At 50.1% G+C, this 60,557-nt stretch overlaps 1 protein-coding gene across 2 annotated transcripts; it reads left to right on the forward strand.

Annotated features, from left to right (window-relative positions):
• Positions 1 to 24,192: 24,192 nt before the first annotated feature.
• Positions 24,193 to 57,306, forward strand: NSMCE1 (NSE1 homolog, SMC5-SMC6 complex component). Of its 2 annotated transcripts, none has more exons than XM_036309756.1 (8): positions 24,193 to 24,300; positions 29,601 to 29,746; positions 49,436 to 49,557; positions 50,536 to 50,613; positions 52,101 to 52,247; positions 55,674 to 55,790; positions 56,598 to 56,718; positions 57,114 to 57,306. In XM_036309756.1, exons 2-8 carry the CDS (start codon positions 29,611 to 29,613, stop codon positions 57,191 to 57,193), a joined length of 801 nt encoding a protein of 266 aa, XP_036165649.1. In that variant the 5' UTR covers positions 24,193 to 24,300; positions 29,601 to 29,610; the 3' UTR covers positions 57,194 to 57,306. The 2 variants fall into 2 exon arrangements, with proteins under 2 accessions (XP_036165649.1, XP_036165650.1); XM_036309757.1 differs by lacking the exon at positions 24,193 to 24,300 and adding an exon at positions 24,408 to 24,428.
• The last annotated feature ends 3,251 nt before the right edge of the window (positions 57,307 to 60,557 follow it).

Genomic DNA, 60,557 nt, shown 5'->3' on the forward strand with positions numbered 1-60,557 from the left:
TAGCATGTTACAGGGATGACTGAAGGCCAGGTTGGCTGGAGAGCCTTGAGGAGGGGAGCGCAGAAGGAGGGGAGGAAGGAGATGGGCAGACTCAGGCCCGGCAGTGCTGGGGACCCAGAGAGAATGCTGACCCCACCTTGCCCTCAAGGAGCACCTGGTCTGAGAGTGGAGGCAAACTCCTGGGAGTCAAGGGCAGCCCAAGGGGTTCTGTGGTGGAAGGTGAACCAGGGAAGCAGCAAAGCCTCTGGTGAGGAAGGGTTGGCTTGCGGGGATGGGGAGGTGGAGGGGGGGGGGCGGGGGAGAGTACTTCAGTTCTCTTTCCTCATTATTCACACACTCATTCTCTCTTGATCCTACTGTGCGCCTAACCTGTGACAAATGCTGGGGACTCATGCTCCCTCCCACACCGCAGTCACGCTCACTCACACTCACACTCGCATGCCTATGTAGTCAGTGTTTGAACCCCGGCAGTTCAGAATGAACGCCATGCTTCCCTCTGTGAGGAGCAGACCTTCTCTCCTCCAGTCCTGGGCTCTGAGTTTGCGCCAATCTCATCTGCACGCGACAGCAGAGGTCTCACTTGGGGAATGTGTGGTCTGGGCTGACTGCCCCGAACTGGGCTCCCGCCCAGCTTTCTGCATCGTTAAGTCATTCTTTGCTCTTTCCTCGCTTGACCCCAGGCCTGCACCTGCACGCCAGCTCCGCTACTCGCTGACCATGAGACTTTGGGCAAAGCACACTGTCCCTGAGCCCCAGCTTTTGCCTCTTCAGGGCAGGGTGGCGATGGACCCCACTCCGAGGGCTGTGAGGGTGGAGGGGGGTGAACTAGGTGAAAGGTGCCGGGGACAGAGCCCGACACGAATGAGGCGCTCAATCGTGTTCCCATCAGCTTGACGAAGAGGAGGAGGCCGGGCCAGAGCCCGCCCTTCAGCCTGTGTGCTGGGCTGTGAAGAGACAGGAAAGGATCGAGCTGGTGTGGTCGGGTGCGAAGGCATTTGGAAAAGCTGGGAGAAGGGGATACAGGAATTCTTTGTACTTGCAATGTTTCCGCGAGTCTGAAATTATGTCAAAACAAAGAGTTAAAGAAAACAGGGCATTGTCCTGAGGCCCACGAGAAAGAACAGACGTGAAGTCTGTCGTCTCACGCACAGTCCCGCCCAAGCTGTCCACACTGTATTAGGGGCGGCTCTGGGTCAGGCCTGGGGACTGGCCAGGAGGCCTCAAAATAATAAAACCTCAGGCCCGCAACCCAGGGACTTCCCAGTGTTGCCTCAATACAAGCTCAGCTCAGACTACATCACGACACACTCGTTTTTAAGCCTATCCTTCAGGTTTTAAAAAAGTAATAAAATTAATTTTAGCCCTGACCCGTGTGGCTAAGTGGTTAGAGTGTCAGCCTGGTTCACTTACTCATCCTCCTCCCCCAGAATCCTAGGCGTCACTGGTCTTTTTATTGTCTCTGGAGTTCTGCCTTTTTCAGAATGTCTTAGTGACTTAGTGACTAAGTGACTTAGTGACTAAGTCTTAGTGATATGGGTTTCGGATTCCTTCATGTCTTTTAGTGGCTTGGTACCTCGTTTCTCTTCAGTGCTGAATAATATTCCCTTGTCTGGGAGCACCAGAGATTGTGTGTCCGGTCACCCACTAAAGGACTCCTTGCTGGCTTTCAGTTTTTTAAAAATATATATATATTTTATTGATTTTTTACAGAGAGGAAGGGATAGAGAGTTAGAAACATTGATCAGAGAAACACATCGATCAGCCGCCTCCTGCACACCTCCTGCTGGGGACGTGCCTGCAACCAAGGTACATGCCCTTGACCGGAATCCAACCTGGGACCTTTCAGTCCACAGGCCGACGCTCTATCCACTGAGCCAAACCGGTTAGGGGGGCTTTCAGTTTTTGCAATTACAAATAAAGCTGCTATAAACACGCATGTGCATGTTTCTGTGTGGGCATATTTTCAACTCCTTTGAATAAACACCAAGTGTGATTGCGGGATCATAAGGTAGAAATATGTTTAGTTTCGCAAGAAACCCAAACTGGCCTGGCCAGGTGGCTCAGTGGTTGAACACCAGCCCATGAACCAAGAGGTCACCACCGGTTTGATTCCCAGTCAGGGCACATGCCTGGGTTGTGGGCTCCATCCCCGGTAGGGGGCGTGCAGGAGGCAGCCTATCAATGTTTCTCTCTCATCAATGTTTCTGTTTCTCTATCCCGCTCCCTTTCTCTCTCTCTAAAATAAATAAAAAATTATATATTTTAAAAAAACTGTATTGCATAGTGGCTGCACCATTTGCATTCCCACCAGCAATGAGCAAGAGTCCTCATGGCTTTGCATTCTCCCCAGCATTTGGCACTGTCAGTTTTTGAAATGTTAGCCCATCTAGTAGATATGCATCTCATGGTTGTTTTAATTTGCAATTTCCTTAAAGCCGTGTTAGTTAAGCATCTTTCCATGTGCTTATTCGTCATCTGCATGTATATATATGGTCTGTTGAGATCTTTTGCCCATTTTAAAATTGGGTTGCTATCTTCTTGTTGAGTTTTAAAAATCCTTTGTATAGTTTGGATATAAATCCTTTACTGGATATATGTTTTGCAAAGATTTTTCTCTAAGTCTTTGGCTTAGTTTTTAATGATCCCAAGTGTTTGTTTATCTTAAAGCAGAAGTTTTAAATTTTAGTAAAGTCCAACTTAACAAAGTTTTTCTTTTATGGATCATGCTTTAAATGTTGATCTAAAAGCTCATTGCTAAACTTAGATCCTAGATTTTCTCCTATGGTATCTTCTAGAAATTTTATAGTTTTTCGTTGTACATTTAGGTCTATGGTCTATTTAGAATTATTTTTGTGAAAGGTAGAAGGTCTATGTCTAGATTCTTTTTTTCTTTATTTTCTTTCTCTTTTCTCCAATGGATGTGCAGTTGTTCCAGCTCCATTTGTTGAAAAGACTGTCCTTTCTCCATCAAATTGTCTTTGTTCCTTTGTCAAAGATCAGTTGAACCAACTCTTTGATTACCATGTGTCCAGTGCTATATAATCAGTTATCTCATTTAATCTTCAAACAACCCTATATATTCCCATTTTATAGATGAGGAAATTGAGGCTCAGAGAGGTTAAGTAACTTGCCCGAGGTCTCACAGCCAGCAAGAGAATACTGGATGACCCTGCATATCTGCCCTACTCTACAGCCTGTCCCTTACCCCCTCTGCTTTCTTCTTCTCTGGGACTCTACCCAGAGGCAGCACCTATGGCCTCCTTTCTTTGAGAGAAGGACCCAGACCAAAGTGAGCCCCTGTCCTAAGAGCTGGTTGGCACCATGACCTGTTTTTCTCTCTGCAGCAGACACTGTCGATGCCCCACCCATATCCTCTCCCAGTTACCAGTCCCAGCCTCTCGCTGCCAGCACTGGAGACTCTGCCGGAGGCATTCTCTGGCCACAGGGGCCAGCTTCCCCTGAGCAGAGGGTGTATGGAGAGTTGATGCCCACAGGAGCAGGCCTTGGCAAGGATGATTGGAATTGGGGGATGAACATCTGCGTCCTCACTTCTCAGGGAATGCGGGGGGCAGCTCTGACACACGGTCAGCAGCCTCCCAGAGGTCCCAGAGAGACGGAGCCCCGGTCCCCCCGCCCAGGGACACACCTCACTGGCTTCTTTCCCTCCTCCTTCACTTCCCCACTCCCTCAGTGTCTTCTGGGACCTTCCCCCGTGCCAATGAAGGGCACTCCAGCCCTCGTCTGAGGAGCCCCTGGGCCATCTTATCTAAGTGGGCCCCTCCGGCAGCATCCTTGATATTCCTCTGAAGAGCCACCCTCTCCAGCTCTCAGTCCAGACGTGTCCACCCCAACCCCCAAAGTGGGCGGTGACTCAGGAGTGGCCCCTCAGAACACTGTGGTCCCTCAGCCCTAGTGATTTGGTCAGAGGTGGGCATGTGACCCATCAGAGCCCACTAGACACTTTGAGATTTTTCCGGGGTGAAATAGCTGCCTCCCCTTTCCACAGGCGTCTCTCACCTGTACCAGCTAGAGGATTGGGGCTGGAGCTCTGGCAGCCATCTTGTACAACACCAGCTTTACTGCTTTTTCTGAATATAAAGTCAGAACACGTTTGTAGGAGAGTGTAATGATGGTCCCAATTCTTTATCCCTCCCTCCCTGTACCCACACTCCTCACCATGTAATTTATAAGTGTCTCTTACTTGGACTGCGAGCTCAGCCGCATGACTTGTTTTGGGAAAATGGGATGTTAACAGATGTGATGGGGCAGAAACTTGAAAATTTGCTTCCATGATTGGACTTATTTGCATTCATGCCATTGTCATGAGCATGTCTCCAGGACGGGCTCTCCCACAGGATTAGAAATAATGTGGCACAAAGTCACCTTCACTGTCCCCGTCATGGCCAATCTAGATCAGCCAGTCTATGCCCAGACATGAGAGTCCAGCCAAGATCAGCAGAGCCACCTAATCAACAACCGAGTGTGAGCAATAAATGCTTACTGTTGCAGGCCATGGAGGGCTTGTGGCAACATTACCATAGCAGTAGGTAATGAATGCAATTCTCAGTTAGAAAGCTAAAGCCATACAGAAAAGTATCCAAAATTAAGAGAGCCCGGCCTGTGTGGGTTAGTGGTTGAGCGTTGACCTATGAACCAGGAGGTCACGGTTTATTTCCTGGTCAGGGCACATACCCCGGGTTGTGGGCTCAATCCCAGAAGGGGGAGTACAGGAGGCAGCCAATCACTGATTCTCTCTCATCATTGATGTTTCCATCTCTTTCTTCCTCCCCCTTCCTCTCTGAAATCAATAAAAATATATAATAAAAAAAATTAAGTGAAATAATCTGAAATCTCCAATGTAGCCACTGGGACATTTTGGTGAACATCTCTCTGGGTGCAAGTGCACACACCTTACACACTTCCTCCCATATCCACAGTCACAGAATTTATGTCACTTTGGCAGGATGGGGGAGGATCCTGGGGCAAAGGCCACAAAGATAAGGCTCTGATGCCATCCTCATAAATGAGAGCTGTTTGCGTCAGCATGTCTGGGGGGGAGTAACAAGGATGAAAGGCCTAACATTGGGCATAGGGAGAAGAAACGGAAAGACTAAGGTTTCAGGGCAATTAAAGGAGATTGCAAAGCATGATGGTTAACAAATCAGAGACATAACATAAGCAGGAATGGGGCCTTGGGAAAGAATCAGGTTGGTGTATGTGAAACCCTGTCACCCAGAGCCCTGGGGTTCATTCATTCATTCAGTGAATATTTACTGATGCCTGCTATGAATCAGCCATCCTAGGAGCTGGGGACTGCAAAGGTGAGTAAGATTTGGTACCCGTTCTAAAAGGGGAGGACAGGAACAGAGAGAGTTTTCTAGAGGAGAGGCCAACTAGGAGGGCATCTGATGGGTGAGTAGTTCTCCAGTGAGGGCGAGTGAGACCATGCGGCGAGTGACCCAAGGGAAGGAACAGAACTTGACAGGTATGAAGGGGAGACCAATCACTGGGGTAATTGATATGTGATTAGGTCGCTGAGGAGGCAGGGAGAGTGACAGGGCAGGAAGGAAAGAAACAGGGTTCTGTTCCAGGAGAACAGTAACTTAAGTCTCTTTGATTACAACCCAGAGTAAGAAATGCATTTTCACCCGGCCGGCGTGGCCCAGTGGTTGAACATTGACCTATGAACCTGGAGGTCATGGTTCAATTCCCAGTCAGGGCACAAGCCCACGTTGCGGGCTTGATCCCCAGTGGGGGGCTTGCAAGAGGCAGTCGATCAATGATTCTCTCTCATCATTGATGTTTCTCTCTCTCTCTCCCTCTCCCCTCCTCTCTGGAATCAATAAAAATATATTAAGCCCTAACTGGTTTGGCTCAGTGGACAGAGCTTCAGCCTGCAGACGGAAGGGTCCTGGGTTCAATTCCAGTCAATGGCACATGCCCGGGTTGCAGGCTCGATTTCGATTAAGGGCATGCAGGAGGCAGCCAATCAGTGATTCTCTCATGTTTCTCTCTCTCGCTCTCTCTCTCTCTCTCCCTCTCTCTTCCTCTCTCTCTCCATTCCTCTCTGAAATCAATAAAAAAATATATTTAAAAAAATAAAAAATATATTAAAAAAAGAAATGCGTTTTCTATTTTGGCTCAGTACAATCATACACACACGCGCACGCGCACACACACACATCAACAAAGCAATATTTCACCTTGCAAGATGCCACTCATTCATATATTTTCTATTCAGTCCTGTAGGGGCAAAATAAGCCGACCACAAGATAGTACACATCATAGAATTTCATGTATGTGAAATTCTGTAACAGCAAAACCAAGCTATTGTGGTAGAAACAAGATTAGTGTTGTTTGGGTGCGGGTGGGGCGGGGCAAGGTTAACTGCAAAGAAGTGAAAGAGAACTTCCCTAGGAGATGGAAACGGTGCATATTTTGATTGGGGCGGTGGTTACATGGGCACATGCATTTGTTAAAAATAAATATATAAAAATAAATGCATGTGAGGGAACTTTCTGGGGTGGTGTCGATGTTCTATATTTTGATAAGGGATTTGCATTGCATAAGTGAATGCATCTGTCAAAACTAATCAAATGAAACACTTAGATTGTGCATTCCATTGTATGTAAATTTTACATTAAAATTGGGGACAAATATCAAACTGTAGTTGATGATATTCAGGCTGAAGTATTCTGGTGTTTGCAACTCACTTTTTGAAATACACGAAAAAATAAGATATATTGATGGATGGATAGAGGAATGAGAAGGCGGACAGATATGTCATAAAGCAAATATAATAAAATATTAATGCATGTTAAGACAATTTAGTGAGGAAAGACTAACCTTTTCAATAAATGGTGCTGGGATAACTGCATATCCACATGCAAAAGAATGAAGTTGGATCCTTATCTCACATCATATACAAAAATTAACTCAAAATAGAGCAAGGACCTAAATGTAAGAGCTAACGTACAAAATTCATAGAAGAAAACATAAGCATAAATCTTCCTGAATTTGGATTAGGCAATGGTTTCTTAGTTATGACACACAAGTACAAGCAACAAAAGAAAACAGATGAACTTAACATCATCAATTTTAAAAGCCTCTGTGCTTTAAAAGACACCACCAAGAAAGTGAAAAGACAATCCATAGAATGAAAGAAAACTTTTGCAAATCAGATAGCAGATAAGAGAGTTGTATCTAGAATATGTAAACAACAATTACAATCTATATATAAAAAAGGCTAAACGACCGTCCGACCGTCCGACCAGTAGCTATTATGTGCAATGACCACCAGGGGGCAGATGCTCAACGCAGGAGCTGCTAAGCTGCTGTGACTTGGCAGCAGCAGTTCTCAGATGATGCACCCTGGAACCAGAGAGGAGGGAGCCCGATTCCAGGGTGCATCACTTGAGAACCATCCTCTCACAATCCGGGACTCCTCAGGGGATGTTGGAGAGCTGGTTTTGACTGATCCCCACAGGCTAGGCTGCGGGACCCCACCTGCTGGAGACGTGTGGCCAGCTGGGAAGGGACTGTGTCCAGCCCGTCTCGCCCAGCCCTGTCCCGCAGGCCACCTTCTAATTAATTTCCTTTCATGTGCACGAATCCATGCACTGGGGCACTAATTCAGTAATAACAATGAAGTCCCAATTTGAAAATGGGCAAAGGATCCGAATAGGCAGTTCTCCAAAAAAGATATATAAGAGGCCAAGAAGCTCATGAAAAGATGCTTAGCATCATCAGGGAAATGCAAATTAAAACCAGAGTGAGACATCACTTCCACCCTCATACGCTGCTGATGGGGATATGACACGGACAGCCCTTTGGAGAACAGTCTGGCAGTCCTTCAAATGGTTTAAACACGCTACCATATGATCCAGCAATTCTGCTCCTAGCTATATACCCAAGATAAATTAAAACATGTGTCCATATAGAAACTTGTACATGAATGTTCACAGAAGCATTATTCATAGTAGCCAACTGATGGCAAATAAAATGTGGCGTATTTATACAAGAAAATATTATTTAGGAATTTAAAAAATGGAGTACAGATACATGCTACAACATGGATGAACCTTGAAAACATGTTAAATGAAAGAAGCTGGTCACAAAGGACCACATGTTGTGTGATGGTATTTTTGTGAAATGTCTATAGCAGTGGTTCTCAGCCTTGGCTGCACATTAGAATCACCTGGGAATCTTTTTAAAATCCTGATTTCTGGGCCTCGTCCTCCGGAAATTCTGTTTCTTTGTGATGGGGTGGGGCCACAATATTAGTAACAAAGAAACGGAATTTCTGGAGGATGAGGCCCGGAAATCAGGATTTTAAAAAGCTTCCCAGGTGATTCTAATGTGCAGCCAAGGCTGAGAACCACTGGGCTATGGAGACAGGAAGCAGACGAGGATTGTCCAGGGCTGGCGATGGGACTGGAAGAATAACTGACGGTGAAGGGCTGCAGGGTGTCCCCTTGGGGATTGGAAATGTCCCAAAAATTGCGTGTGGTGAAGGTTGCCCAACCCTGCGAATACACTAAAAAACCGCATTGTACACTTTTAATGGATGGATTGTAAGGTTTGTATCTCAGTAAAGCTGTTTTAAAACCTTCACGTGAACACAAATGAAAAATGAGACTGCACTTCAGCAAATGCTTCTGCTCTTCAAAGGTTGAAGAAATAAGGGGGAAAAAGGTACGCATCGGACTGTGAAAAATATTTGCAAATTATATATCTGACAAAGGTCTTATATCCATAATATGTAAAGAACCCTCAACACTCAATGAGAAAACAAATCAATTTTTAAAAATGGGCAAAAGACTTGAACCTACATTTTGCCAATAAATACAGATGCATAGCAAGAAGCTCGTGAAGGATGACCAACAGCATTAGTCATCAGGGAATTGCAAAATAAAACCACCACGAGACCCTTGACGCACAGATTGCAATGGCTCAGACACTTTAAATATGTAGACAATACCAGCCGATGGTGAGGGTTGGAACTGCTGGGATTCTCATACGGCTGCGGGGATTGCAAAACGGTGCCGTCATCTGGAAAATAGTGTGGCCGTTCCTTATAAACATAAAACGTGTTTCACCACACGACCCACTCGTCTAGGCATTTACCCTGGAGAACTCAGGTTCACACACAAACCCATCTGCAAGTGTTTGTGGCGACTTTATTGGCAATTGCCAACTAATGAAAACAACCCAGACGTCCCAGCTGGTGCGTGGATAAACAGCACATCCACACGAGGGAATACTGTTTAGCGATTTTTAAACATCTGCTTTATATACACTACGGAAGAATCTCCAATGCATTATGAAAGAAGCCAGACTCAAAATGCCACTCACTGTATGACTGTTTATATGACAGTTTATAGGGAGAGAACGTAGGCCAGTGGTGGCCAGGGGCCCGGGGGCGGGGGTGGGGCGCTGTGAAGGGCCGGGGAGATTCTCTTGGGTTGAAGAACTGTATCATGGCTGTGGCGGTGGCTACTCAACTGTGTCTGTCAAAACTCATCCAGTGGTCGGCAAACTGCGGCTCGCGAGTCACATGCGGCTCTTTGGCCCCTTGAGTGTGGCTCTTCCACAAAATACCAACTTCTGCACATGGGCCACGAAGTTTCAATCGCACTGTACATGCGCGCCTGCACCTGGTATTCTGTGGAAGAGCCACACTCAAGGGGCCACAGAGCCGCATGTGGCTTGCCAGCTGCAGTTTGCCGACCACTGGACTATACACTAAAACGGGCGAATCTCACTGTATTTAAATTATACCTTAATCTACAAAATTAAAAAATATAAATTAACGATAGATTCTAGATCAGTGGTTCTCAACCTGTGGGTCGTGACCCCTTTGTGGGTCGAACGACCCTTTTACAGGGGTCGCCTAAGACCATCGGAAAACACATATATAATTACATATTGTTTTTGTGATTAATCACTGTGCTTTAATTATGTTCAATTTGTATCAATGAAAATACATCCTGCATATCAGATATTTACATTACGATTCATAACAGTAGCAAAATTACAGTAATGAAGTAGCAACAAAAATAATTTTATGGTTGGGGGTCACCACAGCATGAGGAACTGTATTAAAGGGTCGAGGCATTAGGAAGGTTGAGAACCACTGTTCTAGATGATGGGGATATGCATGTTCATTGTACAATTCTTTCAACTTTTGATGTGTTTGAACCTGTTCATAATCAGATGTTTGGCAAAAAACATTAAAAAGATCTTAGATGATGAATGGATTAGAAAACTGTGGTATATCTACACAATGGAATACTATGCTGCTGTAAAAAAGAAGGAACTCTTACCATTTGCAACGGCATGGATGAAATTGGAGAGCATTATGCTAAGTGAAATAAGCCAGTCAATGAAGGAAAAATACCACATGATCTCACTCATTCATGGATAATAAAGACCCTTATAAACTTATGAATAAAAATAGATACAGAGGCAGAGCAGCATTGAACAGACTGTCAAACTGCAGCGGGAAGGCCGGAGAGGGTAGGGGGGCAGAAGGGGGGTGGTAGGAGATCAACTGAAGGACTTGTATGCATGCATATAAGCATAACCAATGGACATAAGACACTGGGGGGTAGGGGAGGCCAGGGGATTGTCAAGGGCGGGGGAAAAAAGGAGACATATGTAATACCCTTTGTAATACTTTAAGCAATAAAAAAAAAACATCTTAGATGGTTGAAAAAAAATGTATGCATGACCAAAACAAATGAATCATTAAATAAAATTTAACGAGTCATTTCACCCTTCAAATCTTAAACAATAAAAAATAATACATATAATGATTACAGCGTTATAGGCCATGATCCATCACATTGATTTGATAAGCTATTGATGGGCCATGATCTTCAGTTTGAAAAACACTGCTTTAGAGCAGGCTTTGACACTTGAACTTTAACCCGAGAGGGCCTGGGGGATCTGGGCCCCCAGAAGTGGGCTGAGCTGGGCTGATTCCCTGCTCAGGGGGGCCACGGCCAGTTGGAGGTCCTGGGGAGGAGCCAGGGCCTGTGCCCAGCTCAGAGGCAATGGCTGCCTGGTGTCCCCAGGGACCCTGGGCCAGGGAAAGATCCTGTGTCCTGCATCGGGGAGCCAGCTCGGGTGACCGCAGAGGGAGTCCGCGTTCTGGAAGTCACACGTGTGGACTGAAACTGCAGGCCCTCCTCACCGTCTGGACCGGGTCACACCCTGCATTTTCACTGACTCTGGCTGGGGAGGGTTTCAGAGTGACCACGGTTAGCTTTTCACCGGCCTTGTCACTGGGCACGGAGGCCAGGCTTAACACGAGGAAGTCATGCTTCCTGCATCCAAGACCATTGTGGTTGGGAAAATCTGATCCCTATTGTGTCTTAGTTATAGATTGGAACTGCAGTTAACGTCAATGTATACAGCGGCTCATGAATAAGAAAATGTTCTACTTTAAAGTGCAAGTTTAGAAACTTTGATTCCAACTCATTTCTGCCGTTTTAAGCCTGCAATTCAGACTTGTTTCTGCACGTGGGTGTGACCGACCCACGTCTTGGAGCTCAGGATGAGGCGGCAGGGCCTTCTTCAGCCGCCTCCCCTCCCGCCCTCGGTGCCCCACCGGGCAGGCTGCTCACACTGCCAAGGAGCAGCAAGGCCTGCAGACCTCTCTGCCTTTGCATAGACCTCCCCCCCGCCCCCGCCGCCCCCTCCCCCCCATGACCTCCTGGTCACCCCTCAGCCCCTTAAACTGCACCTCCCCTGTGCGGATTTCCCTGGAATTCTTCTCCTCAGGGCAGAAGCAGCGACTCCTTGTTCTCTTTGTGCATGTAGCTGTCAGGCCAGGCTGGCTTCTCCCTGGCTGTACGGAATGCTATGGGAGTGTGTTATTCCAAATAAAACTAAGTCTGATGCCAAGCCCTCTGGCCCCAGAATATAATCAATTACTCTCTGTGGCTGCTGGCATCTCTCCCTGCCTCCAGGGTGAAAGAGAGGGCGAGGCGTCACGTGCAGGGCAGACACTCATGGCGAGCCCTCTGGGCTCCGATCTGAGCGTCTGCTGTCCAAGGTCCAAGTCCAAGTCCGCCTGCCCTGGTAGGCGTGTCCTCGCTGCTCCTTCCCAGCTTGGACAGGCGTGCCCAGGCAGCGTGTGTGTGTGTGTGTGTGTGTGTGTGTGTGTGTGTGTGTGTGTGGTGGGGGGGAGCCTCCCCTCAGAGCATCACACAGGCACTCCCCTGGGTCCTGTCACCTCCCTGGGCACCATGAGGCAGCCCTGCAGTGTCACACAGCCCGAAATGCCTGCACCCCTCCTCCCAGTTTGGGGAGCTCGCCCCCTCCTGAGGCCCCTGGGAGCTTTTATTGGAAGCACAATGTGGGTCTCACGTGCGTAGGGGAGAGGCAAGGGGGGCTGAGGCCAGCGGTTTCTTACTAACTCACGCCCTGTTACATCGATAGCACTTATCTCACCGCTTTGCGCTGTTTCAGCTCCCGCCTGGCCTTCCTCTGAACTGTGGGTCTTCCGAGGTCACGGCTGCCTCACTGACCCTGGTCTCCTGCAGGCCGAGAGCGGGCTTCCTAATGGTAGATCGATCGTGGCAAGTTTTTTTCAAAAATATATTTTTATTGATTTCAGAGAAGAAGGGAGAGGGAGGGAGAGATAGAAACATCAATGATGAGAGAGGATCATGGATCGGCTGCCTCCTGCGTGCCCCCTACCGGGGATCGAGCCCGAAACCCCAGCACATGCCCTTGACCAACCATGGCAAGTTTTAAAAATCTCTCTGAGCCTCAGTTTCCTGGCCTGTAAAATACCAGTCTCGTAGCAGTGTGGTTGGGATGAACCAAGGTAAGGTGAGCTGATCCCTCGAACACTGCCTCACACGCCCCGATAGCTCCGCGAATGGTAGCGGCTATATTACTTTTTATTCTCATGATTGCTGCTTGCAGTGGATGTTGGCTGCCTACCCAACAGCCATCCCGACGCCTTTTTCCCGCTACGGAGACTGAGGGTGCCGCGTGCTCTCCTGCCCGTCCTTGTGCAGCTGGGACATGAGCCTGTGACCCATCTGGGCCACGGGACTTGGGTGGAGGAGCGCAAATCCTGCTGGGAAGGATGGCCTCTCTGGTCAAAAGACAGAGAGATAGACACCGACTTCGGACAGAGCCGTGGAGAGCGGCGGTGCCCGGAGCTGCGGCAGCCACCTGGTGACCGTGAGGGCAGAGCTACGGCTGAAAGCCAACGCGCTGAAGCTGTCAGAGCAGAGAGAGGGGCGGCGTGGGCCTGCACAGCACGTGGAGTCGCTGCCCCAACCCTGGCACCTTCTAGCTGAGAACACTTTGTCCAGTGATATCTGAAATGTCCTTATTGTGAGGCCACTTTCCGTCGGGTGAGTATCAGCAGCTGAAATATAGTTCATTGAGTACGTTATTATGGAAAGTGATACTTGGCAACTCTTGAAAGAAAGTGGCAGGGCCAGGATGGGAATCCTGAACACTGAGGCCCAGGTGAGCGGGCTTTCAATGAGTGCGCCCTGGTCTCCGGCCCCCAACTCCCCCCACCCCCATCCTGCAGACTCACATTAGGGGAAGAGCTGGCTGCCAACGGAGGTCATAGGTGGGTAACGCTTCTCGGTCCACCAGCACGTGTGCTGGCTCGGGCGGTTTGCAGCCTGCCCCTGGGAAAGTGGGTGAACTCGTGGCAAAAGCGAGTGCAAAGGACGGGAATCGTCCCAAACCCTTGGGCTTTGTTTTTGCTCCGTCTTGTCCCTTGTTCATTTAATATGGGCATCATAATCTAAACTGCAACCTCGAGCTCAGTCAGCTGCTGGCTGGCAAAGAGCCCACTGCATGCCATCTAGCCTGGCCTCACCGATATTTCTAACTTGGTTTTGGTCCGTTATTTATTCTCTTCTTTTGGAGACGCTGCCTTTCTGTTGCTGAGAAAAGCAGGGAGGAGGTTGTGCTTCTCTTGTTTCTGGTTAATTTTGTGGCTAGAAAAATGTTCTGGGAAAGACACAGGCACAGCCCAGTTTTACCACAACAACTACCGGTCCCCTGGCCCCGCAGGATGTAGCAGGAATGACTGGTGTGTGCCTCGTACAGGTTCATGTAATACTTACATTCATGCTTCTAGGTGTGCTGGTCCTATGGCAAGTCAAAAGTTAGCTAAAAAGTGGTGAGTGGTGGGATAATTTTAGGACTATGATTGGTCACCTGTAGCCAAGAAATGTCCTCTCTGTGCCCGATGCTCTCTGAGCTGGGCGCTCTCCGCTGGTGGCACCACGCTTCCGTGAATCTGACCACAGTTCATCTCCACCTCGCGCACTTTCTAGGGCCAGCAATGGCCGCGGCACTGAGCACACAGGCCTCTTCCCCTCTCCTCCAGCTCAGCAGCCGCTTCTTCTTCATGGGATGCTCTCCTGCGTTGACTCACAGGACTTGGGACTGCCTCTCTAATCATGTTCTCTTCCTTTTCATCCTGTTCTCTAAACAGAATCGTTCCCCACGTCCTCCCTGCTCAGCTCATTCAGAAACTCACTTTCCCTCATTGGATACATGTCCACATGCAAAGCTTCAGCGTGTGTATGTACATAGTCAGCGGACATCCCCCCGGATCTACTCTGCCCGGCCCCCTTCCTGGGAGGACCCGGTAGGAGCCCTTGTAGGAGCCCTTGGAGATGCAAGTGCTGGCGGACCACGGGTGAGCAGAGGCCCCGGTGAGAGCGTGGCTGTGCCTGCAGCGCTGTGCTGACGCCCCGTCCCTACACCTGGCCCTGCCCGGGCTCGCATGTCCAGTGCTTGGCGCCCACACCGTGCAGGCATGTCCCCCGCTCTCCCTCTGAGCCCTCCAACCCCAAAGGCCTACGACCAAAGTCATCAGCCTTCTCCAGCCCTGCTTCCCTCTGTGCTCAGCCTCAGTGAAGGTGTGGCCTCCAGTTAAGCAAGTTGGAAACGATGCCGTCATCTTTGGCTTCCCTCTCGGTCTCTCTCTTTTTCTCTTTCCCCGTCTCTCTTACGGAAGACAGCCAGGAGCCGCCGTGGTCTGTCCGCTCCACCTCTGCATTCCTCTTCGCATCTGGCCCACTTCCCTCTCCCACTGCCTCTGCCCTGGTCCAGCCCTAACTCCCTCTCCCACTGCCTCTGCCCTGGTCCAGCCCTAACTCCCTCTCCCACTGCCTCTGCCCTGGTCCAGCCCTAACTCCCTCTCCCACTGCCTCTGCCCTGGTCCAGCCCTCACTCCCTCTCCTACTGCTTCTGCCCTGGTCCAGCCCTAAGTCCCCCTCGCCCAAACTAAGGGGACCTCCTTCCCTGCTTTCTGTTGCTGGTGGCAGCCTCTGTGCAGAGCCACCAGCCCCGTTGTCCTCTCTTCCCTCCACTCCATCCAGCGGCAGAGGCCCTGCGGAGGCTGACTCGTGACTGAGGAAGCCAGTGACAGCGATCCTCACCCCTTCGCAGATCCCACTGTCCCGGCTCCTTTGCAGCATGGGGTGGTGAGGTGATTCGGGTCTGGCCGGTAAGACATGCAGGGGAAATCCGGAAAGAGGCCCACGGAGAGGAAGACCTCTGTCACTCCTCCCACCAGCGCCATCCTCAAAGTCCATGCAGCATTTATGCTTTAGAAGTTTACTCTCCAGGCTGGCATGTAATGCCTGGACCACCAGCATTGTTTTTCCCCTTGTTTTTCCTCCAGCTTTACCCACGCCTCCCACATTCCTCACAAGGAGCCTGGGGGTAGGAAGGCCAAGGGCAGGTATGTCCTCCACGGTAGCTGGTCCCAGGGATGGCCCCGCATGAACCATCTCCCTGGTTCACAGTCCTGTGCAGCCCTCCCCCGCGTCTGCCCTGGGCCTGTGAAGCAGTTTAACTCCCAGAATGCAAAGGGCGCGAAGCTGTGCCACCTGGGCCACAGGCTCCGAGGACACTCTGCTTCCGCCCTCAGCAGCCCAAGCCTCCTGAGGAGTCAGCAACTGCGCCGAGACCACCGAGTGGTGAGGAAGTGCAACCCGATCACAGGAGAGGTGCCTGGAAAGAACCGAGAGGCCCAGGCAGTACAGAGTAGCAAGGCCCGACTCTGAGGGAGCTGGGGCCACACCAGCCAGCCCTCCCCTCTACTCCCCTGAGCTGACGCCGTGTGGAGCAAAGGCAGGCAGGGTAAGCTGGGTGAGAAAGTAACTAAAAATTACTTGTAGTTGAAGTCCATGATGGCTACTCCTCTGCATTCATGCTTTGCTCATATTGCCCCTTCAGCTTAGATCAGCTCGCCTCACCACACATACCCCATCCCGCAAGACTCTGGTTCTTGAATGCCGCCTCTTGTATAAAACCTTCTCGATTGCGTCAGCTCTGAGCACTTGGGTATCTTGACCAGCTCTGGAGCAGGTATGTGTTTTTGCCCACCTGTAGCAGCACACCAGTTTTGTTTGGATACGTGATCCCTCCCCCTTTGCGGTGGAACTGTCCATCAAGTTGTCCACTTACCCCTGTCCTGGGTCGGACATAAAACCTGACCGGGCCAATCAGCTGCTCTCTCCCTCCAGGGCAGATCCTAATGGAGGACTGCCTGACCGAGCTCCTGCAGGCCAGGTCTCCCAGCTGCTCTGACCCCTGTCCAGGGCAAGAGCTGATTCTTCAGCTTGTCCATGGAGTCTCTGAGCCCCCCTGGAGCAGAGACAGCAAGCTCACCAATTATTCCATTTGTCCCCAAACATGTATTTCTCAGCCACCTGCAGGGAGGGCAGACCTTGTAATGAGCGCTGATGGATGACATTAGAGTAGAAATGACACGTGCCAGTTTCAGGCTGAGGCGGTAAAAAAGCCCCCATGCAAACCTCCCTCCCTAGAGACCCCTGCACGGTCATCGAGGAGGCTTTGTGTTTGGGGTGTTTTAGGGGATGCAGCTGCAAGATCGCAGATGCTCTGTTGGCCGAGTCCCTGAGTGAGTGCAGAGCGGAGCCTCTGCGGACCCTCATGCGATATGTAGCATGACCCAGAAATAACCATTTGGAGGGTGTTTGTTACAGCACCATGACCTGAATAACACATACCCCATACCCTTCCTACCCTTCCAATATGCTTTTTTTTTTTTTTTGCTCGTTACCCGAGTCAAGTTTCTTGCACCTAAAATTGCTTAACTGATAAACTCCCAGTCCTTAGCAGTTTCTTCTTCATACACTTATTAACATGCATCCGTCTTATTTTTCCTGCTCAGCTGAGAGCAACTTTGCGTCCTATCACACTAGGGTACACTTATAAGGCTCCTGATGATTATGTGTTGAATGAATACAAAAACGGAATGAAAGTGAAAAACTGGATGAATCAACTAGATACTTTCTGTTCAACCTTGGTTTCCAGATCCATTTCCAAGGGAGCATTAATTAAAAGGGACCCTAAAATATGATTGCACCTCTTTTTTATGAAGGTGGCATGTATTTTGAATCATATTATGATGTCATAACTTCAAAAACTTTATCAAATGCCAAAGAGTAAAATACTTTTGAAAACATCAGAACAGCAGCAAAATTCAGTGCGTTCTCAACCCCTGACAGGCACTACATGCAGGCTGTTTAGTTTTTCATCTTCCTGTCCCACCCCACTCCCAGTCCTGATGTTTAACATCAGATTGTAGACAAAAGGAGAAGCAGCAATTTGGATATATTTGTCTATGGTTCCTGAATAAATTAATAATTTTCACATCAGTAAAAAAGTGCCTCAGGAATCTGCTTGACCAGATCCTCCACTTTAAAAGAAAAACCTACAATAATTCTGTATAGAAAAATGAGCTTAGCCTGACATAATGATATTAAAATAAGCTTGCTCCTCTTTACTTAAAAAGTTGGTGACTTTTTGCTTAAATTATGTCTATACAAAATAAAAAATACATAAATAAAAGAAACACCTATAGTATTGGCCGGTGTGGCCCAATGGGTTGAATCATCTTCCAGTGCCCTAGAAGGTTGTGGGTTAGATTCCCGATCAGGGCATGTACCTGGGATGCAGGTTTGATTCCTGACCCCAAAATATCTTTGGTGAAGATTTTAAAAAAAAGAAAAAAGAAACACCTATAAATGAAAATAATTTACAATCTGCTCCCAATGAAAGAGAGAGAGAGGGGTTTCAAAAGTATTTTACTCTTTGGCATTTAATAAAGTTTTTGAAGTTATGACATCATAATGTGATTGAAAAAAAATATATGCCACCTTCATCATAAAAACAGAGGTGTAATCATATTTTAGGATCTCTTTTAATTAATGCTCACTTGAAAATGAATTGGGAAACCAAAGTTGAACCGAAATAGATATTTTTTTGAATATATATTTTTATTGATTTTTAGAGCAAGAGGAAGGGGGAGAGAGAGAAACAACGATGAGAAACATCAACTGGCTGCCTCCTGCACGCAGCCTACTGGTGCATGGGTTGACACTCAACCACTGAGCCACACCAGCCTGGCACAATGTTTTTGTTGGAACGAACCTGAAGGGCACGGGACGTCGGAGATGTGAATAAATGTGGGTGTGTTGGACCACAGGCATGTGATTCACCGGGGACCTGGTTAAAATGCAGATTCTGTGGCAACAGGTCAGGGCGGGGCCCCAGGCTCTGCTGCTGCTGGTCCCCAGCCCACCCTGGAGGAGCAGCTATAGACGCTCCGAGTGCGATGAGAATCAGCACTGCAATTCAAGAGCTCCTGACAGGCCCGCCTGGGACCACACTGAATTTGGGGTTTTGATCAAGCTGCCCTGAATTCAACCTTTATCAGTTTCCTTTACGTCTGTTAGGACATCACCATAGCCTTGTCTCTTATCTTGAAACCACTTCTCTGGGAACTTCACTGTCTCTTTAGACACTAGCTGAGAACACAGAAGCAGGCAAAACAGAGGCCTGAGAGGTGGAAAAGGTGTAACCAATTCCACACACTAAAATGTGTGCCTTTTCCTGGTATTTAGCTTTATTTATTTATTTTCCCCATTTTACGATAAGACTGGCTATGTATTTGCTCAGGCCAGGGTTGCTGAAAGAAGGTAATTATAAGAAGAGATTAGGACTGCTGATACTTGACAGAGGGAAGGACATGGAAATATTATGAAAAGCTGACTCTATAATATAAAAAATGAAAACTCATGAAATTAAAAATGAAAACAGAGGTGCCAGAGGAACAGGGCTAATTCTGGGGTAAAGGCAAAAAGCCCAAGATATAGAAAATGTCCTCAAAGACATTGTTGTGCTCGTCATGTCATAAGAAAGAGATAAGTATATACTTCAGGATTATTAATATAGGGAATAGAATTTTAAAAAAATGTTTGTGCTTAAAATGTTTTCTAGTTATATAGAAAATTCACTAATGTATAACAATTCTCTGATGATGCTGGATAAATGTGGCTTTAAGTATATTCCAATTTTATATAGCATCGATTTCATTATATCTAAAATCTTTGTGATCACATAGAGTCCATTTATTTTGAAAAATAATATTTCTTGTGATTATAAAACATGCTTCTGGAGACAGTTGAAACACATAAAAAGTGACAAGAAAAAGTTTACCTAATATCCATCCAATCAGGAATATTCACGAATAATATTTTGGTATATAGAGTCTTCTAGTTTTCTCTCTCTCTTAAAATATACATTATGGGTTTTTTCCCCCCTTCTGACCTCAAGTATTCTTTGAAAACATGATTTTCAGGCTGCATAAGATTTTGCAGAACTTCACTTATTTTGACCACCATTTCCCTTTGTATTCGGAGACGTGTGAGCTGTTGCCACTTCCCCTGGAAGAATCAAGGCCGTGATGCCCTTCTCTGCATTTCCCTTTGTGAGCATCTCTGTTTATTTCCGCAGGCAGGTTCCCAGAAGTGGAATCACCCAGTCCAACAATATTTACGTCCAGGCTCTTAGAGAGCGCGCCCCGCCTCCCCGCAGCGGTCTGTGCTGAAGGGCTGAATGGTCCGCACGGCTTCGGCGGTGTGCATATTTCCCCGCCCAGTGTCCAAGCCTCCCCGGACTTTACACAGGAACCGTTTTTAAAGATGATCTTTGGGGCCTGTCACCATCCCTCTCTGGTGAGAGATAAGCTGAGGGGAACCATTGTCCCTCTCTGTTTCACCAGCACATGCCCATCACCTCCACCAGATCCAACTGAAAATGTAATAAATAAATAAAAATGTGAGCATATGGTTTCCATAAGCAACTTTATTTTCTTTTGCTTCTTGTTTTACTCATTTCTGCTTTTTGCTTTATTATTATTTCCTTCCTTCTGTTTTCTCTGGATTTATATATTTTTCTACCTTTTAAATCGATACAAATTACATTTTGTTTTCTTGTTTTTAATTAAGTACACTGAAGGTTATAAATCCTCCTCTAATTATTGTTTTAGTTGGATCCCACAGGTCTGATTATGTAAGACTTTTATTGTCATTCACTACTAAATATTTTGTAATTTCCATATTGATTTTTTAAAAAACATATGTAATTTTGTTTCCAAATGTATGTTCTTTTTCTTTTTTAAAAATATATTTTATTGACTTTCCACAGAGAGGAAGGGAGAGGGATAGAGAGCCAGAAACATCGATGAGAGAGAAACATCAATCAGCTGCCCCCTGCACACTCCCCACTGGGGATGTGCCCGCAACCAAAGCACATGCCCTTGCCCGGAATCGAACCTGGGACCCCTCAGTCTCCAGGCTGACGCTCCATCCAGTTAGCCAAACCGGCCAGGGCTCTTCTTTTTCTTTTTAAAATGTATTATAAAATCTGTCAACAGAAAAAAGTATAAAATATAAGAAATAAAACTAGAACATATGCTTATAAATTTCATTATTGACTAGAGGCCCGGTGCATGAAATTTGTGCATGGGGAGAGGGGAGGGTGGGGGTCCCTCAGCCTGGCCTGCACCTTCTTGAAATCTGGGACCGCTGGCTCCTAACTGCTTGCCTCCCTTTCTGCCTGATGCCCCTAACTGCTCCCCTGTCTGCCGGCCTGATCACCCCTAACCACCTCTGCCTGCCAGCCTGATTGCCCCTAACTGCCTCTGTCTTGGCCTCCCGCCACTGTGGCTTTGTCTGGAAGATGTCCAGCCTAATTAGCATATTATCCTTTTATTAGTATAGATAAGTCATAGATATATAAGATAAATAAACCATCCTGTCTTCCTAGTCCTTCCTCAGAAGTAACTGCTGTTACTAATTTAAGATATATTTTATGAATTGTATGGGTTTCTTTTTGGATATCTTTTTGTTGTTGATTTTTTAAAAAATATGTGTTTTACTGATTTTAGAGAGAGGAAGGGAGAGGGAGAAACATCTATGACTGGGCATGTTGCCCTGCCTGGGAATCGAACCCAAGGCCTTTTGGTGCACAGGATGTTGCTCAACTAACTGAGCCACACCGGCCAAGGCTTGTTGTTGATTTTAAATTTTATTTCATTGTGGTTCGTGAATACGATCTATAGATTCTTCGGAATTCATTGAGGCTTCCTTTGTGGCCAGTACACAGTCAATTTCTGTAAATGTTCCAAACATGTTTGAAAAGACAGATATGCCGATGTTCTTTTTCTGAAATACAAACCAGATGTTACCACTTCCTCTCTCAGCTTCAATGGTCTTCAGGTGAAAGACAGAGCCCCTTCGCCTATGATTTGGGCCCTTATCCTAAGACTTAGCTTATTCCTCTCTAGCCCAAGGCTCGGCCACCTCCTTATGTACAAAAAATTTATGTTCACGCAGCTTTTGTACCTTTTAGGGTCAACTTTCTGAAACATTTGAACTGTCAGAGTTGTCTTGTAGCGGACAGTCCAAGGTCTGGCATATCAAAGATCCTAATAGAATCTCACTGAATGGGTTGTCTTTTGAGGGTGGAGTCATGCTGAGGCTGGACAGCTGCTCTGTGGTGGGTCACTCCCTCATCGCCAGTTCCAATCTTCATCACTACTTCTTCCTTCTGAACCCAACCCGGCCGTCTGAGACCTCCAGCTGCTGCGAGCCTGCATGCTAATTTCTCTGCATTTCCCTCTTCCCATCTCCACCTGCCCGTACAAGGACCCTTCCACAATGCTGTCCAGTGCTTTGCCTTCTAGAGACAATTGCACAAGCCCAACAGAGATCATCCCAGGTGGAATCCACACTGAGCTTCTGCTCGGAGGCCCCTGGCATGGGGATGGGAGGTTGTGGGGGAAATCAGTGAGCAACTGTCCTCTCTACACGTTCATGGCTTCAGCCTTAGCTGGAACCTCACTTTTGTATTTCCTTCGGAATCTGCTTTTTGATCCCCTTCAAATCTTCAGCATCTCCCCAGCTCCTTTACTCAGCTGAATGACCGTTTGCTACTTTATGGAGAAAACAGAAACATTAGGGTGAGCCTTCGTTTAGCCTTTTCTAACCGCCTTCCTTCTGCTTCAGAAGTGTCTCCCCTCTTCTCTAGGGTAAGAGTAATCCTGTCTCCCTATGCCCTTGACCCCATCCTCCCCTGTCTCCCTGTGTCTACCCATTACTCTCTCTGCTCCTGATCTCCCCTTCCCAAGGCCGTCCTTCCTAACAGCAGTCGGCACTCCTCTTGGAGGCTGACGTGAGCTTCCTTGCCTCTCTAATAGGCTCTTATTGACCACTAACTTCTAGATCAGCGTAGCCTATCTTGTATTTATTATTTAGAAAATGTCTTTATTAATTTTAGAGAGAGAGAGAGAGGGATAGAGAAATAGAAACATCCATGAGAGAGAAATATCGATAGGCTGCCTCCCGCCCTCCCCCTCCTGGGGATTGAGCCTGCAACCCAGGCATGTGCCCTGACCAGGAATTGAACCGGTGATCTCTTGGTTCAGGGTTCGACACTCAACCCCTGAGCACACCAGCCTGGCAGGCCTATCTTTCGTGATTTCTCCAGATCACAGACAATCCTGACCACACCCTGCACCTCAAAACGTTCTCTTACCTATTTGCCTCTGATACCACTCAATCTTGACTCCCTTTCTTCTCCCGCTACCCCCTCCTTTGTTCTTTGACCCTGAAATGTCAGGGTTCCAAGTGTTTCCTATTCACAACCCTCCGTCTTTATTTCTTTACACACCGGGAAAGCACAGGTTTCGTTTCAAAAGGGTGGAGTTTCTACTAAGCTCTCCAGTGTAGTTGCCACGTTGCCCCGTTTTTCAGGAGCCGTCACAGTTTTATGTGAACTCCCTTAACTTTAAATATTGACAATGAACTCAAACGTACACAAAACTGTGCAGGACAAACAAAACGCGGGTGGTCCTGCCCAGGGCTGTTCTCTTATTCCAGGGCTCACACGGATTGAGGGCACACTATGTGCGAGACACTCTCCCAGGTGGGTTGCATGCATTAGCTCATGTAACCTTCACAACAATTACATCAGCAAAGGGCAATCATTATCCTGCTTATAGACAAGCAGACTGCGAGGGGCGGCTTCGGTGGCTGTCCTGGTCGCAGAGATGCCGAGTTTCAGAACCTGGACTCCAGTCCCGGCGGCCCAGCTCGGACCTCAGGCCTCGAACCAGAGATGCCGCGCCTCCCTGCTCAGCAGAGGAGGAGACGGAGGTCCGGGGGCGGAGGTGTCTAAGGTCGCGGGAGCTGGGACTGGCCGGGTAGGATTTGAGCTCCCGCCAGGGAGCTGGCTCCCGGCTCAAACCTGAGGCCCGAACACGGTACGCACGTGGGCCAGGGCCGCCCGGAGCCTCCCACGAGCCGTCCGCTCGCTGCTGTTGATCCCTCCACGGTCCCCTCAAGGCGCTCCCTGGGCCGGGCAGCAGGAACGTTCAGTCAGCACGGCCGTGTGCGAACCCACAAACACGCTGCCTCACAGGGACTGTTCCCCATTTCACAGGTGAAACAGGCTCAGCGCCGCTGCGGGACTTGCCCCCGACCCAGCAACCAGTGAAGGGCAGAGGCAGGACTCCAGTCAGGGGACCTGGCAACAGAGCCCTCGTTCTTGGCCACGAGCTCACCCTACTAGTTCCACACACGGGGGAGACTGAGGCCCGGCCATGGCGTGGGGTGCGCTGCCCGCCTGCTCTCCCCGCTCTGCGGTCGCGGTCTGTCACCGCTGGGCGGGACGCGGACGGCCTTCTCCGGCGGCGCCGAGAGCTGCGGGGAAGCGCGCAATTCCCTACCTAACGGAGCATCCCGCGGCACCATGGCAACGCGTCGGGCGGGAGAACAGGAAGTGTGTCACCCAGTGGGCGGGGCGAATCTGCGTGACCACCAATGGGAGCGCCGCATCCGCGTTCGCTCCGCCCGGAAGGAGGGACCGAACCGCTTTTCTGCTAGCGCCGCCGGCTGTGAGACTCGTGCTGGGGGGCCGCGGAGGGTAATTCGGTGGCGCGCGTGGGTAGGGGGTGGGGTGGGGGCACGGGGGAGAGCGGTCCCGAGAGGCGAGGGAAGACGGAGGTGCGGTCAGGCCCGCGGTCGGCCCGCGCTGTGCCGAGGGGACGCCAGGTGCGGGGACCCGGGGGTTTCCCGTTTCCGGAGAGGGAAACGGAGGCCCAGAGAGGGGCAGTGAGGCACATAGACCTGAAACTCGACCCTCTCACACACGGACGTTTTAAAATCGCAATAGTAGGTGAAAAAACACTTTTCATCATATTAGGTGAAAAAGCAGAATACAAAATATATCCGAACTGAATACATAAGATAGGCCTTCGCCGAGCACCCTCCGTTCTCTCGCCGTACTTGCTGCCGCCCTCGACTTTGTGTATGAAACTTGTTTGTGCACGTCCCCAGCCCCTATCTTACAGCCCTGGGCTAGCCGTGCTCAGAATCCCGCAGTTCTCGGGTCTCGGAAGGTGACATGGTGCATATCTATGTTCTGCATACATTCAGCGGGGTTCGAGGCACTGTTTGGAATCAATACAGTAATATTTTCACAGATATCTATCTATCTATCTATCTATCTATCTATCTATCTATCTATCTATCTATCCTAACTCTTTAAGGAATAAGGAACAACCATAAGTAGCTTCACCTGAGATCAGATCAAGTTTTCAAACTTAAGAGATTTTCCAGAAAATAGGTTGGAGAATTGCAGATAAGGGACTGGGCTGCTGATGTCACTGTCTGCTCCTCCTCCTCCAGGAGGGGTGTGCCACGGTTGCTGGACTGTGCCTTTGCATGGGCACCCCCATCTCCATCACTAACAGTGTGTGCCACCTGGTGCCCTCAGTTTCCTCATCTGTAAAATGGGCTCAGTAATGCCTTCCTCCCGAGGTTCTGGTGAGGAGTAAATGAGACCGCGGGTGTGAAGCACTAACACCGTGTCTAGCATGCGGCACAGATGGTTAAGATTGAGGTTTGCCTATTCCACAAACGTTTCTACGTATTTTGAAATTATCTGGATAGGCGGTACCTGACCATGGTTAACCTCCCCTGCCCAGTCAGTCTTCAGAGAGATCACCGGTTTCTAGACATAAGCAAGCCTGTCTGTATCTCTCACCCCCATTTTCCTTTTACCCCAGATTATAGCATTGTATTCCTTTCTATGCTTCCTTCTCCTTAACATTTATTTTGGCTGTTACTTAACATCCTATATAATAAAAGATTAATATGCAAATTGTCCCCGCAACCAGGAGTTCGACTGGGAGTTCAACGGGAGTTTTTTTTTTGTGTGTGTTTTTTTTAAATAAGATAGCTTTTAAAAAATATATATATATATTTAATATATTTTATTGATTTTTTACAGAGAGGAAGGGAGAGAGATAGAGAGTTAGAAACATCGATGAGAGAGAAACATCGATGAGAGAGAAACATCGATCAGCTGCCTCCTGCACATCTCCTACTGGGGATGTGCCCGCAACCCAGGTACATGCCCTTGACCGGAATCGAACCTGGGACCTTTCAATCCACAAGCCGACGCTCTATCCACTGAGCCAAACCGGTTTTGGCTAAAAAATATATATTTTATTGATTTTTTACAGAGAGGAAGGGAGAAGGATAGAGAGTTAGAAACATTGATGAGAGAAACATCCATCAGCTGCCTCCTGCACACCCCCCACTGGGGATGTGCCTGCAACCAAGGTACATGCCCTTGACCGGAATCGAACCCGGAACTCTTGAGTCCGCAGGCCGACGCTCTATACATTGAGCCAAACTGGTTACAGCTCAACCGGGAGTTTGACCAGGATGTGGGGCGGCTGGCCAGTTGCCCGAGGCCCCTCCCTCACCCTGATCAGGGGTGGGGCCAGCCTGCCAACCACCCTTGCCCCTCCCCCACAGCCGTGCATGAATATGTGCACCAGGCCTCTAGTATTTACATAATTTCTCCTTTATTAAGATGTGTAACATACCTGTAAAAACAATAAGTTTGAAGAATGAAAATTCAACGAACACTACCAACTTAAGGAATAGAACATTTTCGTATCCTCAAAATCCCCACTGAATCTTTCACTCTTCTTGCCAAATACTGTGTAACCACTGCTCTGAGTATTGTTACTAATTTTCTTGTTTTTCTCTGTAGTTTTTTACTGTTGATATATCTCTAGTGAATGCAATGCACGGTTTTGAATTTTTTATAAATGGGATCCTAATATATATCTTGTGGGACTTGACTTTTGCATATAATGTGTATTAGATGCATCCTTGTTGATGTGAGTAGCTCTCTACTTGGTCTTCGTTGCTTTGAATTCCATGGTATGATTATACATGCTTTACGTAGGTGTTCTTCAGTTGATCATCATTTGTACTCTTGCCAGATTTTTGCTATTACGTGGTGCTTTTACAAACGTATTTCCTGGGGCCAGTGTGGAAAAGTCTCTGTAAGGCATATATCTAACAGATCTCTAAGGACACCCAAATGAGCTAATAGTACCCGGTTGTCTGAAGTGGTTATAAGAGTGTGTGCTCTGCCGGTGGTGGGTGAGAGTTTCGGCCTCAGCCACTCTGAAGGATTTTTCCTATCTGGTGATGGTTAAAACTTTAATCACGGTGGTTTTAATATTCATTTGCCTGATGACATTGAGGTGGAGCATCTTTTTACGTATTTATTAATAATTTGTGCATCCTCTTTGTAAATTTTCTGTTGCTTATTTTTCTCTTATAGTTGTCTTCCCCTTATTTGTAGGCGTTCCCTATATGTTCTGAATACAAATATTTTGTGGCTTAAATACCTTCTGGTTTGTAGCTTGTCTTCTCTTTCTCTTTTCTATTCTCGGGTGTTTTTGGTGAACAGAGTCATTAATGTTAACAAAGCTGAATATATCATTATAATCCTTTATGACTTATACTTTTTAAAAAATCTTTTAAAGAAATCCTACCCTACTTTTGGTCAAAAAGATATTCTTCTAGGCAGTGTGGCCTGGGTGGGGAAGGGATGGTGGTGGCAGGGGGAGATATTCTCCGGTGTTGTTGTACCAAACTTTCATAGTGTTTCCTTTCTTGTGACCTTAATCTTTAGCAATAGATGTTTGTACATAGTGTGAGGTAAGCGTCTCATTCTTTTTTTCTTTTCCATGTATGGATAGTCAGTTGTTTTGGCACCTTTTATTGAAAAGTTTGCTTTGATCTGGCATTCCATTTCTCCAACATGTCAAGTACCCGTACATATTTACAATTCTGTTCTGAGTCCTTTATTCTGTTTCATTGGTCTTTGTCTATTTCTACACCAGTATCACATTTTATTCACCGCTCTAGCTTTCCAAGTTACTTGGTACCTGGTAGGACAAGTTCTCCTTTATCTTTTCCAAGAATGCCTTTGCTGTTTTGCCTTTATGTTTTCCATGAAATTTTAGAATCATCTTGTCAGATCACACACAGACATAAAGCCTATTGGGAATTTGACTGGAATTGCATTGATTTAGTTGCATTGGATTAATTTGGATTTAATTTTTTTAATCCTCACCTGAGGATATGTTTTTATTGATTTTAGAGAGAGAGGGAAGGGGAGAGAAAGAGAGAGAAACATCACTGTGAGAGAAACATCAATCGGTTGCCTCCCACACACGCCCCGCCTGGGGATGGAACCCCAGCCTTTTGGTGTGTGGGATGAAGCTCCAGGTAAGTGAACTACCTGGTCAGAGCCTAATGTGGATTTTAAAGTGATTGCTTTCAACATCTTGTCCCTAAGTATTATGTTTGCTGTAGGTTTTTGTAGACAAAGGAATTTCCTTCTCACCCAAGAATATTTTTTCCATTGATTTTAGAGAGTAGAAGGGGAGGGGAAGGAGGGGGGAGAGAGGGAGAGAGAGAGAGAGAGAGAGAGAGAGAGAGAGAGAGAGCGCGCGCACTGGATCTGAGGTTGAGGGAAACGAGGATCAGGCCTGTGGTGTTTGCATGACTGTGGACTGTACCACCGAAAGCAGGTGATTTGCAAAGAGCACTCAGGAGAAAAAGGGTTGCAGATGCTGAAAGGAGAAGGAATCCGGTTTAGGATTTGTTGAGGTTGAGATGCTGGTGAAAGAGGCCCGAGGAAAGCTAGTAGGCAGGCAGGGAAACTGATCCTGGGACAGTGCATGTTTCCAGCTCTGAGATCCAGCTGGTGATGCTGTTGGAAAGAACAGTAACTAGTCTTTTTGTGCATCTCCTATGGGCCAGGTCCTTGGCAAACATTTGGTAGTCATATCTCACTTAAACTTATGCCTTAAATATAGTTATTATTACCCTCATATTATAGGTGAAAAGACTGAGGCTCAGGGAGATTAAAAGTGTTAGCTAAAAATGTTTCTGTGTTATATTTGCCTAAGTAACGGCAAATTTCTTGTCAGATCATGGCATCACCTGAAGTGAATGTTAAAAATCTCAGAATGCCAGGCCCCTATGCAGTCAGAACCTCCAGGAAAGAAGCCATGGGCGCATATTTTTAATGCACAGATTACGTGATTTTTAAGCTCAGGCAGGCCTAGCAAGAACTGGTCTCAGAGCCATCTGTCCAGTTCTGAACCCGCGCTCTTAGCCCCTGTGCAGCGACTGGACCTCTGGCAGCAGCGGGCTTTTTGATCAACTCTGATCTTTGTGGTTTGTGGAAAGATACTGTTTTAATAGAGCAGGAGATTTAGAAAGTACCCTGTAGTCCTGTGAGGTCAGTTTTATTAGTGGTTTGGGAGAAGGGAAGGAAACTAACACTTATTCAGTATGTGCTAGCATTTCTCTAGGCAGTGAAAATTATTCTAATTTTTTAGTGAGAATATGGGGCCTCAGCTAAATTTATCCAGGGCCATAGAGCTGGAAGTGACTAAGCCAAGTTTCAGATCTAGAATCATCTAATAGTGAAAATAGCTGACACTTACTTAGTGCTTAAGTCTGTTACCAGGCTTCTCTGTGTATTATTTCATTTATTCCTCATGGTAATTGTGTGGAGAACATTTTTATCATTATTCTGATTTTACTGATCCGAAACTGAAGCACTTGGAGGTGACGTTTCCCAATTTCACACCCGAGGCGATGGAGCAGGCTGTGAATGCCGGCCTCGGGTTGGCGCCGGCCCACGCATTTCACCACTGCCCAGTACTCATTTGACTAGCCCCTGACTTGTGTCCTTTCATTTTTGTACTATTCAGCATGTTGACCTTGATTTTAAAAACCATAACAAACTTATATTTGTTAATGCAAATTCATACACAATCTAGCACATTGCTTTTGGTGTGTTCAGAGGTAAGTTGATTTCATTTACGTCTTTTTTAGCTCCGTCACCATGCAGGGTAGCTCCAGAAGAACGGGCACCATGACTGATGTCCACCGGCGGTTCCTCCAGTTGCTGATGACTCACGGAGTGCTGGAGGAATGGGAGGTTAAGCGCTTGCAGAAGCACTGCTATAAGGTCCATGACTGTAAGTATCGTTTTCCTGTTCCCAGGAGGCTCTGGAGCTGTGTGATCAGGGACTGATCACACAGGAGGCTCTGGAGCTGTGTGACATTGGTATAATGCCAGGTAACCAGTCAGCCCGTCCTCCTGGCCTGGTCATTCAGGGCTCTCACAATCTCCCTCCAGCCCATCTTTCAGATCTCATCTTTGACTTGTTTTCAGTAAATCTTACGCTTAGCCCAGGCCAGGGAAGACTGGGCCTCTGAAGCAGTGGGGTCAGGTTCACAGCGGGCTCCAGCGCCGCCTCGAGCCCAAGTTTCTTCACCACCGAACGGGGAGAATTCATTGTACTTGACATACTGGGGTTCAGAGAGTTACGAGACATGGTCCATAAAGAACACCTGGCACAGGAAAAGTGCTTAGTTGGCGATTGGTAGTCAGAGGGCAGCTTAGCATCGTGGTTCAGGGCGCAGCCTGGGACGTGGCCATCCCTGGAAAAGTGCCTTCCTGCTTTGCTGGCTGTCAGCATTTGGAACATCTCAGTGGTTGTTGGGAGGGTAAATAAGATAATACATGTGAAGCACTTAGAGATAGGACCGCTGGTGCATACTAAGTTCAGCAGCTGGAGGTTTCAATAAAGCAATGGGATCAATGCTGATAGATTGATAAAATCAGTATTAGGTCTTGTCGAGTGTCAGCCTGGGTAGGTCTTATGGAGTGAAAAGGAAAGTTTATATTTTTAATATTTATTTATTTATTGTTAATCCTCATCAGAGGATATTTTCCCATTGATTTGCAGAGAGGGTGTAAGGGAGAGATACAGAGAGAGAAACATCGATATGAGAAAAACACATTGATTGGTTGCTTCCTGCATGCACCCGGACCAGGGCCACAGATTGAGCCTGCAACTGACGTATGTGCCCTTGACTGGAATTAAACCCGGGATACTTCAATCTGGGGACTGATGCTCTATTCACTGAGCCAAACAGGCTAGGGTGGGAAGTTTATAAATTATACTTGTTGTATGATGTCGTTGTGTTAGGTTTTGTGTAAAACTTAGTGATTTTTATTGTTCATGAGTGCATACATCTGCATGTGAAAATATGGAAGTGGACTGGAAAGATGTGCAGCACACTCACATGCTTACCTTTGGAGAGAGGAGGAGAGGAATAGGCTTGTCAACAGAAATCAAAGGACTTCATCTTTACCCTGTTCTGTTCTTTTATTGTCAAAAACAGACTTGAGGCAAACATGGCATTATTATTATTATTATTATTATTTTTAAATAATTTTTATTTCTTGAAATATTACAAAGAGTATTACATATGTCTCCTCCCCCCCGCCCCCCCTTGACATTCTCCTGGCCCCTACCCCCTAGTATCTTTTGTCTATTGGTTATTCTTATATGCTTGCATATAAGTCCTTTGGTTGATCTCTTAACCCCTACCCCCTGCCCCAAACCCTCCCCAGGCTTCCCACTGTAGTTTGACAGTCTGTTCAATGCTGCTCTGCCTCTGCATCTACCCCTGTTCATCAGTCTCTACTGGTCCCCATTATCTGTCCCAACATCACTGGAGCCGTCCCAACCTCACCGGGGCCATTTCGTCCTCACCAGGGCCGTCTTGACCTCACTGGGGCCGTCCCGACCTCATCGGGGCTGTCCTGACCTCACTGGGGCCATCCCTACCTCACCTGGGCTATCCCTACCCCACCGGGGCTGTCTCAACCTCACCGGGGCTGTCCCGACCTCACCGGGCCGTCTTGACCTTCCCGGTGCTGTACATCATCAGGGTCGTTTTGTCCTCACCGGGGCCGTTCCAACCTCACCAGGCCGTCCCGACCTCACCAGGGCTGTTTCGGCCTCACCAGGGCCGTTTCAACCTCCTCGGGGCCATTCCGACTTCACTGGGGCCGTTTCAGCCTCCCCGGGGCCGTCCCAGCCTCACTGGGGCCGTCCTGACCTCACTGGGGCCGTTTCAAACTCACCGGGGCTGTTCCAACCTCCCTGGAGCCGTTTCAACCTCACCAGGGCCGTTTCAACCTCACTAAGGCCGTCCCAACCTCACGGGGGCCGTTTCAACCTCACCGGGGCCGTCCCGACCTCACCGGGGCCGTTTCAACCTCACCGGGGCCGTCCCGACCTCACCGGGGCCGTTTCAACCTCACCGGGGCCGTCCCAACCTCACCGGGTCTGTTTCAACCTCACCAGGGCCGTCCCAACCTCACCGGGGCCGTTTCAACCTCACCGGGCCGTCCCGACTTCACTGGGGCCGTTTCAACATCACTGGGGCCGTTTCAACCTCACCGGGGCCGTCCAGACCTCACCGGGGCCGTTTCAACCTCACCGGGGCCGTCCCAACCTCACCGGGACTGTTTCAACCTCACCAGGGCCGTCCCAACCTCACCGGGGCCGTTTCAACCTCACCGGGGCCGTTTTGACCTCACCGGGGCTGTCCTGACCTCACCGGGCCGTCCTGACCTCACTGGGGCCGTTTCAACATCACTGGGGCCGTTTCAACCTCACCGGGGCCGTCCCGACCTCACCGGGGCCGTTTCAACCTCACCGGGGCCGTTTTGACCTCACCGGGGCTGTTCCTACCTCACCGGGGCCGTCCTGACCTCACTGGGGCCGTTTCAACTTCACCGAGGTCGTTCTGACCTCACTGGGGCCGTTTCGACCTCACCGGGGCCGTTTTGACCTCACCGGGGCCGCTTCAACCTCACCGGGGCCGTTTTGACCTCACCGGGGCTGTCCTGACCTCACCGGGGCCGTCCTGACCTCACTGGGGCCGTTTCAACTTCACCGAGGTCGTTCTGACCTCACCGGGCCGTCCCGACCTCACCGGGGCCGTTTCGACCTCACCGGGGCCGTTTTGACCTCACCGGGGCCGCTTCAACCTCACCGGGGCCGTCCCGACCTCACTGGGGCCGCTTCAACCTCACCGGGGCCGTCCCGACCTCACCGGGGCAGTCTTGACCTCACCGGGGCCGTCCTGACCTCACCGGGGCCATCCTGACCTTACCGGGGCAGTCTCGACCTCACTAGGGCCGTCTCGACCTTTCTGGGGGCATCCCGACCTCACTGGGGCTGTCCCGGCCTCACTGGGGCCATCCCAGCCTCACCGGGGCTGTATCGGCCTCACTGGGGTTGTATCAGCCTCACCGGGGCCGCCCCGACCTCACTGGGGCCATCCCAGCCTCACCGGGGAAACACGAAGTTTGGCACTCTGTCCCCTGCCAGGCGGCTCCCCACCAGACAAAATCTCCAGGCTTTCCTGGTGGCTGAACATCCAGTACGCCTGCTTGGACCACGCCCTCCACCAAGTGCACAGACTGCCCGTCTGCCGTCCCCCAGGGTCCCACGCGAGACTGGAACCGGTGGGCGTGCTAGTGCGCCTGCTGGTACGGAGGTTCCACATCACCGGCCCAGCCCCGGCCTGCTCCGAACCCGACTCTGCCCCCCGAGTGTGTCCCTCCCGGATGCGAGGAGCCGAAATCTGCAGCCTGCTGGGTTGGGCTCTGTACTTGGTGTCTCTGCACATCCTACTCAGTCTCAATGCTCTTCTTTCTTTCCTTCCAGTTGTAGAGCCTCCACTGGGCCAGCTTTCCCATGGTTCCGTATGATAGCTGTTTGTCCCACAGTTGGTAGCCTCGATGTTGTTGTGGGAGGCAGCACAGGTCTCTTCCTTGCGCCGCCATCTTGGTTCTCCTGGGTCTGCTTCTTGAGCGCGTCTCCCATGGGTATGAGGAGTTGAAGTCTGCAATTTGTTGGGCTAGGCTGCAAAAGCGCAGGTGGGTCTTTTTGTGCACCTGGCACAGCCTGGATGGGGATGTAAATTGATTAGGGCGGGGTCTCAGGAAGCCGCCAGGGCAGGGCAAACAGCAATGGCGGCGTTTCCGTGGCTCCTCGCCTCTCCGGGACACCGGGACTTCGCCTCCCCCAGTGCCAGCGAGCAGCTGCGTGCCAGAGCCTCCCCCGCTCTCCGACCGCTGCAGGGCTGTGCCGCCTCTCCCTGTGGGGCCTGGAGCCTCAGAGACCCACCCTGAGCAAGCCCAGAGGATTCGAGGGTTCGTAACCGCTTCCGAATGAAAAAAAACCGCGCATTCAGTTGCAGCCCGCCTGGCACGCAACTGTGTGCCTCTGTTTTTGGCGCCTCTGTAGCTCCTACTCAGTCTCACTGTGCTTCTTTCTTTCCTTGCAGTTGTAGAACTCCCACTGGGCCAACTTCCCCATGGTTCTGAATGGTGGTTGTTTGTCTTATAGTTGGTAGTTTCTATGATGTTGTGGGAGGCAGCACGCACAGGTCTACTCCCTACGCCGCCATCTTGGTTCAAACATGGCATTATTAGTTTAGTCTAATGGTTTTCATTTGTGATGAATGGGAATATAGGTTTCTATGCTATGTTTTTGTATTTTCTCTATTAAAATTATTTTTTAATCCTCACCTGAGAATATGTTTTTTATTGATGTGAGAGAGAGAAGAAGGAAGAGAGAGAGAAAAAAACATCAAAGTAAGAGAAAAACATTAATCAGTTGTTTCCCCCATGGGCCCCGATCAGGGATCAAACTCACATCCTGGGCATGTACCCTGACCAGGAATTGAAGCCCCCACCTTCTGGTGTACAGGATGATGCTCCAACCAATTGAGCCACACAGGCCAGGACCTCTCTCTATTTTTAATTGTTAAAAGAAGAGTGGAAAAAAGACGTGAGCCAAGTCAAGAGGGGTGAGGAAAGGTATGGGAGAGGCTTCAAGCACCTAGCTGAAGGGACACGAGGCCCAGTGTCACCTTTGGAGAACTGCAGTCTGTGGCATGATCGAGGCGGAAGCCAGGTCCCGGAGGGTGGAGTGTGTGCGTCAGGAGGGAGAGAGTACAGAAACAAGTCCATTCATGCTATGCAGAAGGGAGATGGAGAGGGTGGCAGGTTAGAGAAGAGGCACGGATTGAGCCACTGGTCCACTGAAGTGTTCTGTGGGGAATTCTGGGAGCTTTGTTATACATCCACAAATAAAGGCTTGACAGGTCTATAGTAAGGAGACCTGTTTACCTTTGTTAATCCGGTGTATCCAAACTTAACTGACAAACAAATAACAGACTTCAGGAAACCCTAGATAAAACTATATGATGTGTGGGAAGAGAATAAGTTTTTTGTGTGTAGGTTTACAGATCTGGAAAAACCCATAGTATGTATACCATAGTGGTGGTTTTTTCTTTTGGTGTGCGTGTGTGTGTGTGTTTTAATCATCACCTGAGGGTATGATTTAATGATTTTTGAGGGAGGGAGGGAGAGAAAGAGAGAGAAGAGAGAAGGGAGAAAGGGAGAAGGGAGAAGGGAGAAGAGAGAAGGGAGAAGGGAGAAGAGAGAAGGGAGAAACATGGATCCGTTGCCTCCTGCATAGGCCTGGGCTGAGGTCGAACCCACAATCTAGGAATGTGCCCTGACCTGGAATTGAAGGGGGCGATGCTCCAACCAACTGGGTCACCTGGCCAGGGCTACCATGGTAGTGTTGTTCTCGCCTCTTAATTCGGTAGACAGTGCGGACCTGCAGGAGGATTTGAAGCTGGAAGTGACAGAATTAGTGCCGTGTTCGGGAACTCTCCTGGTGAGAACGTATCTGCTCTAAGTGCCTGCACTGTGGTGGACGGGGTCTTTGGTGAGAGCCTCCTTCATGGAATATTACACCTGTCAAGCTAGCTTCTCTTGCTCTTTAAAAAGCACAACAGGGCTTTAAACATACCCCTCAGTATTCTTCAGTGATGGGCATAGCAGGCTTTTCTTGTCTCTACGTAACAATTCATTCCTTCTCCCATTAGTATCTTATATATGTCCCGGATATGAACGTTACTATAGATGGGGAAGTTTCATAGCTCACTGCAAAGAGCCGTATGATGCCTTAATACTAAGATTGAAAGTGTTTTTGCCTTTATTTGACCTTTAAAGTAATTATGATCTAATATAGAAAAGTCCTGTAGAATGTGTCTAGGAAATGATTTATTCTTACACTTTATGTACCATTTCTGCACATCAAGATATGGTTATGGTTATCAGGGTAGAACTATAGTTTGTTTTCTCCTGTTGTTCATGAAAAAAAAGGTCATTCACAGTATTATTCTTAATTGAGAGGTTTTAAACAAAGAATGATGGAAAGAGAAGACCTAAAATTAAGTAAATACTTATAAAACCAGTATTGTCAGTCTCTTATCTTTTGAGAGATGCCTAGGAAAGGCCCTTTTACCAACTGGAAACATATTTAGCTTTTAAGAAAAGTAAAAACAAAGGAGTAATTGAAACTGCAAGTTACTCTAATTGCAGTTTCCCTTGGGTTTTGTCCAGTTTATCAAAGAGCTTCCTGTTCTGGGCTTTGTTTTGGGGTCTCTTCTTACTGTCACTAGGGGAAAACAAATTTCCCAAATCTCCCGGCTAGTGAAGAATGTAGACTTTGTTCTGCGGTCCTGGTGGAAAGCCTTGGGGTTGGCCTTTGTGAGTGGCACTGGGACTTGTATTCCTAGTGCCCCTTAGATTCTATGCCAGGGCTGTGTACACGCATGTGGTCGTTCAGCACAACTTCCTGAGACTCCCGAGCACCCGGCCTCTGCGAGGGACAGCTGCTACAGAGGTGAAGTTTGGCTGCATCTTGGGTCTTGGGCGTCCTGCACACATAGAATCAGATGATTCCAGTAGACACTCCTAATGGTGGTGGGTACAGGAGGCCTCAGGAGTGGTGGTTAAGAAGACTTGGATTTGCCCTCGCCAGTTTGGCTCAGTGGATAGAGTGTCGGCCTGTGGACCAAAGGACCGGGTTCGATTCCGGTCAAGGGCACATACCTTGGTTGCAGGCTTTTCCCTGGCCTGGGCCCTGGTCAGGGCACATGCAGGAGGCAGCCAATCGATGTGTTTCTCTCTGTCTTTCCCTCTCTCTTGCACTCTCTTCAAAAGATCAATGGAAAAATATTCTCGGGTGAGGATTAACAAAAAAAAAAGGAAGACTTGGATTTGAGGATTTCTGCTTTGGATTGAGACAGAGTAACAGGGACTAGTTTACCTGCTGTCTGAAATAATTAAAAATGGACAGACTATATGAAACACTGGGCATTAGTCAATGAAGGACAGTAATCTTTTGACAGAGACAGTGAGGGTTTTTCCTCTTTTTTTTTTTTTTCCCAAATCCTCACCAAAGGATATGTTTTTCACTGATTTTAGAGAAAGAAGAAGGGAGGGAGGGAAAAAGGAAGGGAAGGAAGGAGGGAGGGGGAGAGAGAGAAACATCAATGAAAGAGAGAAACATGGATGGTTTGCCTCCTGTACGTGCTCCAACCAGGGATTGAACCTGCAAGATAGGTATGTGCCCTGACTGGGGATTGAACCTAAAACCTTTTGGTGCACAGGATGATGCTCCAACTGACTGAGCCACCCGGCGAGGGCGGTTTTCCCCCTCTTGACACGAAATACATGTTCTCTTTTCTAACACCACCCCTCCAATTCCCTAGACACCAACTAGATATCCAGTAACTTCAGTTCTGATACTGACTGCCTAGCATTAGTATCAGATCCCATACATTAAAGGGGCTCAATCCCACTTCAGATGTCAGGCCACCCTGCTTCTCTTCTGACACCCTCCTCAGGTTTAACAGTTTGCTAGAATGGCTTACAGATCCCAGGAAAACGCTCTGCTTACGCCTGTCTGGCTGATGCAGCAGATGTTTCCTACAGAAAACTAAAGAGACCCCAAGGAGCCGGGCATAAGCGAGATAAACAGAACCTCTGGGCTTAGAGCGAGAGAGGAGAGACTAGTCAACAACTCTCTGCACAGAGTTTAAAAAGCCAACAGCTATTTCTGATAAAAACCCTTAAAAGAGTAGGAAAACTAGGGAACTTTCTCAGCGTGATAGAGGAGACCTATGTAACATCAATCACACTGAATTGTGAAAGACTGCATACTTTCCCCCAGGAACATCCATTCTCACCATTTCTGTTGTAACCAGTACACTCAGGCAAGAAACAAATAAAGGCCTCCACACGGGAAAGGAAGAAGTAGGACTCTGTTCACAGACATGATCTTCTGTGTAGAAAGTCTATGGAGTCCTCCCCGAAGCTACCAGACATGGTAAGTGAGTTTAGTCAAGTTGCAGGGCCCAGCACCCACTTCTACCCACGAGTCTTAGCGTCTGTTGGTATTTCTTCCCTAAATGCACTCATCCTTTATTGGTTACCAACTTGCTATGAGGAGCTGTTCTGTACTCTAGCACCAACCTTTTGTAATTATGTTGTGTTATGTTTTATTTTTAATCTGTTAGTGGGTTTTATATTTTTAAATTTATTTTTATTTTTTATAACTGTTAGTGGGGTTTAAAATTATCTATTGTCCTAAGGACATACAGGAAATTAGAATACCTAAATGCAAGCAAAGACAATATCATTATTTGTAGATGATAGAACTACTTTTTTAAAACCAAGAAAATAAAGTTAAGTTCAAAAAAAAAATTATCTATTGTCCTAAGGACAAATTAGGTAAAATCTCTAAAATTTTAGATTAAAAAATTAGGATCTGGCATTATTTCACTGAGCAGAATAAATAATATGATGTTCAGGCAAAAAACAAGTTAATTTAAATACCTGCACCAAGAATGGATCAGTGAGTACAGTCTCAGAGGACGCTGGGGTTTGATAGATGGTTTCTGTTGTGTCAGACCTCGATCCGCCTTCGTCCTAGCTTTCTTTTTCTCACTCTGACTTAGGAGACTGGACTTGCCTCGTTGTTTTGGTGAGTATTTAAGGCTCACGCACACAGTAGGCTGCACGCGTGCATGTGCGTCACAGCGATACTGTTGAATACCTTCTCTTTCCAAGGAGGACTCGGTGATCCCGAGAAGCTGGCTCCAAGTACTTCCTCCTCCTACAGTGATTTCATTGTACATTTCTCCTCTTTGGACATGATGAACAGTTAATAAACTTACCGCTGTCGGGGCCTGCTTGCCTTTCCAGTTAATCAAGGGGAATTATGCCTGTGGTCATAACTGAAAAGTGGCATTAAAATCAGCATGAAAAGTGACATCTGAAATGTAAATCTGGGCATTTGATGGGCCGTCTCAGCTTTGCCCAGGTGAAATCTCAGGAAGAGGAAGCTTATACAGCAGGGCCAGAGCGAGCGGCTCCGGTTTCAGGACGGTCGGCCGTCCCCTGCAGAGCCTTCATCAGCGACGTGGGGTTCCCCGAGGCAGGTGGGAGCGGGGCCTGCCCCTCATCTCAACAGACCACCTGTTTTCAAAGAGTGAGACAAAAGTGAAATGCACATTAACAGCATCAACAGTAAAGCTGAGCTGAAAGTGGTTAGTGTTCTGCGATGACTCAGATTGGACTTCAGGACTTGCCCTGACTCAGTGCCTGCACGATGAGGAGCTGGTGCTGCTCTGTTGCTCCCTGGGGCACTGACCGGCACAGCTCTGGTGAGAGGGTTGGCGATAGGTGTGTTTCCTGCGCATGTGGGGACAAGGGCCTACGTCCCCTCCAGCCGTGTTGTTTTATGGGTTTTAGGGCATGCGGCTGATAGGCAGGAACTGTGCCAAGCACTGAAAAATAGGTTTTATGCACTGTCATTTGAAGAAAGGACAAAAATTTCCTAACTGAAATAAGCTCTTGATTAAAAAAGAAGAGATTTGGGAGAAACTAAGATGGCGGCATAGGTAAACACCGGGAAATTGTCGCCTCACACAACAATTGAAAATTACCGCAAAGGACTGAGCAAACATCATCCAGAACAACAGAAAGGCTGGCTGAGTGTAAATTCTACAACTAGAAGGAAAGAAAAGCACGCTGAGAGCCAGAGGCGCTGCGGAGGTGAAGTGCAGAGGTACGGGCGGCTCGCTCGCGCGAAGAAAGGGGGTGGCACCTGAGGATGCGGCTGTCTTTTTGAATCACAAGCTCCCGACTGCTCTGAACTCCGGTTCCGGGAAGTCTCTGGGGACCCAGGACTCATACGGGGAGAAGCTGGTCTGTCCGGCAGCGGGCGAACTTGAAGGCGGCTTTCCCTCAGAGGTGCTTGCAGCAATTAGCGGGTCACTGAGACCCGCGACTCCGGGCGGAGAATCAGCCATAGCTCCTTGATCCGCCCTTGGATTCCCTGAGACCCCGCCCCACCCAGGCTTCGGCAGAGGCTTTTGCATGTGAATGTACCTAACTGCAGCCGAGCCAGGCAGACCCGGAACTTCCAAGAGAAGGCCCAAGGCCCCGCAGCGGCTTGCATTGCTTCACAGCTGAGCCTCTTCGTGGCTCCTGCTGTGTGGCCTCAGGCAGAGGCTGAATTAGCACCTCCTTAGATCCAGGAGCCACTGTACCCAGTGGTCAGAGGGGGACCATCCAGACTGCAACTCCTCAGATCCATAAGGGACACACTCAGGGAGCAGACTCAGTGAGCACCAAAGCCCCACTGAAGCAAGTCTTGCCCCAGAAGGGTGTCTTCAGCACAGAAGTTCTCCCACCTTAGACACAGCTGATTCTCACAGCCAATTGGCCTGGAGGTCAATTCCTCCCAGTGATTCTACAACAACCAAGGCACCAAGAGTGCACCAAGAGTGTCCACCCCAGGTAACTGGGGAGGCTGAGCTACTGGGCCCTACAGGACACCTGGCGCGCAGGGCCACTCTATCAACACAGGGAAGCTGCCAAAATGCGGAGACAAAGAAACAGGTCACAAATGGCAGGAATGGAGGAAAGCAAACGATTGGATATAGAGTTCAAGGCCACGTTTATAAGGTTTTTCAAGAATTTTATGGAAACCGCCGATAAATTTAATGAATCCCTCAATAAGTATAGTGAGACCATGGAGGTCATGAAAAAGGACCAACTAGAAATTAAGCATACACTGACTGAAATAAAGAATAATTTACAGAGATCCAGCAGCAGACAAGAGGATCCCAAGAATCAAGTCAAAGATTTGAAATACAAAGAAACAAAAAATACCCAACCGAAAAAGAAAAAAGAAAAGAGATTCCAAAAATATGAAGATAGTGTAAGGAACCTCTGGGACAACTTCAAGCGTACCAACATCAGAATTATAGGGGTGCCAGAAGGAGAGAGAGGGCAAGATATTGAAAACCTTTTTGAAGAAATAATGACAGAAAACTTCCCCTATCTGGTGAAAGAAATGGACTTACAAGTCCAGGAAGCGCAGAGAACCCCAAACAAAAGGAATCCAAAGAGGACCACACCAAGACACATCATAATTAAAATGCCAAGAGCAAAAGATAAAGAGAGAATCTTAAAAGCAGCAAGAGAAAGACAGTCAGTTACCTACAAGGGAGTACCCATACGACTGTCAGCTGATTTCTCAACAGAAACCATGCAGGCCAGAAGAGAGTGGCAAGAAATATTCAAAGTGATGAATAGCAAGAACCTGCAACCAAGATTACTTTATCCAGCAAAGCTATCATTCAGAATAGAAGGTCAGATAAAGAGCTTCACGGATAAGAAAAAGCTAAAGGAGTTCATCACCACCAAACCAGCATTATATGAAATGCTGAAAGGTATTCTTTAAGAAGAGGAAGAAGAAAAAGGAACTCTTACCATTTGCCACAGCATGGATGGAACTGGAGAGCGGATAAATACCACATGATCTCACTCATTTGTGGAATATAATGAACAACATAAACTGATGAACAAGGACTGATCCAGAGACGGAGAGGCATTGATTGGACTGTCGGGCCTTGGAGGGAAGGTAGGGGAGGGTGGGGGTAAGGGGGAAAGATCAACCAAAGGACTTATATGCAAGCATATAGGCCTAATCAATGGACATGGACAACGGGGGGGTGAGGGCATGAGCGGGGGGTGGGGGTGGGGGGGTAGAGGGTAACGTGGGGACAAGGACACATATGTAATATCTTAATAAAAAATATATTTAAAAAAAAAAGACTAGTGAGCAAGAGCTTGCATTAGAAATACTAAAACTGCATACAAATATATATATAAATATATATATATTTTTTACCAAGAAAAAAAAAAAAAGAAAAAAAAAGAAAAAAAAAGAAGAGATTTACATACACGCACCTGGAAACAGATCTCTCAACCAAAGGTTTGAAACAGTCCATTGGTAAAGCCTTTCCACCTGTACCCGCTGAGTCCTGGCTAATCCACCTTGTCATAGGGCGCTGTCATTTTTCTCTCTTTGATTCAGACCCCTGAGGGTTAAGGTGTCAAGTTGCATTCTTGTTGAGCACTGAAATATTTTTTAAGCTTTTATTATGGAAAAAGTCAAACAGAGAGAAAGTAGAGAGAATAATACAATGAGACCTCTTGTACCCATCACCCAATTAAAATGATAACTCATGACTCATCTTGTTTTATCTATACTCAAACCTACTTACCCTGTATTATTTTAAAGTCTTTCTTAGGCATCATTGCGTATCTAAATAAGACTTTTCTTTTTTACAATGCATGCTCAAGTCCTTTTGTCACTGCCCTAAACTGAAGTTCAGACATCTGACTTCTGGTTCAGACTTTGTCACTTCCTGGCCCTGTAATCTCAGGTAAGTCCTTAACCTCTGTGGCCCTTGGTGTCTTCTTTTGAAGAACAGACTGTGCCGCATCCCAGCTCACCTCCGTGCAGGGTCTGATGGACCGTAAGGGGCAGAGCTGTAGCACAGAGTGAATGATGTGCAGATGGAGAGAATTACTTGTCTAATATATTTGCTGCACAAAAGACAACTCTCCTCCCTCCATTCTTCTCAGCACCGTTCACCAGCCATACTTGGGGAGTGCCATTGTCACCTCCCATCTTTTCACTCACATATCTGAACTTCGAGAGAACCATTTCCCCCTGGAAATTGATGCAAAAGCCACAGTCTGAAAAGTGACCCCTCACACACCTTGGTGGCCCACTGTCCCTGCTTGCCAGCCTTTCCCAGGCCGGGGGTCTGCTTTCTCAGGCCTAATGTGCTCCCCCTCCCGCTCCCCTGTCTGATCCAGGGGCCGAGCTTCCCCACTGTCGGTGCCACAGTCAGCAGGGCCCCCCAGCCAGCCTCATCAGATGCGAGGGCTGTGACAGGGCCCACAGTGGTTTGGTCCCCTGGGGTCTTATTTTTTGCTGTTACTTCCTCTGCCTAAAAATAGCATTTCCTATCTATGTCTAGTTTGGAACAAAACTACTTATTGTTCAGAAGTTAGGGCAGCAGACTTCCGATTGCCTGCTGGCCGAGAATGCAGCGAGCCCTAGGTACCAGAACCCAGTAGGGGGCCTTGATTAGTAAGAAGAGGTTTGTTGGTTAAATTAAAATTTTAATTTTTTAGAAAAGGAGATAATATGTACAGGGGTGGCCAGAAAACAATCTCTCAGAATGAATTGAACCGATCCCCGGTTCTCAGAGGAGAAGTGTCCCATTTTGCTCAGTGCTGCCCTAGCGTGTCCACTGCCCTGAGTCCAGTTTTTTAATTTCCCCAACAAAAAGGCATTTCCTGCCAGAGACAGTGCTGTTCTGTCCTTTCCTGGGTCTTTGGCCTTTAGTTCAGCTCCTCCTGCAGCACTGTGTGCTGACCCCCTGGGACCTGGATGAGTGCCGAGGGCTGGACCTCCCTTCTTTGCCACGGAAGTGATGGTGATGGCCTGGGTTCAGCTCCAGTGTCCTCTGAGCGCAGCCCTCTGTCTTTAGCACCGCCTCGGGCGTCTCCCAGGCACTGCAGACACTTCCATCTTTCTCTGGTGTCTGAGTCCCTCTTTGTGACTCCAGAGATGCAGTGCCTGGTTCAGAGGATGCCTGTGTGACTGGTAGGTCCGGCATAGGGAGTGTTCTCAGAGAGCATGGGCTGTGCTCTACAGAGGCTGTGGCTTAGTGCCAGGAGCCGGGGATCTGGAGTAGGGCAGGCCTGGGGTCCATTTCCAAGTTGTGGGAGCTCTGGAGAACTATTTAACATCTCCCAGCCTCTTACATGTAAAGATGATATTAATAACTCACGGAGTTACTGTTCTTGCAGTGATGGGCAGAACCCAGCTAATGAACGGTGGGCAGCACGTTCTAAGGTGAATTTCAGCCCCACATCTGCAGGCCTAACAATAGCGACTTCATCACGGCCCACAGAGCGTGCCCAGGTGTACCTGCTGACAAGCAGAGAGAACACGGGTGGCACCTAAGCTCTGTAGACCCTTGCTTGCTTCAGATATGGTGCTAAGTGCCGGGTTAGGGTGTCTGCTCTCTGAGGAGAGGCGCATGTGATAGGCGCAGGCCTTGTTCCTCACTTCTTGTAGCTGTTCACCCCACGTCACTGACTGTGGGTCAGTAGGATCGAGGGACCTAGGCCCTGATTCAGCTCTAGTTGTAAAAAACCCCTGATACTATCATACTTACATGAAGTTTGTAGTGTTTTTTTCTTTTCTTTTTTTTTTTCAATTAGTTTGGGATTCTGAAGGGAGAAGTGCTTTATTAATTAGTTCTGTGAAGTCCTTAAAGTGGTAGAACCAAGACTGGAAATGAAATAGTTGCCTCAGAATTGTGTGATCCGTTTTTATGTTGTGCACTTGTCTTGAGCGTGGACTCATAGGATATTGGAGCCAAATGGATCCTCCGATGCTCCTGTAGCCCAGTGTATCCCTGCAGATCTGCAAACGGTAGCCTCGACCATGAGCTATAGCCATAGGTGAGGGGCTGGGCAGGGCAGTGAGGATGAGCTGGTCTGAAGGCAGCACTGGAAGTACTAATCTGGTATAACCTGGACACGTAATGAGCATGTTAGGGATCTTGTTAGTGAGCCAGAGACCCCAGCTATGGCCAGCTTCAAAACGAACGTCCGTGTTGGGAGGCTCCTGGGGAAGGGGCACACAGGACTGGCTGATGGCTGGGTGCCAGGCTGAGGGATTGGCAGGAGCCAAGGAGCACAAGGGCTCAACCATAGCTGCACCTCATGGCCAAAGCCACCTCCAGCTCTCCCCGCTGCCCTGCCTCAGACTGAGTGTGTCGGACAGGCTGAGCGTAGCTGCTGGGCCCACTCCTGGCTGACCTAAGATCTGCCTCTTTAGCTTCCTGCCCTCTGGTTCTCTGGATATGGGATAGTTCTCCTACCAAAATCATACATATAGGGGAAAGGCAATTTAAAACAACTAGAAAAGCTAGGGTCTGGTTAGGGTTGAAAATGGCTGCTAGGCAGCCAGGTATCACCAGATGACTTCAGTGGGGAGCCGGGTTTGGTCACTGGAACAAAGTGTGTTGGGGAAGGCGGTGCTTGGGAACTGTGGAGGATAGCATGGGAACCGCATCTGGTCGGGTCAGGGAGGGCCCGTGTAGGAGGGGACATGTCCGGATGCTAGAGAATTGGAGCCTGGGTGGTTGGAGCCAGCAGTGGTGGTGGGAACACGATTGCAGGCATGTGTGCGAGGCATGTGGGGGTAAGGCGATGGGTGGCCTTCCGAGATGGGAGAAAGGGGGAGACTTGCCAGGGACCCACAGAGAGGTGGGCAGGACTAGGCTGGAGCCCACGCACTGCTGGCCCCATGGCACCGGCTGCTTCTGTTGCTGCCAGAAAGTTAAGTTGGTCGGGGAGTGTCACTGAGCAAAAGAGAAGTTTATTCTCAGGTTTATGACACAGGGTGTCTGTGACACGTAGACTATCAACAGTGAAGAGGGACCCGTGGCCCTGAAGGAAGCTTGTGTGGTCGGAGAGGGTGGGACTCAAGGGAACGTGAGCAACTGAGCAGATGGCTGGTTTCCGTAATAAGTAAGGACAGCAGTCGGAAGTAGCTTTTAAAATAAAAATACAGTAAAAACATTCATGTTTTTGAAATCAGACTAGATAGCAAACCAGAGGTGGCGGGGAGAGAGGACAGTGCAGGGTGGCTCATCTTCACGGTGCCCAGATGTCTGGAAAGTCTGATGTATTCGAATGCGTTTGATCTGCCCCCAGAGTGCATTTTTCTGAATGGTGCCCAGGAGAGGCCTTTTCAGTGGAAAATGTGAACTATCACTTTCAGAGGGAGGTGGGACTTGCCGCTGTACCACATGAGGCGAACAGGAGTGGTTCCTGCTATGAAGAACCCTGTCAGTCAGTCAGTGAGAGGTAGTTCTTGCAGGTCTGAGGTTCCCAGAGTGTGTGCTCTGCAGGGAGGTTTCCAGCAAGCCCAGGCCCAGGCCTGTGCAGAGCAGCAGGCCCACCCCCCGTTCTGGGTGGTGGAGCAGAGGAAATAGGCGCAGAAGCACTTTGCACTAGGGGCAGCCGAGAAGCTTTCATGGAAAAAAGTGTCATTTGAGTTGGCTTTCATAACTAGTAGGCAGAAATAGGAATGAGAAGGAGGGAGGCCTTTCAGGAAGGAAGGACGTAAGCAAAGGCACGGAGGCAGGAAATAGTCGTGTCTCACCCCTCTGATCACCAGTTTTCAGCAGCTGTGGCTAAATTTCATTGTCATTCTACTGTCAAGATTCTTGTCTATCTCCTTTACGTGGCCCACATGGCTGTGCCTTCCCCTGCCACCAGCGTGATCTCTTCTTTAATGATATTTCTGTACACAAGGAGCTTACAAATACCTTTCTCTGCCGGAAGTCAAATCAGAGAGCGTTTAAATGCCCTGGGATGACCCCCGTGGTCATCACCTTGGTGGGTAATCTGCCAGGCCTTTTCCCCGCAGTAATGTTTCCTTGGTTTTATTATTGTTTTTAACATAAATGGCACCACAAATGTGTTTTCTGCTGGTTTTTCCCTCTCAGAGTGATTTTTAAGCCACAAATCTTTTGAAATCAATTATTTTAAAATTTGTTATCATTTTTTTTATTTCCAATTACAGTGGACATATATTATTATTTTAGGTGTACACCCCAGTGATTAGACATTATATAACTTGTTAAGTGATCATCCCCATAAATCTCATGCCCATCTGATACCATACATAGTTAACAGAATATTGACTATGTTCCTTAGGCTGCACTGTATAACCCCATGACTATTCTGTAACCATCAATTTGTACTTCTTCATCCCTTCACCTTTTTCACTCATCCCCCAACTCCCCTCCCATCTGGCAACTGTCAGAACATTTTCTGTATCTGTAAGTCTTTTTCTGTTCTGCTTGTTTGTTTTGTTTTTTAGATTCAATTGTTGATAGATGTGTATTTATTGCCATTTTATTATTCATATTTTTTATCTTTTTTTTCTTCTTCCTAAAGAAGACTCATATAATACTGGTTTGGTGGTGGTGAACTCCTTTAGTTTTTTCTTGTTTGGGGAAGCTCTATATCTGTCCTTTGATTCTAAATGATAGCTTTGCTGGGTAGAGAAATCTTGGTTGTAGGTCCTTGCTTTTCATCACTTTGAATACAAACCTCAGTTCTCAAACATCTCCCATCTTGAACAACTCAGTTCTCAACCAACTTGTTTATGGAAAAAATGTCTGTTGTCCAACAGAACTTCAGTTCTCAACCCGATAACCCTTTACTGCTGAAAGCTATGTGATCAGTCACGTGTCTCAGGCAACAAAGGAGAGAATGCATGAGTATAAGTCAGTTTATTGCTAAACCTCACATTATTAACATCTCAGGAAATTGTTCAATGATTATTTTCATGTTCTTTTGCTTTTTGTTGCTGCTTATTGTTGTTATTAAATACCTGCAGTAACTCGCCATCGGTCCTAAGGAGGTTAGTGGTAGCAGCAAAGTGAAAAGGAAAGTTGAGAGAACAGTGATAGAGCTTAAAAAGAAATATTTGCACTCTGGCTGGTATCCCCAGTGGTTAGAGCACTGGCCTGTGCACCAAGGAGTCGCAGGTTTGATTCCAAGTCGAGGGCATGTACTGGGTTGCAAGTTCGATCTGTGACCCCCGGGCGCATGCAGGAGGCAACTGATTGATGTGTCTCTCTCAAGTTGATCGCTCTCTTTCTCTTCCCCTCCCTCCTTTCCACTCTCTCTAAAAATCAATGGGGAAAATATCCCCGGGTGAGGATTTTTTTTAAAAAAGGAAAACATAATTGCAAAGTATGGTAGAGGTGTTTGTGTGTGTCTGACCTGGCTATCAAGGATGGCATGGCAAAATCGACTCTCAGCACAATTTTAAAACATGAAGAGGCCATCAAGAGTGCTGATGTTGCTAAGGGTGTGAAAGTGCTCACGAAACAATGATCACCTGCAATTGAGGAAGGTTAAAACAGGGAATCATTTGGGAGGGGAGGGCTCATCAAAGGAACAATGACCTCTGCCAGCACTTCTGTCTGGGAGAAAGCTGCCCCTCCAGCTCTCGCCCTGATGCTGGACAATTCAGTTCCTCCCATATGTCTCTGACGCCTTTCAAGCTGCTGCCCCAGAGCTGGAGCTCAAGCGAGTGAGTCTGGGTAAGTCTGTGCGTGTGCCCTTTTAAGAGGAATTGCCTGGGACTCCAGCAGCCCTTTGTCTCACTCAGCCACAGTCCTTGCTGGTTTTATAGCCAGAAGTTTTGGGGAGTTATCTTCCTGGCACTGGAATCCTAGGCTGGGGGCCCTGGTGTGGGGCTGGGACCCTCATTCCTGAGGGGAACCTCCACAGCTGAGATAGCCCTCTCGAATTTATCCACCACGTGCGGGTGTGGGACCAGCTCTTTCCACACCTCTGCCCCTCCTGCTCGTCTCACTGTGGCTGCCGCTTTAAATCGCTCATTGTAGAAGTCCCCCAGCCCGATTGCAGGCAGTTCTGAATGATGGTTGCTCTGTCGCTTAGTTGTAATTTTGATGTGATTGTGGGAGGAGGTGAGTACTGTTTAAGCTGCCATCTTGACTGGAAGTTCAATTGATTATTGAAATAAGTGAAAAGAGTAATACATACTCTTGGTTTTAAAATGTGTCATAGTATAAATGGTACGAAGAGGAAAGGTGACCCTGACCATCCTCTGCTTCCAACTCTGAAAGGCTCCCTATTGTCCACAGGAGGAAGGTCACATGCTCCCCTGTCCGCAGGGCCCTGTGCCATCTGGCTCCTGCTTCCACTGCAGCCTCATCGGCCCTTCTGGCCCTTCTTCCCTCCCAGGCTCTCCGCTTTCCATTCACCCCAGACCCCTACAATACTGGGTTGGGTGGCCCCACCTGGCGCTCTGTCCATCCCCTCCTCCGATGGGCTGATGGACCCTGCCAGTAGTAGCTGCCTTTTGTAGTCTCTGGGCTGTTGGCACGTGGAGGTGGGAGAGCAGTCAGCCTGGCTGCTTTCACGTGCCTGATGGTGTGATGCTCGGGGCATCAGCCCCCTCTCCGCATCTGGGGGGAGGACGGCAGTGCCTGCTCGGAGGGCTGTGGGCAGGTCAGTGCATTCCTGTGTGCAGAACGCTGGGATCAGGGCATGCTCGGTGTGAGCTGCTGTCTGTACCCCTGGCTGCTGTTCGCTGTCACACCCACGCGTCTGTGAGGCTATTCAGGGACAGAGGCTTCACGTAGGGAGCTGGGACGAGGTGGGAGCTGGGCTGTGAGCTGCGTGTAGCAGGTGCTCAGCACAGGTTCTGGGCACACAAGGGTGTGCGAGGTGCCGTGTGGGGACCGTACTGGGCATCGGAGCTGTGTGGGAAAGCAGGCTGGGGCTGTGAGCAAAGACAGAAAGACCACAGCAGGTTCAGATACCTGTTCCTGGGCCTTTCTACCTCCCAGGACCCGTTGTCTCTCCGAACAGACCAGGAAGAGAGAAGCCACATTCACCGAAGAGGCTGGGCCTTTCCCATTTCTGGCTTTGCTCTCCCGTTCAGGTTGACACACGTTTGACGAAGCGCACCCCCTCCCCCTTGCCTGTTTATTTCCAGGCAACGCTCCTGTGGAGAAGTTGGAGGACTTCATCCACAACATTAACAGCGTCTTGGAGTCCTTGTATATTGAGATAAAGAAAGGAGTCACCGAAGATGATGGGAGACCCATCTATGCGCTGGTGAGTGCCAGGCAGAGCCCTCTAGTGGCATTTGTGAGGAACTGGGACTGAGCCAACTGCCCGGTGCCTCCTGGGGAAGAACGAGGGTGACCCGCCTCAACAAGGGCTCTGAGACAGGAGGGAGCCAGACAGATGGCTGAGCCCTCCAGCTCCGACCCAGCCCGCTCTGTGCTCCCCAGGCCTGTGGTCTCTATAGAACCCCCTGCTCTTACCAGGGCGGGGTGACCAGAACCTGCACCTGAGCTCTTGCCCTCAGTGCTCGCCTCACTGCCCCAGTGGGATGCATTTGACTTTGTTTTGTTTGTTGACTGGGTTCTGCAAGAAGCCACCCAAATGTATGGAATATTAGCATTAAAGGGATAAAATGCTCTTCATTTGGAACAAGACTTAGAAACTGTGGAAAGAAAAGGTGTGGGGCACAACGGATTGAGCCCATTTGGAGCCTCCTGTTTTTAGATTTTCCCTCCTAGCTCGGGAACAAGGTGAAAGAGAGGTGGGAGAAGCTGACAAGCCCCCTCTTTGGCTAGGGAACTGTGTTAGGCCAATCAAAGATCAGGCTCCTATCAGTCAGGCCCACACAGACAGACTCCAGTGCACCGTTTCCCAAACTCTGTACCAGGGAAGAAAGGGTTGTGGAGTCAAATAACTGGAAATGCAGTTTAAACGGTGGGTCAGACCTCTTTGCGGCCTTGCTCAGTGCTTGTGCGTGTGAAGCTCCAGGAGTGTGCAGACAAGTCTTCCAGATATATCTTGAGTTTGAAAAATATTGTACAACTTCTGGAGTTCTCAAATCTTTGAGAATTAAACATGTTGACTGAGCTAAAGATTTATGTCTGTAATATCAGCCTGGTTACGAATCCATCGTTGTGGCCCACAGGGCCTGGACATAGGTCCTCATTGCTGGGAGGGAGCACCAGCAAGTGCATTAGCTGACAAGTGAAGGCACAGCCTGACCATCATGCTGACTTGTTTTTTTAGGTGAATCTTGCAACAACTGCGATCTCCAAAATGGCCTCAGATTTTGCAGAGAACGAACTGGATTTGTTTAGAAAGGCTGTAAGTAATAGGGCCTCCCACCAGCCGAGCTTCTTATGGGAAGCCTTCATCATTAGAAATGGAAACTGCGTCTTCAGGGGCCCCCGCCATTGCTGCCCAAGAAAGCCTTCGCAGGGGGCTGTCAGTGAGCGCTCACCCCGAATTTACAGCTGCCCCGTGATGGTGGGAGCTCACCCCGAATTTACAGCTGCCCCGTGATGGTGGGAGGTCACCGAGGCCGCCTGGGAGAGGGCTGGCCCCGGCCTGACCCCTGACGCGCATCGGGCCTCCTGGGCATGTGATGCAGGCGAACAAGCCTCACTGCAGGCACAGGCACGCGGTTTGGGACCGCCGCCAGCACCGGGGAGCTTGCTAGGAGGGCCTCATCCCGTCCTCACCCGGACCCTTGGCTCATTACACAGAGCGGCGCTGCTCCGCATGCCCTGCTTCGGAGCTGGGCACTCGTCCTCATTTCACTTACCTGGCAGAGTAGCTGGGTAAGACGTTCTCTGCCCTGGGCGCACACTAGGTAACTGGGTCGGTAAAAGTCATTTCGACATTGGGCCTTACAACAGGTCTATCTATCCAGGTCCCTGAGGACAGAGCCCTAGACTCATTCCTTTCTAAGCCTCCTCTGGGGACAGTCAGCAGCCAGGCTTGAGAACCAGGCTCTGAGACACCCTGCGTACCTGTGTGTGCAGGAAGCCTCTCTCCAGTGACTCCGCCCTGTTGCGGGCTGCTTACCATCAGCCTCCCCCGCCTGGGTCCACAGTGCTCTGCGGCTCCCAAGCTTGCGCTCTTCCAGCCCACCCTGGCTCTGCTTTCTGCCCTGCCTGGCTCCGGCCTGCCAGTCAGGCAGCCGTGAGGGCCTGGCCACCTTTGAGCTGTAGGGGTGCAGCCTCATTTACTCACTCATCCATTTTTCAGCTTCTCCATCTTCGGGGAGGTAGGGACGTGAGCGGTGAGGTGACCCTCTTTGGTTTGGAAGCGTTGAGAGGATTTATTGGGACAATGTTACAAGAGTGACTGTTGATGTAGAAGGAGCGAACATGATTGTGGCTTTTTAATTTATTTTTTAATGAATTTTAGAGAGGAAGGGAGGGGAGAGAGAGAGAGAGAGAGAGAGAGAGAGAGAGAGAGAGAGAGAGAGAGAGAGAGAGAGGAGAGAGAGAGAGAGGGAGAGGGAAATATCCATCGGTTGCCTCTCATACAACCCCAAGTAGAGCACTGGAGATCGAACTCACAACCTGGGTATGTGCCCTGACTGGGCATTGAACAGCCACTCTGGTGCACAGGATAGTGCTCAGCCCACTGAGCCACTGGCCAGGCAGTTTATGGCTCTTGATGCATGTGATGAGGTTGTTTTCCTGAAGGATCGTACCATGTGCAGCTCTGCCTGTGATATGAGTAGTTTTACTAGCCCCCTCCCCCACCAGGATTGGTGTCCCTGCTTAAAACTTGTGTTTGCCAACTTGGTAGATGAATGTGATACCTGCTGTTTATTCCAGTTGGAACTGATTATTGACTCGGAAACCGGCTTTGCCTCTTCCACAAATATTTTGAATGTGGTTGATCAACTTAAAGGCAAGAAGATGCGGAAGAAGGAAGCCGAGCAGGTGCTGCAGAAGTTCGCACAAAACAAGTGGCTGATTGAGGTATGCTGCCCGTGGGCGCCCAGCTAGCGCGGCTCCCTTTCTAGACTTCATACTGTTTCCCTCAGAACCCGGTTGTGTCCAGCGGATGTCCTCCCAGGGCCCTCATCTGCTGTGATGCCCACATGCGATCTGTCAGGGGCCACAGCCGGTGGCAGAGCCGGGGTCGCACCCAGGCCTGTGGGCTGCAGGCAGTGTGTGCAGCGGGTAAGAGCACAGGTGCAGTGTCAGGTCTGGGCCCGCATCATGGCCCGGTGACCTCGAGTTCTGCGTCTGTAAGAGGGAGAGTATAGGATCCACCTCAGGGCTGCGAAGGACGGGATGAGTGGTATGTGTCAGGGGCCCGGACATGGGCTCCCAGAGGAACTGCCTTCATTGTCATGGTGAGCACTGTCCTGACGAGGACACACAGACCAGCTTGAGGCGTGGGGAGCCTGTGCGAGGATCAGACTGCAGCTTCTAGACCAGCCGTGGGCAAACTACGGCCTGCAGGCCGGATCCGGCCCATTTGAAATGAATAAAACTAAAAAAAAAAAAAAAAAGACCGTACCCTTTTATGTAATGATGTTTACTTTGAATTTATATTAGTTCACACAGACACTCCATCCATGCTTTTGTTCTGGCCCTGGCCCTCCGGTCCAGTTTAAGAACCCATTGTGGCCCTCGAGTCAGAAAGTTTGCCCACCCCTGTTCTAGACAGCCATATCTTGTTCTACTGATGAACAGAACTGGTGCTTCCATCCTTTTCCCACAAAAGACAGGCTCCGCTCTTGCCCAGTTCACCACAGCACCCCCCCTCTGAGCTGTGGAGGAGCAGCTGGGGCCTGGGGGGTGCTGGCTGGCCCCCGACCAGCCTCCCTGGGGCAGCACTGCGATCAGAGGAACACCCTCAGAATGGGCCCTCACAGACACACTGTGGGCACCTCGCATTCATTACTACAGAGGACTCTAGTGCCGGGGCCCTGCTCCTGTGCCCTGTGCGGCCCCCTATTGGGCATGGAGGTGCGCAGGCGGCTGTGCGGCCTGTCCGAGGCCCTGGGTGGGGTGGTCAGATGCAAGGCATTGGAGGTCACTTTGTGTGGTCTTCCCTGGAGGGCCTGGCACCTGCCTGGCACCTGCCTGGGCACCTGACACGGCCCTCCCTGTGACGCGCCCACAGGGCTGAGGAAGGTCACGAATGATGAGCACTGGGCAGTTTCAGGCATGTAGCAGGTATTTCGTACACACGGTTCGAGCCCAACTCAGCTGAACAAGGTCCGCTTGTCTCCCCTCAGATGTTTTTCATGGGGTGAGGGCTGGTTACTGCAGTGCTGGGACACAGAGGAGCAAAGCAGACCGGCTCATGCTCTCAGGGGCTCATGGCCGGGCGTGGAGGGAAAGAGCCCAGAAATTAGTCAGCCATCTCCCTGAAGTACTTGCAGAGAGAAAGCAAACATAATGTCATTATAACGTTAACAAAGGCGCTGGCAGGAGCTGCAGGCTGCGGGAGGCAGCTGGGGTGGGGAAGCTTACCCAGGGCTGGGGGAGCAGCCTCTGCAACGGCCCGGTGCCCAAGTGCTCAAGGAGCGGAGGCCAGAGCGTGCTGAGCACAGGCGTGAGGGGGACGCGGGACACAGTGAGCCTGCGCGATGGTGACGGTTGGCTCTTCAGCAAGAACGGGGCAGCCTTGACAGGTCGAGGCAGAGACAAGGCTGTTTGCCCTTCACAGCTCAGGGTGCTGCAGAGTCAGGGTGCTGCAGTCAGGGTGCTGCGCAGTCAGGGTGCTGCAGAGTTAGGGTGCTGCAGTCAGGGTGCTGCAGAGTCAGGGTGCTGCAGTCAGGGTGCTGCAGAGTCAGGGTGCAGAGTCAGGGTGCTGCAGTCAGGGTGCTGCAGAGTCAGGGTGCTGCAGTCAGGGTGCTGCAGAGTCAGGGTGCTGCAGAGTCAGGGTGCAGAGTCAGGGTGCTGCAGTCAGGGTGCTGCAGTCAGGGTGCTGCAGAGTCAGGGTGCAGAGTCAGGGTGCTGCAGTCAGGGTGCTGCAGTCAGGGTGCTGCAGAGTCAGGGTGCTGCAGTCAGGGTGCTGCAGAGTCAGGGTGCTGCAGTCAGGGTGCTGCAGAGTCAGGGTGCTGCAGTCAGGGTGCTGCAGGGTCAGGGTGCTGCAGAAGGCTGCAGAAGGGCGGGACGGGCGGAGAGCAGTGAGGCGGAGTGAGGTGGGTGGTGGCTGTGGACAGGGACTCCGTATGGATTTGGGAGCTTTTGAGAAGGAAACAGCAACAGGACGATGCCCACCACACCTGAGGCACAGCGCCCCGCGCTCTGGCGCTGGACGGCCCGCAGTGCTGGACACGAGCGCCTCCTGCCGCTCTCCTGCTCCCTGCAGCCAGCTCTTCGGCCTGACGCTCTGCACCCGTGGGCCTGTCTCCCTCTGTGTGGTCCCTGGGGCCGCTGTGGTGGCCGGAGTGGAGGGAGTGCACTTCCTGGCTTGGTCACGCAAGCACACCATTTCCTGGGGCAGGAGCTGGGGTGGGGTGTTTAATGTCCAAAGTGAGAGAAATTGCTCTTGCTTGTTGTAAAAATTAGAAAGTAGCAGAAGTGCAGGGGCCCTTGGGGATGACGTGGAGGCATCCGTCTTCAGGGGCACCTTCTGGCAAGGCGCCTCCCTCTCCCATCAGAGACCAGGCTCAGACGTAACAAAATGGTCAACAGAGCACATCCCAGTTCATTGGTTGACTTTATGAATCAAGATAAACTTACAGGGGCTTCGGTGCCATTTGCCTCTGAACTGGTCCCCCTCAGCCAGCCGCCTCTTCCCTGTAACTTGGTGACAGGCCAGCCGAGCTCTTTCCTCCGGTTTCAGCACTTCCTGGTCCCAGGGATTTTAGGTCACATGGCGTGTGGACTGTGTCTGGACCTGGGACTGGGGAGCCGCCCCCCGCCCCCCCCACCCCCCCCAATGCCCCACAGTGTGACTTGGGGCCGGCCCCTGCCCTGTTGGCACAGTTCCCAGCTTTGTCTGTAAGGTGATGAGGCCTGATGTGATCTTGGTCTCTGGAGGCTCCAAGCAGCAGTGCGGGGAGGCACCTGGTATGCTTCCAGGGAGTGAGGGGGGCTGTCTTGAGTTCACCCCTTGGGGAGATTGTCTCCCTTCCTGGTCGGCCCCATTGTAGGTGGGCTGCTGTGCAGACTCGTGACTCGTCTGTCTAGGCACGAGTGAGGCGCTAAGAACATGTGAGGGCTGGGGGTCCTTGATTTCTTTCAGGTCTTTGCCTAGGTTCCCACTGGGCGCTGCCAAGGGGCCAGCGTGGACACCGTGGGCCAGGGCTGGTGCGCCTGAGTGCTGGGGGCATTGGCCTTTGTGCCTCTGGGCCGTGAGCATGTGGCTCAGGGAACGATACCCAGCGGGGAGGCTGGTGTGCGGTGGCCTAAGAGATGCTGCCCGTTGTGTCCCTGCAGAAGGAAGGCGAGTTCACCCTGCACACCCGGGCCATCCTGGAGATGGAGCAGCACATCCGGGAGACGTACCCCGATGCCGTGAAGATCTGCAACATCTGCCACGGCCTCCTCATCCAGGTGCCGCTGGGGGGCTCCCCACGGGGTGTGCGGCCCCGGCGCTCTGAGGGCACCTCACTGAGCTCTGTGGGCCCCGGCCTCTGGCATTGCCGTCACCCCCGATGTGAGCAGGCGGGCCTCTCCTCGGAGGTGTCTGGACGACTCCATGAACGCAGCGCCTGGCCCTCTGCTGGTCCCAGGGCTCTTGGCTGTATTTGCTCCAGGAGGCGGTCAGAGGTCGGCTGTGTTCCTGTCATCTCGGCTGTTGTGTGGGGACCGTCCTCCTGTGCCCGTTGCTGGTTTTACACGGTGGACTTTGTGGGGCTTCCCTGCCGCTGAGCCAGTGCTAGACTTAGGGCTCCTCCTCGTTAATGTGTATCTTTGTGCAGCGCTAACTGCGCTCTGATGAGCCACTTTGCACCTGCCCCCTTGGGTGCCTGGTGGTTGCTGCCTTTGGCTGAATCCCTGGAGGTAGAATTCCTGGGACAGAGAGTAGGTGTTTTTTTAAGTGTTTGAAATACATTGCCCGGTGCTTTCTGAAAAGTTGTATCACATCCACCTGCAGGATACGAGGCCTACACGTGCAGGGAGCTGAGTTTCGGGGTGCCCTTGCTGCTCTGTGGGGCCTGCCAGCCACCACTGCCGGCCCTGGCCTGTAGTCTTGAGCTGCGTTTGTTGGAATTCTTTAATCAACCCATTGCACCAAGGACTTTGGGATGATTATCATTCATCTGGGGTTTGGAAGACAAACATGTAGCGTGTGGACAGTCTCCTGCAGGTGTGTGCGGAGGTGCGAACGGGACTCCAAGCTGTCCGTTCTTGTTCCAGGGTCAGAGCTGCGAGACCTGTGGGATCAGGATGCACTTACCTTGTGTGGCCAAGTATTTCCAGTCGAATTCCGAGCCGCGCTGCCCCAACTGCAATGACTACTGGCCCCACGAGATCCCAGGTTGGTGTCCCTGCGGCTCCTGGGCTCTCCTGGCCTGTGGGAGGGGCTCTGGGAGGTGGGGCGCATGTGGGGTCTGCATCAGCAGGGCCGGGACCCCACACGCAGAGGGCTCTGCGGTCAGCGGGGCTGCCTGGTGTGTGCGGTCAGAGGCTCCCTGGAACTCACTAGAAAGCCCAAGGCACATGGGTCCTGGTCTAGACGAGGCTCTCTCCCAGCAGCTCCCTCGGGTGGTGCACGTGTCACCGGCTCACTCCCCGTCCTCGCAGTGGGTGGAGGGTTAGCAGTGAGCACTGTCAGGCCAGGGTCCCGGGCACGTCATGTGTAGCTGGGAACGTGGCTGTCGTCAGGTGCAACCAGCCCTGCCATTCAGTGTCTTCCTGGTGTTTTCTGTGTAGAAGTCTTCGACCCTGAGAAGGAGCGGGGGGCTGGACTCTCCAAACCCAGCAGGAAGTCCCTGCGGCCCAGGCAGCACTAGCGGCGTCCGCGGGCCCGGCTGGAAGACCCCGTGCCTCAAGTTCACACACGTCACCTCCTCCGAGCTTTATTTTCCCTTATTAGCAGGTTTGAAATAAAACTTACTTCACCGCAGCCCCGTGTTACGCGCCCGTCTGTGGGAAGTGCGTCCTGGCCGATCAGGTCTCCCTGGAGCTCTCTGATGCCGGAGCCCTGGGTTGGGTCCCAGCGGGGGAGGTGCCACAGCTCCTGCACAGCGCCGGCCCAGGGGGCCACTGTCCTTGCTCAGGTGGCCTCGCCATCACTCTCCAGCTTTGGTTACTTGTCCCACCAGCACTGGCCAGCCGGACCTGGACTGGTGAGGGCCGTGGCCTTGACCTCCCCATGGTCTGGACCAGGGGTCCTCAAACTTTTTAAACAGGGGGCCAGTTCACTGTTTAAAGGCACATGCCGGAGGGCCGGACTATAGTTTAAAAAAAACAACTATGAACAAATTCCTATGCACACTGCACATATCTTGTTTTGAAGTAAAAAAACAAAACGGGAACAAATACAATATTTGTATTTGCATGTGGCCCGTGGGCCGTAGTTTGAGGACCCCTGGTCTGGACTCTCCTCTGGCCCACGATGCAGCTGGCCCAAACGGGCATGTAGCCTGCAGGCTCCGCTGAAGGTACTCTCCTCAGTGGCCCTTCTGTCCAGGCTCAGTGCCTGACAGCCCTGCCCATCAGCTGCCCCAGCCCTGAACTGGGGGTTTGGCCTCGGTGCCTCCTCCTCCCTGGCCTCCTGCATCAAACCTGTCATGGCACCTGGCTGCCCTGGGCCAGGTCCCTCCCCCACCTCCTCTGCACCGGCTCCTCTGCTCCTGGCTCCAAGCGGCCCACCTGCTCCGTCTTTTCTACCACAGTGACCGTCCCACGATGCCAATCAGCCTGGCGCCCCTGCTAAAGACCCTGGTGACTGCTGACAGGACTCGGGTCCAGGCACAGGACTCACGGGCCCAGATGATGAGGCCCTTGCGCATCTCATGGCCTTTCCTTCCCCCCTTCTCAGCGGGCAGCATTCCTCCCGGTTCCTAGCGAGGTCCTGCTCCTCCCTGAGCCTTTGCCTTGTCCCCCCGCCCGAACCTCCTCCTCGGAGCCTGCCGGTGCCTGCTGACACCTGCCCACCCTCTAGGTCTTGGCGGGGCGTCACTTCCTGGGTCATCACACTTGCCACGCAATTTCAGTCCCTGTCTTTCTTTCCCTCGGTGTCAGTCAGGACCCTGTTAGTCGGACAGAAAACCCAGCTCCAACTGGTTTAAGCCAGGAAGGCCTGGGCCAGAGGGGCCTCCGGAGAGGCTCGACCCGGTGTTCCGAGGGCACCGAGCATCCAGGCCCCCCCTGCCCCCGCCCCCCACCCCCCGCCGGTGTCAGCAGGAAGAGGGGTCTGTTAGTGCCTCCCCCACTCGGCAAACATCCTCCTGGTTTACAGCTCCAATCGGATACTTGCAGAGGCGGGACAGATGGTCCAACTGGCATGCGCACCTGGGGCTCACCTATGGACCTGGGAGCAGCCCCTCAGAAACCACATGGCTGAGCAAACTGCAGGTGCTGTTACCAGGCAGAGTGAACTGGCACCAAGTGGGTGGGGAGGCCTCCATCGGGGAAGGCAGGGGTGCTCTGCCTGGTCCCTCCATAAACCAGTGTGAAGCGGCACTAGGCGTGGACGGATGACACCTGCTGGTGGGAGGCTCACCCTCCCGGCGCGGTCCTGCGTCTGGACCCTCCTGCCAGCCTCCCAGGCAGTGAGAAGGCTGAGCTCTGAGCCAGCTGGGTCCTGCCCCGTCCTCACAAGGCACGTGCCAGCCGATTGGCAGAGGCCTGTGGGTGCCCATGACTGACTGGGTTGCGGGTTCAGTTGTGTCAGGCAGGAGCAGGCGCCATCCCGGCGGCTGCAGGACTTTTGGGAGGGAATGAGGGAGCTTGCAGGGACGTGGGGAAGGCCGGAGAATAGTCCGGAAAAGCCCGGGCGGTCAGTCACTCCTGTCACAGGGCACTGTTGCCACCGTAAACGAACCCCAGCGGTTTCAGTCATCCTCCCGACGCCCTTGGGATGCAGCCCCAGGGCTGGCCCTCAGGACTGCGAGGCTGCTCTCCCGGGAAAGGTAGTCTCCCAAATGCAACCCATGAAGAAGGGAGGCTAGACGCCGGGGCTAAGAGCAAACCGACCCCCGGAGTGGGGGCAGGGCAGCTCGTTTGTCCTGGCAGGTGGCTGGTCTTAGCCGCCAGGGGGGGCAGGGTCTTCCTGCAGGTGCAGCTGAGTCCTAACTGTGACCCAGGAGCCGAGCTCCTTGCTGCTGGGGAGACTGGCCCTCCTGCTACCAGTCTCCCCTGGGCTCACACCAACCTGCACTTCCTGTGGACTCCTTGGCCCAGCCCACCCAAAACCCGCACACAAAACCCCAAAGTCCTTGCCTGGCACTCAAGGCCGCTGTGATGGCCCTGTCCGCTCCCTGCGCAGCCTGTCCTCTGCTCTGTGGCCCCGGACAGTCGCGCGGGAGTTACTGACTGCACCAACACTCCCTGCTCTTCGGGTTTCCCGTCTTCCTTTCAGGCCCTTCTCACAGCAACACGCAGCCCACCTGCCGCCCTGGCTTAGCCCCGTCCTTCCCTCTGCTGCTGTAGCCAGGCCCCTGCCCCTGCCATTCTCCCGCTGTCCCATTGCACCGGCTCCTCCTCGCCCACGGCCGACACTTTCCTGCCCCAGGACCGTTGCACCTGCTCTTGGAGCTCCTTCATGTCCCCACCAACCCTCCCCTTGTCACATTTTAACTTGTGACCGTTCTGTTGTCTGCGTCGCACTCATCACTTGGCACGACCCCACTGTCACTGTCCTCACGGGCCCCCACAGCAGTGTGAACCACACGGGAGGGGCCTTCCCCAGCTCAGTCCTGTCTGATGGGCGGGCAGCGGGTCCTCGTGCCAGCACCTGCCCTGGGCTCAGGGAACAGCAGTTTGGCACTTTTCCCCAAGCTGATCTCAATTCTAGCTGTATATCTAGGCAACGTTGGAGCCTTGCCCAGAGGACATGCCCATCTGACAAGGGGCGTTTGCTTGAGGTAGGCAGGCCTCCATGTCAGTTTTTTCAATACACACACACACACACACACACACACACACATATATATATATATATATATATTTAAATTTATTTCAGAGAGGGAGAGATAGAAACATCAATGGTGAGAATCATTGACTGGCTGACTCCTGCACACGCCCTACCAGGGATCAAGCCCGCAACCTGGTCATGTGCCCTGGACTGGAATTGAACCCAGGACCCTTGAGTCTGCAGGCCAATGCTTTATCGATTGAGCCAAACCGGCTAGGGCCACATCAGGTTTGAAT

This window comes from Myotis myotis, unplaced genomic scaffold, assembly GCF_014108235.1.
Source record: "Myotis myotis isolate mMyoMyo1 unplaced genomic scaffold, mMyoMyo1.p scaffold_m19_p_5, whole genome shotgun sequence".
Lineage (NCBI taxonomy): Eukaryota > Metazoa > Chordata > Mammalia > Chiroptera > Vespertilionidae > Myotis > Myotis myotis.

Excerpts from the sequence above, each read along its gene's own strand:
- NSMCE1 (XM_036309756.1), top strand. The coding sequence starts at position 29,611 with ATGCAGGGTAGCTCCAGAAGAACGGGCACCATGACTGATGTCCACCGG. Across the intron at positions 29,747-49,435 it reads CTGCTATAAGGTCCATGACT|GCAACGCTCCTGTGGAGAAG; the intron begins GTAAGTATCGTT and ends GTTTATTTCCAG. Across the intron at positions 49,558-50,535 it reads GGAGACCCATCTATGCGCTG|GTGAATCTTGCAACAACTGC; the intron begins GTGAGTGCCAGG and ends TTGTTTTTTTAG.